Source organism: Grampus griseus (assembly GCF_964374135.1).
Source record: "Grampus griseus genome assembly, chromosome: 1".
Classification (NCBI taxonomy): domain Eukaryota; kingdom Metazoa; phylum Chordata; class Mammalia; order Artiodactyla; family Delphinidae; genus Grampus; species Grampus griseus.
The window spans coordinates 124,847,257-124,919,345 of record NC_139017.1 but is presented as its reverse complement, the minus strand read 5'-3'; the positions used below and the strand labels follow the sequence as shown (position 1 = coordinate 124,919,345).

Genomic DNA, 72,089 nt, shown 5'->3' with positions numbered 1-72,089 from the left:
AATAGACTTTAAAACCAAGCTCATAAAGACAGACAAAGATGGACATTATATAATGATAAAGGGAGAAGTACAAGAAAAGGATATCACACTTGTTAACATATATGCACCCAATACAGGAACACCTAAATATATAAAACAAATACTAACAGACATAAAGGGAGAAATTAACAGGAATACAACAATAGTAGGAGACTTTAGCACCCCACTGAGATCATCCCAACAGAAAAATCAATGAGGCAACAGAGGTCCTAAATGACACAATAAACTGGTTGGACTTAATTGATATCTACAGAACATTACATCCAAAAAACAAAACTGAGAATACACATTCTTTTCAAGTGTGCATGGAACACTCTGCAGGATAGACCACATACTAGGTCATAAAACAAGTCTCAACAAATTTAAGAGGATAGAAATTATTTCAAGCATCTTTTCTGACCACAATGGTATGAAGCTAGAAATCAACCACAGAAAGAAAAACAGGAAAAGAATGAACACGTGGAGACTTAACAATGCGCTACTAAAAAAACAATGGGTCAACAATGAAATCAAAGAGGAAATCAGAAAATACCTTGAGGCAAATGAAAATAAAAAACACAACCTTACAAAATCTATGGGATGCAGCAAAAGCAGTTCTAAGAGCAAAGTTCACAGTGATACAGGCCTTCCACAAGAAACAAAAACAATCTCAAATGAACAACCTAACCTATCACCTAAAAGAATTAGAAAAAGAACAACAAATAAAACCCAAAGTCAGCAGAAGGAAGGAAATAATAAATATCGGAAAGGAAATAAAATAGAGATTAAAAAAAGACTAGAAAAAAATCAATAAAACCAAGAACTGGTTTTTTGAAAAGGTAAACAAAATCGACAAACCTCTAGCTGGGCTCACCAAGAGGAAAAGAAAAAGGACTCAAATAAACAAAGTAAGAAATGAAAGAGGAGAAATAATTGACACCACAGAAACACAAAAAATCATACAAGAATACTATAAACAGTTTTATGCTAACAAATTGGACAATGTAGAAGAAACGGACAAATTTCTAGAAACACAGCCTGCCAGAACTGAGTCAAGAAGAAACAGATAATTTGGACAACCCAATCACTAGAAGTGAAATAGAATCTGTAATTTTAAAAACTCCCTAATATTTGCAAATGATGTGACTGACAAGGGATTAATTTCCAAAATATATGAACAGTTCATACAACTCAATAGCAAAAAGAAAACAAACAACCCAACCAAAAAATGGGCAGAAGACCTAAACATACACTTTTCAAAGAAGACATACAAATGGTCAAGAGGCACATGAAAAGATGTTCAACATCACTAATTATTAGAGAAATGCAAATCAAAACCACAAGGAGGTATCACCTCACATCAGTCAGAATGGCTGTCATCAAAATGTCTACAAATAGTAAATGTTAAAGATGGTGTGGAGAAAAGGGAACCCTCCTACACTGTTGGTGGGAATGTATATTGGTACAGTCACTATGGAGAACAGTATGGAGGTTCCTTAAAAAACTAAAAATAGAGCTACCACATGATCCAGCAATCCCACTCCCAAGCATGTATCTGGAAGACGAAAACTGTAATTCAAAAAGATACATGCACCCTAATGTTCACAGCAGCACTATTTACAATAGTCAAGACATGGATGCAACCTAAATGTCCATCAACAGATGACTGGCTTAAGAAAATGTGATTTGGGGGGAGGGGGAAGGGTAAACTGAGATGAAGTGAGAGAGTGGCATGGACTTATATACACTACCAAATGTAAAATAGATAGCTAGTGGGAAGCAGCTACATAGCACAGGGAGATCAGCTCAGTGCTTTGTGACCACCTAGAGGGGTGGGATAGGGAGGGTGGGAGGGAGATGCAAGAGGGAGGAGGTATGGGGATACATGTATATGTAGAGCTGATTTACTTTGTTATAAAGCAGAAACTAACACAACTGTGTAAAGCAATTACACTCCGATAAAGATGTTAAAAAAATGTGATATATATATATATATAATGCAATATTACTCAGCCATAAAAAAGAATGAAATAATGCCATTTGCAGCAACATGGATGGACTTAGAGATTATCATACTAAGTGAAGTCAGAGAAAGATAAATATCATATGATATCACTTACATGTGGAATCTAAAAAATGATACAAATTAACTTATTTACAAACAAAAAATAGACTCACAGACATAGAAAACAAACTTATGGTTACCAAGGGGGAAGGGGCGGGGAGGGATAAATTAGAAGTTTGGGATTAATAGATACACACTACTATATATGAAATAGATAAGCAGCAAGGACCTACTATATAGCACAGGGAACTATATTCAATATCTTGTAATAAACTATAATGGAAAAGAATCAGAAAACATATAAATATATATATAACTGAATCACTTTGCTGTACACCTGAAACTAACACAACATTGTAAATCAACTATACAGCAATAAAAAAAAAAAAAAACTCCTTCCAAAAAAAAGTCAAAATGGCTTAACAACTTAAATATAATACATGACACTATAAATCTCCTAGAAGAGAACATAGGCAAAACATTCTCTGACATAAATCGTAGTAATATTTTCTTAGGTCAGTCTCCCAAGGTAAAAGAAATAAAACCAAAAATAGACAAATGAGACCTAATGAAACTTATAAGTTTTGCACAGCAAAGGAAACCATCAACAAAATGAAAAGACAACCTACAGAATGGGAGAAAATATTTGCAAACAATGTAACCGACAGGGGGTTAATATCCAAAATACCTAAACAGCTCATACAACTCAATATCGAAAAAAACAACCTAATCAAAAAATGGGCAGAAGACCTTAATAGACATTTCTCCAAAGAAGACATACAAATGGCCAACAGGCACATAAAAGATGCTCAACATCGCTAATCATTAGAGAAATGCAAATCAAAACCACAATGAGGTATCACCTCACACCAGTCAGAATGGCCACCATCAAAAAGTCTACAAATAATAAATGCTGGAGTGAGTGTGGAGAAAAGGGAGACTTCCTACACTGTTGGTGGGAATGTAAATTGGTGCAGCCAATATGGAAAACAGGGTGGAGGTTCCTTAAAAAACTAAAAATAGAGCTACCATATGATCCAGTAATCCCCTCCTGGGTATGTCTGGAAAAGATGAAAACTCTAATTTGAAAATATACAGGCACCCCAATGTTAACAGCAGCACTATTTACAATAGCCAGGACATGGAAACAATCCAAGTGCCCATTAACAGATGACTGGCTTAAGAAGATATGTATGTATGTATATGTATGTATATACATGTACATATATACACACACACACACACACACACACACACATATACACTGGAATATTACTCAGCCATAAAAAAGAATGAAATAGTGCTATTTGCAGCAACATGGATGGACTTGGAGAATATTATACTTACTGAAGTAAGTCAGACAGAAAGACAAATATTATGTGCTATCACTTATATGTGGAATATTAAAAATAATACAAATGAATCTATATACAAAACTGAAAGAGACTCACAGACATAGAAAACAAACTTATGGTTACCAAAGGGAAAAGGGAAGAGGGGAGGAATAAATCAGGAGTATGAGATTAACAGATATGAGCTATTATGCATAAAATAGATAAGCAACAAGGATTTACTATATAGCACAGGGAGCTATTTTCAATATCTTGTAATAGCTTGTAATGGAAAATAATCTGGAAAAATATATATACATATAACTGAATCACTATGCTGTATACCTGAAACTAATACAATATTGTAAATCAACTATACTTGAAAAAAACGAATGGTGCTCGCAGTCAACTACTGCCATCTACGTGATGGTACCCCCTAATTAAGGACATTTTGCTAAATATTATTAAAATTACTGATTCCATTCACTCTGCCACAGGAAAGTTCTTCATAGCTGTTGATCTAGATAATGTTTTATTTTGTCCCCATTTCACCAACACCACAGCCACAATTTATAGTTACTTTTGAGGAGTCCCAATATACATTCACTAGTTTACCTATGGGATATGTTAATAGACCACCATTGCTCATAATTTATGCAGACAGAATCTTTAAGGTTTACTTTGTCCTCAGGCACTCTGCTATGGAATTACATTGACAAGTTCTACAGAGGGAAGAAATTCAAGTTATTACAAAAGACATTAGAACTGTTGTCTAGACTTTAACTACAACTGGATCATTGCACCTCAGAATGTCCGGGGGTGGGGGGGACTTCCCTGGTGGTCCAGTGGTAAAGAATCTGCCTTACAATGGAGGGGACACGGGTTCAATCCCTGGTCAGGGACCAAGATCCCACATGCTGCAGGGCAACAAAGCCTGCGTGCTGCAAACTACAGAGCTCACGCGCTCTGGAGCCTATGTGCCACAACTAGAGAAGAGAAAACCCGCACGCCACAGCTATATAGAAGCCCGCACACCACAATGAAGAACCCGTGCGCCTCAACGAAAGATCCCGCAACTAAGACCCGACGCAGCCTAAAATAAATAAGTAAATAATAAATAAATCTTTTAAAAACAGGTCCAGGGGTCTACCATCTCAAATTTCGGGGTATAACTTGGTCTGTGGAAGGTCAATTCATATTGCGAAATTGCATATTTGCAAACGATTTTTGGTGCTCTCCACTCTATTACTCTGAAGCCCAACACCTATTTGACCTAATTGGCCTCTGGTAACAACATATTTCCCATTTACAAATTTTATTAAAACCTATTTATGCTCACCAGAAAATTAGTTCAATTCAAATGGGGTCACTCCAACAATAGGACCTTGAGGCTACCCAAAATGTCATCTGTGATATGTGGAATGATGGTCCCCCAAGGATGTCCATGTCCTAATCCCAAGAACCTGTGAATGTATTAGGTTATATGATAAAAGGGAATTATTGTTTGCAGAAGTAATCAAGGTAGCAATTCAGCTGTCCTTAAAATATGGAGATTAACTTTAATTATTCCAGTGGGCCCAATATAATCACAGAGGTCCTTAAAAGTGGAAGAGGGAGTCAGAAGATAGGGTCAGAAAAAGATGACAAAAGCAGTACTATGTTGCTGGATTTGAAGATGTAGGATAGGAAGGAGGAAATGAACCAAACCACAAATTCTATTCTATTCCTACAGTCTCTGGACCACACATGATGTCACATGACTCCCTATGGACTTCTGAAGCAAGTAGGTCCCGTCAACAGCCAAAAGATATTCCTCTTGAAATACAACTCTTAGTGGCCTATTGGGTCCTTCTTGGTCCAGAGTTACCATGGTCCTTTACTCTGTGATCCTTCGGAATCAACTGCTCATTCTACCTTAGGCCATGGAAATGACATCCCACAAGCTTAGTACAGCCCATCATAGCCTCCTTTTCACAATAGAAATGGCACTTGTAGGACAGGCCCTCAGACATACCCAAACTACAAGAGGATGTGGCTTCCCTTGCCACAGTCCATAGATCTAGGAGAGGATGCCCCTCTTCCAGCCCTGTTGACAACTTGGGGGCCCTCTAGGATAAACTGAGTTCAGCAAAAAGGGAGTCCATTAATTCATGAATGGCAGCACCACCATTACATGTAATAGAGCCAACATGATGGTTGCCATTTCCCATCCCCTTACAGGGACATTCCTTTTATAGGATGGGGTCCAACTATTGGCCCAACTCACAGATCTGATTATAATTACCTTGGATACTGGAGGATGCCCTCAATAAATATAAGCCCATTGTTCACATTCTTAAGGATTCCTGTGTAGTAATTAATGGTCTTGTTTTCTGGTTTAGTCAATAGGCTCAAATAGACTTGATATTCAGGATCCTGGGACTGGGATTCTATTATTCCAGCTCAGTGTCAAATGCCTTAGGCTCCTTTCTGCCCTTGCTGTCACCCCTACTTGTTTGGGGCAGTCAATCAGTCCACAGCTTCCCAATAACAAGTTACTCCATAACTCCTAGAGGGAAAGGAATACTGATCCTCGGTCATATTTGTAATAATTTCTCAAGCGTAAAACAGCTTGAGAAAGCTGTTTTTCAGCTACTATCCACTTACAGCTACTATCCACTTACAGCTACTATCTTACAGCTACTATCCACTATCTTACAGCTACTTACAGCTACTATCCACTATCAATCCCAGTCAACAGCACAATCACCTCAGGAACGACCACCTCAGCCCAGCAGACAATGCATCCTAGATGGCGACCTCGGCACAACCAATAATCAATCCCAGGCTCAACACTGGTACTCCAAGGTATCCTGCTAACACAATTTCATGCTGAAACCTGCCAAATAAAGATTCTGCTCCCTGATCCTCTCTCTTGTCCCAAATCTAACCGTGGCTCTTCCACACACCCGTATCCCCTATAACTTCCCAACTTCCTTTTCTTTCTTGCTTTCTGACTGGCTCCTCAAATTTCAATCTATGCAATGCAGTCCTACCTAGATTAATCCTGTTCTCAACCTGACGGCCACCTCACCAGGCCTCTTATGGACTGCTTGATAAAGATCACATCCACCCAAATTATGTAAGTCTCTACAACTCCATATCCTCTCCTGTGCAATGTAAGGACTAATGCAAGAAGCTAATGATTACTGCGAGGCCCTGTCCTGCCTAGACATACCCAAGGCCTGATGAATGGCACTATACAGGGACCTACCTTTGCCTTAACCCACTGCATCAAGGAACTCCCACTAGATTATTTAGATTTTGCTTGACCCACTCTTTTCCCTCTTTATGGAGTTGCTTCTTGGTGGAAGCTAGCACCCTGAAAATTAGCTGACCTACTGCACTTGTGCCCTATAATGTATCTCTCCCCTGAGATACTTAACACCTGAATTGGGATCCCAATCTCCACTATCCCTACACAAAAGCATAAAACTCTACTCCCTACCATGCTTAACAGTTGAGACCTGGCTACAATAACTACTCCTATGACCACCCGCACATCATTTCCCACCATGACCCCTACAACCACATATCAGCTCTGATTTCCTCTCATCCAACCACCATCATTTCACTCTTCACTATTCCCTTGTCATCAGCTCCACTTCCTACTTTCCTGGACCTGATGAACAATATCTAGGTAACAGTATCAGAGCATGTCACCTGGAGCTAAACCTCCATCAATGTGAGGCCTGCTTTCAGGCACCCGAGCCTAGACAACCACTATACAACTAATTCCTGCCCTTTTATAGACCTGCAATATTCATCTTAGCTGCTCGTCATCCTCTCCAGTCATGCTCCAGCTCAGAACTCCCTCAGCCTCATCAGGTGCTTCTGTATTAACCTTCCCTCCATGGACTCCTTACCTTTCTCTGCCTCCTTGACCAATCAGGATTACATACAGCTGTGTCTCCCCAACCCCCTGTTGGGATTATTTGGTCCTCACATGTCTGCTTTGATACAAATTCGCCCACCAGAATCTCCACCCTGTAAGACCCCTGGGCTACTAGCTCTCCTGTGGCACTATTCCTCCTCCATGGGGTCCTATACTCTACTTCTCCACCCCACCCCTTCCCAGCTAGGTGACTTGGCCTGTGTCCTACACACATACAGTACCCAGGTCACTCTATTTCCAACTAGAGAATTCACTTCTCTCATGGAGCCTTTCCTCAAAGGGGCCACCTTTTAGCTATTATATTGGACCTCATCCCAATCTTTCGTGCAACAGGCATAAATTTAGGTATTTTCAATTTTGTAACACAGTCACAACTCAGAGAGGACACACAAATGCCACAACTCCTGGAAGACCACATATATCAAACAGCCCCAGCCCTAGATGCCATTAATGAGGGACAAAGCTCTCTGGTTGCTATGCTAGTTGGTAATAGATTGGCATTAGACTACCTATTGGCATCTCAAGGAGAGCATGCCTTGAAGGGACACTCCTATTTCATGTGGGTCAATAACATAGGAAAGAGCTACAGAAGAGTTCAACAAATAAAACAGCAAACCAAAATAGTCAATATTATTACTAAAATACTCAAAGAGATTCCCTGGACTCCACTGATTTCTTCTCCTGGCTATCTCCTTTTGCTGACTCCCCACTATCTTTCAAGGAGCTATCATAACAATTGCTGGCCTTATTATTTTGTGTTGGCTTTGAAAACTTAGTCTCTGCCAAGTACATGTTTATTTACAGGAAAACTAGGAGGTTGCTGTATTAACCCAAATATCTCAGATGAATTACAAAGAACATAGGAAAGAAACTTGGTCCCCCAATCGACATTTGATTTAGTGCCAGTAAACTCTAAGTCTCATCTCCTGTCCAGTAAGGTTCGCATTGTTCCACTCCCGTCCCTAAAGCTTATGTGTGCTCTTACTGCCTCTTTCAAACTTCATGGCAGTCAGTGGGCTCGCCTCCCACTGGCAGGACTTTCCTCTCTATAAAATGCTCATGCGCTCTACTTAATGCACTGTGGTGTCCTAAATGGGAAGGAAATCCCAAAGGGAAGGGATATATGTATAAGTATGGCTGATTCATTTTGCTGTGCAGTAGAAGCTAACTCAACATTGTAAAGCAACTACACTCCAATAAAAATTTTAAAAAATGCTCATGCACTCTCTACACTCTCACTTCTGGATATTTTCCCCCAGACCCATCCCCCTTGCTGCTCACCTTGGGGCTTTCCTATCTGTGTGAGTCATAACCTTTTCTTTCTCTGATCATACTCTTAAGGGATCTGACATCTGAAGCTGACCTTGGGAGGGGGGGGCTCCCCCACTTTATGATAGAGTTGCTATGACATATATTATTAGAATTATTTTGCTGATGAGCAAACTGAGGAACTTTGAAGTCATTCTACATGATTAGACCCTACCCAAGAGTTAACACTAATATGATCATGTCGTCGAAGCCAAATTGTTTACCATAAAATTGAACCTACAAATCTTTTTAAAAAAATGTATTTTATTGAAGTGTAGTTGATTTACAATGTTGTGTTAGTTTCTGCTGTACAGCAAAGTGATTCACTTACACATACATATATTTTCACATTCTTTTCCGTTATGGTTTATTATAGGATATTGAATATAGTTCCCTGTGCTATACACTATGACCTTGTTGTTTAACCATTCTATATATAATAGTTTGCATCTGCTAATCCAAAGCTCCCAATCAATCACTCCCCCACTCCCCCTCAAGCCTACAAATCTTTTGGTGTGTGGTAAGATGGCAGCCAGAGATTTCTCTACCTGGAAATGATATCTTATATTTGTGACAAAAATTAAGAGGGAAGCTTCTAAGCCACCTAGAAGTGGGGTGGGTAGGGTTGGGGCTCCTATGCTAGGAAGGAGAGGGCCTCCCAGGAAGTCATTCCTGTTCCTGCTCACTGTGTGGCCAGATTCTTGTGATCAATTTGTGTGACCATGTACCTCATGGGAGAAAATGCTTCAGTTTTCTTAATCCCCACCAATAATTTCTTGGGTGATCACAGTAAAACCACAGGCTCAGAAAACTCAAGCCATAATGATATCCTGGAATATATGGGTTACCAGACTTAGCAGAAGAACCATAGTGCTTAATCTCTGCTGATGCAAAATTCCCTAAAACACATTAATCTGCTTTTCTTCCAAGAGAAGGTCAGTATGCTGAACATGATTGATAGTCTCTCTGTACAAAGAAACCATGGTACAATTTTCTGCTTCAGCTGTGATCTTAGAGGAGCCAAAGATGATAAATGGGGTGTATATGGGCCAGTATATACCATGTAATAGTAAAATAAGAATGAATCTCCTGTCTTAAGTATGTGCCAGGTAATTTATACACATTATCTCATAATCTTTACATCATGTGTGTCAGGTAGTCACTATCGCCATCCCCATTTTAAAGAAAAGGAAAGAGGCATATTTCAAGGTAATTTAGCTAGCAAAAGACAGAGCTAGTTTTCAAGTCCATGTCACTCTCTGTATCTAAAATCATAACCACTGTCTCTCCTTCTTAAGATAGGAAAAATGATGCTCTCCCAGCCCCCTACCCCTGGCAAAAGGTGTCCACATCCTAACCTTTAGAATCTGTGAATATGTTACCTTACAATGCAAAAGGGGTTTTGCAGATGTGGTCAAGGAAAGACTCTTGGGCTGGGGAGATTATTTTTAGGACTATCTGAATGTACCTAATGTAATCACAAGGGTCTTTATAGGAGGGAGGGAGAGGATCAGAGTCAGAGAAGATGCGACTATGGAAGCAGTAGTTGGAGAGATAAGGCCATGAGCCAAGGAATTAGGGCAGCCTCTAGAGGCTGGAAGAGTCAAAGAATTGATTCTCCCCTAGAGCCTCCAGAAGAAACACAGCCCTGCTGACACCTTGATCTTAGCCCTGTAGACCCATTTCAAACTTCTGACCTCCAGAACTGTAAATAATAAATTTGTGTTGTTTTAAGCTCTTAGATTTCTAGTTATTTGTTACAGCAGCAACAGGAGACTAATACAAAGTCCCATTGTACTTTAACTATACTCTCTGATACCACTATTTACCTTGTATTATATAAATACATATATATTCCCTATCAAAATAGTTCCTCTATATCTAACAAATCTTCAGTTTTTACAACCAAGGTTACTCTACCCAGCAAGGATCTCATTCATATTTCATGGAGAAATTAAAACCTTTACAGACAAGCAAAAGCTGAGAGAGTTCAGCACCACCAAACCAGCTTTACAACAAATGCTAAAGGAACTTCTCTAGGCAAGAAACACAAGAGAAGGGAAAGACCTACAATAACAAACCCAAAACAATTAAGAAAATGGGAATAGGAACATACATATTGATAATTACCTTAAATGTAAATGGATTAAATGCTCCCACCAAAAGACACAGATTGGCTGAATGGATACAAAAATAAGACCCATATATATGCTGTCTACAAGAGACCCACTTCAGACCTAGGGACACATACAGACTGAAAGTAAGGGGATGGAAAAAGATATTCCATGCAAATAGAAACCAAAAGAAAGCTGGAGTAGCAATTCTCATATCAGACAAAATAGACTTTAAAATAAAGACTATTAGAAGAGAAAAAGAAGGACACTACATAATGATCAAGGGATCGATCCAAGAAGAAGATACAACAATTGTAAACACTTATGCACCCAACATAGGACCAACACAATACATAAGGCAAATATTAACAGCCATAAAAGGGGAAATCAACAGTAACACATTCATAGTAGGGGACTTTAACACCCCACTTTCACCAATGGAGAGATCATCCAAAATGAAAATGAATAAGGACACACAAGCTTTAAATGATACATTAAACAAGATGGACTTCATTGATATTTATAGGACATCCCATCCAAAAACAACAGAAGACACATTTTTCTCAAGTGCTCATGGAACATTCTCCAGGATAGATCATACCTTGGGTCACAAATCAAGCCTTGGTAAATTTAAGAAAATTGAAACTGTATCAAGTATCTTTTCTGACCACAAGGCTATGAGACTAGATATCAATTACAGGAAAAGATCTGTAAAAAATACAAACACATGGAGGTTAAACAATACACTACTTAATAACGAAGTGATCACTGAATAAATCAAAGAGGAAATCAAAAAATACCTAGAAACAAATGACAATGGAGACACGATGACCCAAAACCTATGGGATGCAGCAAAAGCAGTTCTAAGAGGGAAGTTTAGAGCAATATAATCCTACCTTAAGAAAGAGGAAACATGTCAAATGAACAACCTAAACTTGCACCTCAAGCAATTAGAGAGAGAAGAACAAAAAATCCCCAAAGTTAGCAGAAGGAAAGAAATAAAGATCAGATCAGAAATAAATGAAAAAGAAATGAAGGAAACGATAGCAAAGCTCAATAAAACTAAAAGCTGGTTCTTTGAGAAGATAAACAAAGTTGATAAACCATTAGCCAGACTCATCAAGAAAAAAAGGGAGAAGACTCAAATCAATAGAATTAGAAATGAAAAAGGAGAAGTAACAACTGACACTGAAGAAATACAAAAGATCATGAGAGATTACTACAAGCAACTCTATGCCAATAAAATGGACAACCTGGAAGAAATGGACAAATTCTTATAAATGCACAACCTACAAAGACTGAATCAGGAAGAAAGAGAAAATATGAACAGACCAATCTCAAGCACTGAAACTGAAACTGTGATTTAAAATCTTCCAACAAACAAAAGCCCAGGACTAGATGGCTTCAGAAGTGAATTCTATCAAACATTTAGAGAAGAGCTAACACCTATCCTTCTCAAGCTCTTCCAAAATATAGCAGAGGGAGGAACACTCGCAGACTCATTCTACAAGGCCACCATCACCCTGATACCAAAACCAGACAAGGATGTCACAAAGAAACAAAACTACAGGCCAATATCACTGATGAGCATAGATGCAAAAATCCTCAAAAAAATACTAGCAAACAGAATCCAGCAGCACATTAAAAGGATCATACACCATGATCAAATGGGGTTTATTCCAGGAATGCAAGGATTCTTCAATATACACAAATCAATCAACGTGATACACCATATTAACAAATTGAAGGAGAAAAACCATATGATCATCTCAATAGATGAAGAGAAAGCTTTCGACAAAATTCAACACCCATTTAGGATAAAAACCCTGCAGAAAGTAGGCATAGAGGGAACTTTCCTCGACATAATAAAGGCCATATATGACAAACCCACAGCCAACATCGTCCTCAATGCTGAAAAACTGAAAGCATTTCCACTAAGATCAGGAAAAAGACAAGGTTGCCCACTCTCACCACTATTATTCAACATAGTTTTGGATGTTTTAGCCACAGAAATCAGAGAAGAAAAGGAAATAAAAGGAATCTAAATCAGAAAAGAAGAAGTAAAACTGTCACTGTTTGCAGATGACATGATACTATACATAGAGAATCCTAAAGATACTACCAGAAAACTACTAGAGCTAATCAATGAATTTGGTAAAGTAGCAGGATACAAAATTATGCCCAGAAGTCTCTGGCATTCCTATACACTAATGATGAAAAATCTGAAAGTGAAATCAAGAAAACACTCCTATTTACCATTGCAACAAAAATAATAAAATATCTAGAAATAAACCTAGTTAAGGAGACAAAAGACCTGTATGCAGAAAATTATAAGACACTGATGAAAGAAATTAAAGATGATACAAATAGATGGAGAGATATACCATGTTCTTGGATTGGAAGAATCAACATTGTGAAAATGACTCTACTACCCAAAGCAATCTACAGATTCAATGCAAATCCTATGAAACTACCAGTGGCATTTTTCACAGAACTAGAACAAAAAATTTCACAATTTGTATGGAAACACAGAAGACCCCGAATAGCCAAAGCAATCTTGAGAACGAAAAACGGAGCTGGGGGAATCAGGCTCCCTGACTTCAGACTATACTACAAAGACATACTGTAATCAAGACAGTATGGTACTGGCACAAAAACAGAAATATAGATCAATGGAACAGGATAGAAAGCCCAGAGATAAACCCACCCACATATGGTCACCTTACCTTTGATAAAGGAGGCAGGAATGTACAGTGGAGAAAGGACAGCCTCTTCAATAAGTGGTGCTGGGGAAACTGGACAGGTACATGTAAAAGTATGAGATTAGAACACTCCCTAACACCATACACAAAAATAAGCTCAAAATGGATTAAAGACCTAAATGTAAGGCCAGAAACTATCAAACTCTTAGAGGGAAACATAGACAGAACACTCTATGACATAAATCACAGCAAGATCCTTTTTGACCCACCTCCTAGAGAAATGGAAATAAAAACAAAAATAAACAAATGTGACCTAATGAAACCTCAAACTTTTGCATAGCAAAGGAAACCATAAACAAGACCAAAAGACAACCCTCAGAATGGGAGAAAATATTTGCAAATGAAGCAACTGACAAAGGATTAACCTACAAAATTTACAAGCAGCTCATGCAGCTCAATAACAAAAAAACAAACAACCGAATTCTAAAATGGGCAGAAGACCTAAATAGACATTTCTCCAAAGAAGATATACAGAGTGCCAACAAACACATGAAAGAATGCTCAGCATCATTAATCATTAGAGAAATGCAAATCAAAACTACAATGAGATATCATCTCACACTGGTCAGAATGGCCATCATCAAAAAATCTAGAAACAATAAATACTGGAGAGAGTGTGAAGAAAAGGGAACACTCTTGCACTGCTGGTGGGAATGTGAATTGGTACAGCCATTATGGAGAACAGTATGGAGTTTCCTTAAAAAACTACAAATAGGACTACCGTATGACCCAGCAATCCCACTACTGGGCATATACTCTGAGAAAACCATAATTCAAAAAGATTCATGTACCAAAATGTTCATTGCAGCACTATTTACAATAGCTAGAAGATGGAAACAACCTAAGTGTCCATCATTGGATGAATGGATAAAGAAGATGTGGCACATATATACAATGGAATATTACTCAGCCATAAAAAGAAATGAAATTGAGTTATTTGTAGTGAGGTGGATGGACCTAGAGTCTGTCATACAGAGTGAAGTACGTCAGAAAGAGAAAGACAAATACTGTATGCTAACACATATATATGGAATCTAAGAAAAAAAATATTATGAAGAATCTAGGGGTAAGACAGGAATAAAGACACAGACCTACTAGAGAATGGACTTGAGGATATGGGGAGGGGGAAGGGTAAGCTGTGACAAAGTGAGAGAGTGGCATGGACATATATACACTACCAAACGTAAAATAGATAGCTAGTGGGAAGCAGCCGCATAGCACAGGGAGATCAGCTCAGTGCTTTGTGACCACCTAGAGGGGTAGGATAGGGAGGGTGGGAGGGAAGGAGACCCAAGAGGGAAGAGATATGGGAACATATGTATATGTATAACTGATTCACTTTGTTATAAAGCAGAAACTAACACACCATTGTGAAGCAATTATACTCCAATAAAGATGTAAAAAAAAAATCTTAAGTTTTTTCAGTGCCTATATTATACTAGGCACTTTAAAAAGAAAGACATTTAATTTTCCTAACAACCTGTGGTAGTGATAGCTTTCTATACAAAATGTGTTTTCCTGCCATAGTGCAGAGTTGTTTCTAGAAATTGGTTGTCCAACCAGAGACTACATTTCCTATAATATTTCATATATCTAGGTATGGCCACATGACTAGTTTTTGCCAGTGAAATCTGAGCAGAGGTGATGTGGTTAGGAAGCATGTACACCTTCCTCATTCTTCCTTTCCCTGCTACAGAGAACTGGAAAACTGTGTGTTAATAGGGGGACCATAAAGTAGAAGCAGCCTTGGTCCCCTTTCACCATTGCAATCTTTTAAGAGGAGCAAACATCTAGTGTGTAATCCACTGAGAATTGGGGATTTATCTTTTCTATCAGTTAGTGTTCCTTAAACCATACTGCACCCCTATTAAGTATACATAATTAACTTCATGCTTAATGGCAGTGAAATTAGGGCTCAGAATGATGAAGTAATTTGACCAAGGTAACAAATTTGAAAGTGGCAGAGGAAGAATTCTGACTCCAAAGACCATTGTATTTCCACAACGCTACAAAGTGTCATATATAAAACTGTTGTTCAATTGTCCGTTGAACAAATCCGTTTTTAAAAAAAATCTCTGAATCACAGATTTTAGGTCTACAGGAACTTTAGAGATTATCTTCCTTAAATCTCTTACAGTATTTCAAAGATGAGAAAAAGGGGCCCTAAAGATGGAAGTGACTGGCCCATGTGAGGGACCAGAACCCAAGCCTCCTTTTCTTCACCCAAATGGTCCTGTATGTCAACTTGCTTTTTAGTTACAAATGGTTTTCAAACATTTTTATATAACATCACCCATGATCACTGAAGGTAGAGTTTCCTCTTTAGGATTAAAAATATATATATATATATATTCTTTTTTTTAAAAAAAAACCTCTAAAGCTATTGCACAGCATGATATATATATTTTAGAATGCATATATAATACTTTGTTTATATATGTGTATATACACACACACACACACACACCTTGTTGTAATTTTAGTCGCTTATTCTATTGGGACTAAGTTATCTTCATGCTATAAAAATAAAAGTGGCAGAGCACTGAACAGATGGAGAGTTAAAAGAATGAGTTGAGGATTCCACATCTTGGCAGTCTGAAAATATGTTCTACTATAGTAAACATATTTTTAGCAAACAAATAATGGCAACCCACATGTTGATCTCTCACTAGAACTCTCTAATTTGGCTTATTTGTTCTCTAAGTATAGATGAACTTCTTTGCAATAAATGATGACTTCCCCCACTTTTCAAGCCTGGGAATGAATTTAAGAATGCCAGAGAACAGGGTAAAATTGTAAAACTAACAATAATGATTTTACACTGGGTGAAATTTTTCTCGTGAGATCAAAACATGGGTACAAGATGGACCATTTTGATTTCTGCTACTGAAATGATTTTTAAATTTAACATGGAAATTCTAATATGGAGTGACTTCTCCAAAAAGCCATAATTTCTTTAATAATGACAGCTCTAGGAAAGGGAGGTCTGAAAACCTAAATATACAATATGTCATGAGATAACAGCAGACCCACTGTATTTGTGGTCCTCCATGATAAATTTTGATTTCAACTCAGCGTCTTAGCATCAAGGAATCTCAGTGCTGGAACAGAACTGAGCATAGAACTATTCCATAGTTCTAGGGCATAGAACAAAGGGTCTCCCCAACTTTTATTAACTGAAAATTACCTTAAAGCTATATCTGCACACTAAATATGCTATTCGTTTCTTAGTAGCTTTTCTGTAATTAAACTTTCAAACTAAAAGTCAATTCAAAAAAATTATTAGCTTTCTTGAGGTGTAACCTACATAAAATTCACTCATGTAAATTCAATAATTTTTAGTGAATTTACTGAGTTGTACAACCATAACCGTGATGAAATTTTAGAACACTTCCATAATCTCTAAAGGATCCCTCCTGCCCACTCTCACTCCTGGCTCCCATTCTCAGCCCTAAACAAACAATAGTCTACTTTCTGTCTCTTACAGATTTGCCTTTTCAGAACATGATATATAAATGGAATTCCATAATACGTGGTCTTCTGTGTCTGGCTTCTTATGTTCCCTTGGAAGTCAGTCAGTCTGTCCAACTAAAACTTTGGCGCTGGTCACTCCTGGGACTCCCCGAGGGAGCTGAAAGGGCAAGCCACAGGTGACACCTCAGCACAACTTGATTCTTGACTGTGATCAGCTTGCCACACTGCATCAGATCTTTCTGCATAGTGCAGAGAAAGAAACAACAGATCTTGATCCTTCCCCATGTTCATTTATAGAAGCCTTGTTATGACCTTACTTCTTTTACGAAGTCAAATTCGACCATGTCCTCAGCACTCCACCAGGGCCATGGCCATTGCAGAGGGGCTGATCCCCAGTGCTTTAACACCATATGGTCAGTAAGAGGGACTGACTGAATGCATGAAGGGCAGGGACTCAATGAAAGTTTATGACCTGCACTTACTGGGGACTCCTCTTTCAGGAGGAGTAATTGCAGTTATGGATTGGGAACTGAGTTCAATACATTACCCACACCTCTTACATATGTTAGGCGCACCCAGAGCTGGTTAGTATAGTTGGGGTGTCCCTGGCCATCCAAAGGCATCACAGAGTTGATAATGGTCAATGTGAGGTGGCTGACCACTACTTGTCCCTGTAAGAAGCTGGGACACACTGGCTGCTCAGGGTCACATAACTAGTTAACGTGCCAGAATCCCCTTCCTTATCAGAATTAACTAGATGAATTGCTCCATCAACTTAGAATGTTCAGTGGGGAGCCATCAATCTTGTCTGTCTGGGCTGGCCAAGGATCCCCCTGTTGAATCAAATTAGGTCACAGGTGCCACTGCTGTGGGTACCCTTCTTCAGTTCCCTTAAGTTTAAGCTTTGCAACCATACTGCCCCTAGAACTCAAAGACTGGTTTACCAGAAGCTGCCCTAAGTGTCGTGGGAATTACATTGTCACATAGCCTAATTTGCATTGCTTTATCTCTACCTCAATCAAGGATGAAAGTTAAACATTCTTGATAAATAATTCTGTTTCTTCTGTCTGTACATGAATTTCATCTCTAGCAGTGCAATACAAGTATCCCCCAGCTGTCCCTCGAACCATGACTTCGGTTCTGAAGACCAACAAAGCAGAACTCTGGAAACTGTGCCACAATGAACACTGGGGTGCATAGAAGCAACCTAAATATCCATTGACAGATGAATGGATAAAAAAGATGTAGTACATATATATAATAGAATGTTACTCAGCCAATAAAAAGTGAAATAATGCAATTTGCAGCCACGTGGATGGACATGGTGATTATCATACTAAGTGAGACAGAGAAAGAAAAATATCATATGATATCGCTTATATGTGGAATCTTAAAAAAAGAATGATACAAATGAACTGATTTACAAAACAGAAACAGACTCAGTCTTAGAACAAACTTATGGTTACCAGGGGGGAAGGGCGGGGGGATAGATTGGGAGTTTGGGATTGACATGTACACACTACTATATTTATAATAGATAATCAACAAGGACCTACTGTAAAAAAAACAGAAAACGAAAGAAAAGAAAAGAAAAGAAAACACACACACACAGAGGGACGTCCCTGGTGGTCCAGTGGTTAAGACTCTGTGCTTCAAATGCAGGGGGAGCAGGATTCGATCCCTAATCGGGGAACTAGAATCCCACATGCTGTAGTGCTGTGGCCAAAAAAATCCAAAAAACCCAAACAAACAAAACCCCACATAGAACTGTAGTCCTATTTCCTTATTCATGGCTGCGGTCTCCAAGGGGCTTGGAATGGCTTTGAATACTTTGCTTTTTTTAAAAAACAATAAACACTCTGGGCCTGTGGGACACTCAGCTGAGCACATCAAGGGTGTTCCAAGAGGCAAAGGGCAGGGACAAGCAGCATGATGTTTTTGAGGTTCATCCATGTTGTAGCATGTATCAGTACTTCATTTTCATTGTATGTATGTACCCCAGTTTGATTATCCATTCACCAACAGGCATCTTGCTTATTCCTTCACTATTTGATGGGCATCAGGATTGTTTCCTCATTTGGGCTATTATGAATACAGCTGCTATGAACATTCACGTGCAAGTCTGTATGTTTCATTTTTCTTGGATCTATACCTGGAAGTGGAATTGCTGGGTCATATGGTAAATTTGTGTTTAACCTTTTAAAAAACTGCCAAACATTTTTCTGGAGTGGTTGTACCATTTAAAATTCCTACCATCAACATATGCCAGTTTCTCCACATATTCCCCAGCATTTGGTGTTATCACCTTTTTAAATTTAGCAATTTTGGTAGGAGTGTGTGATATCTCATTATGGCTTCAATTTGTATTTCCCCAATGGTTAATGATGCCGAACATCTTTTCATGTGATTATTTGCCATCTGTAGATCTTCTGTGATAAATGTCTGTTCGTGTCTTTTGCCCATTTTCTAATTGGAATTTTTTACATGTTGAGCTTTCAATTACTTTCTTCCAGCCTGTATATCTGTCTCTTCATCTTTTTAATAGAGTTGTTCACAAAGCAAAAATTTTTAATTTTCATTTTCATGGTGATGAAAATATTTTAATTGTTCCTGTTATAGATCATGCATTTACTGTCAAGCCTAAGAACTTTTCACCCGGTCCTAGGTTCCAAAGATTTTCTCCTATGTTTCTTTCTGAAAGTTTTGTAGTTTTGTATTTCCCATTCAAGTCCGTGAATCATTTTGCATTAATTTTTGCATAAGGTGTGGGGTTTAGGTTCTTTTTTTGCCTGTAGATGTATGTTAATCAGCTCAGGTTGCCATAACAAAATATCATAGACTGGGAGGCTTCAACAACAGAAATTTCTTTTCTCATGGTTTTGGAGGCTGGAAGCATGAGATCAGGATTGGGTTCTTGGTGAAGGCCCTCTCTCCCTGGCTTGCAGAGAGCTCCTTTCTTGCTGTGTTCTCACATAGAGGAGGGAGTGGGAAGAGAGGAAGAGACCCTAGATCTCTCCCTCTTCCTCTTCTAATATGGATTAGAACCCTATCCTTATGATTTTATTTAACTTCAAATACCTCCTAAAAGCCCTATCTTCCAAATAGTCACCTTGGGGTTAGAGCTTCAACATATGAATTTGTGGGAGAGTGGGACAGACACTATTCATTCACAACATCCTATCACTCCAGCACCATTTGTTGAAAAGGCTATTCTTGAATTGCCTGTGCACCTTTGTCAAAAATCAGTTGGGCGTATGTTACAGGTCAATTTCTGTGCTCTCTGTTCTGCCCCCTTGATCTGTGTGCCTCTCTGTGCCAATACAATACTGCCTTGATTACTGTAACTATGCATTAAGCCTTAACATTGAAAAGTCTTTATTCTTTACTCCTACTTTATTCCTCTTTTTGGCCATTCTAGCACATTTCCTTTTCCATATAAATTCTGGAATAAGCTTGTCTATGTCTACCAAACCATGCTAGGGTTTTTATAGAAATTGCACTAAGTCTATAGATCAGTTGACTCTTATGGACTGGCTAAATACATACACAGGTCTAGAGAGAACATGGAAGGGTGTGCAGAAGCAGTGCCAAAGGGGCAGGTGGCCTAGGATGGGTTAGTGTGCATTTATCAGTGGCAATTCTGCTTTTGGCTGAAGGCAATTAGAGCTCTGTCCCCACCCTTGTTTCTAGATCCTACTGTGGGTTCCTGCCAGAGTCCCCGACAAACCAATCACAAGGTTAGACAACTACCATTGACCTTAGGCTGCCAAGTTTCACGAAAGCAACACACAGAGAACAAGCCTGGGGAAATGGACCCTCTCTATTATTAGCAATGATTTAGACCTAGTCCCTCTGTGGAACCCTTGGTCCCAGTGAACAGAGCTGGGAAAATGTTGAGGACTCTTCACCCCTTTAGCTTTAAGTCTAGGCTAGGAACTGCCTCAGAGACAGAGGAAGCCTCCCTTTTCCTGAGCCCCTCTATTGGTGCCCTTGTGGCATCTACTTGACCTTCCCAGGGCACCAATACCCCTTCCTTAGCCCCACAGGAGAAGAGAGTTCCAAAGCCAAATCTAGAAGGCAAAAAGGGAAAAGTCAGAGACACCATGGCATTTGGATTCCAGCATTGTTTTTTGTTTTGTTTTTTAATCGTTTTTCTTATCACCCTGGAAGCTCTGCCCCAGCCCTGCGGCTTTATGTTCCAGGGCCCTGATCCCAATCAGTGCTCCAGTGTTCCATGGAGGTGCAGCTGGGGCCATGGGGGAAGGGTAGCCTCAGTCTCTCCCTAGAGGCTGCCTTTCCCCAGGCTCTTCCTAACTGCACAGCTAAATCTGTTTGCCTGTATTGGTGGAGAAATTGAGTTTCATAAATCATCATGCAGTTCACGTGGGCGCTAACATCAGATAAACTGCCTGACAGCCTAGCTGTAACAAATCATTGCTTGTTGCTATGCTGCTCTTTAGAGCTCAGAAAGAAAGGTTCCATGGTGCAATAACAGCCCGTTATGTGTCCCAGGGGCAGCCAGAGCCGTGGCTTTCGCCTTTCAGTGCCTCTGCTTGTGTTGCTGCCTTCGTTTCAGAGAGACCCCTCTATCCATCACCAAACCCAGCTCAGCCACCTTCTGTGGAGTCTCCCTGCCCCCCCCCCCACTGCTCCCGCAGCAAAAGCGTCTGAATCATCCCCCTCCCGTTGCCCTAACAGTCCTCTTCTATTATTGTTCTTCTAGCATGATTGGTTTTGTTCCTTATCAGATAGTAAGCTGTGGGCAGTGGGGAGCCAGGGAATGTTTCTGAGCCGGGCAGAAACCTAACCAGATTTGTGCTTCAATCAGATGACTGCTGGTAATGGAGCATGAGATAGTTGGGAGAAAAATCCGAGCCTGAGTCACCGGGGAGGTAGTTCTGACAATGTGAGGGATGATGGGGGTGGATCCAGCGTGGGGGGCAGTCAGAACAGAGAACATTGACTTTAATTCCAATGTGTTGGTACGTTTTACCTGAAACATGTGATTTAGATCTCTCAATCAGCAAAACACGGCAGGGACTGCTGCAGATAGATTACGTGAGATCAGGCATGCACCACACCTCGTCCGAAGCCTGGCACTTGATCGGTAGCTGCTGCCCCCCTCCTCCCATTGCAGCGGTCACTTCTGGGCTGTCATCTTTGGGGGGTGGGACGGGGTGAAGTGTGATGTGGAAGCAAACCAGAGCAGAGGACTCATCAGTTACAGGTGAAAAAGATTGACCTAAATGGAGGCAGATAGATGGATGGCCTACCCGCTCTTGCAGCTCAGTGGTGTAATATATCTACTCATCCAAGATTTGAGTTTCAAACATGAACAAGGGTCCGAGTGTCTACACTAAAGAAGGCTGTTAAAATTCACAGAGCAGAGAAGCTCTTTAAGACACAAGATTCATGACGGTCTTTTCACAAGGAAGCAGAAGATTTATTACAAGCACAGGTTCTAATGTACGGTGTGCCTGATGCCCGCCCCCCCTCCTTAGGACAGGGAAGAGGAGAGACGCCAAGGGCGTTCATCTGGGTGCTCCCCATAAGCACCTCCCGTGTCCTTTGTTCATGGCTGCTTGAAGACAGGAGAGGCTGGCATAAAGTCACACTGACCACCAGCCACTTGTTTATGCTCTCAGAATCTTTGCCTTTTTTTTTTTTTTTTTTTGCAGTACGCGGGCCTCTCACTGTTGTGGCCTCTCCCATTGCAGAGCACGGGCTCCGGACGCGCAGGCTCAGCGGCCATGGCTCATGGGCCCAGCCGCTCTGCGGCATGTGGGATCTTCCCAGACCGGGGCACGAACCCGTGTCCCCTGCATCGGCAGGCAGACACTCAATCACTGAGCCACCAGGGAAGTCCAGAATCTTTGCTTTTTAACATCTATAGGTTGGAAGTAACCATACTTTTTCTTGTCTACCCCACAGGGTTTTGTTAAGATTGAGGCAAGGGAAAGGGAGCTATGACCTGGTGTCACGTCTCTACCCTAAGCCCACACGTCGGCTACAGAGTTCTTTTAGAAACACTAACCTGAGTCTGTGGCTTAAGCCTTAAAACAGCCTCCTACTGCCCTTACAAAAGTCCACAGTCTTTAGCAGGTCGCAGGATGCTCTGGCCCTACTTACTTGCCACCTTCAGCTTGTACCATGCCCTCCTCTGCTCTTGGTACTCAGCTGCACTGGCCTTCTTTTCACTTTCCTTAAAGATACCACACTCTTCCCAAAGTTCTAGTCCTTTGAACATACTGTCCCCCTGCCTGGAAAACTGTTGCTGCTCATCTTCACTTGGTTAACTCTCATCCTTCTTTTAGGATTCATATTAAATGAACTTCAGTCATTCAAATCACAAAAACACTCCTACATATGAACTTTCAATATGCAAACTTTCAAAGATATGGACTCGCGTTCCATCAGCGTCAGGCATGAGTGAAATTGCAGCTTGCCCTCCGTCTCCTATCGCTGATGATCCTTCACCTCTACCATCTCCCACCCCCCCCTCCAGTCAGTAACTCTTCTTGCCTGTTCACTCGATGCCAGCCCCTGTATGCCAGCTCTTGTACTATACTACTGTACTTACTGTACTGTAAGATAAAAGCAAACACAAAAAATAAAACATTTTAATGTATTATTTCTGTGAAAAGTATTATAAGCTTATTATAGTACAGTACTATATAGCTGATTGTGTTAGTTGGGTACCTAGGCTAACTCTGTTGGACTTATGAACAAATTGGACTTATGAGCACTCTCTTAGAATGGAACTCGTTCGTATGTAGGAGACTTACTGTATTTATTGAGTACCTACTGTGTGCCAGGCCCTGTTTTAGATGATGGGGACAGTAGTGAATAGAAAGGCAGAGCCCTGGGTCCCATGAATCATATTCTAGCACTGGGGAGACAGTAAACAAGCAAGCAATGAATGAACAGGATGATTTTGATGGGTGCTAAAGGACAACGAAGGGATGGGGGAACTCCAGGCTCTCTGGAGGGTGGTGGTTGGGTGGGAGAGGGCCATATACATTGATTGGTTCACCTCTTAGTGACCTGAGCTGTGACACTGGTAAGAAGGATACACGAGAGAGGCAGCAGCAAGTGCAAAGTTCCTGAGGCAGGACAAGCTTTGGAAAGTCAAGGTGGGGGGGCGGGGAGAAGGCTTGTTCCTAGGGCCAGTGATGGAGATTGAAAAGTATACCATAGGTCACAGAGGTAGGTGGGGCAGATCATCTAGGGCATTATGGGTACGGGGCTCAGATTTCAACTATAAATGGAAGTCACTGGGGCATCTTAAATTATGTTTACATTTTAAAAGATTACCCTGGACGCTATGGAGAATGAGTCGTAGAGATGACAGAGAGAAGGCACGGAAGGAGAACCTTTGGAGAACCCTGCAGGAGGCAAGGTGGACATATGAGTGGTTCAGACAAGGGTAGTATTGGTGGAATCAAATAAAATTGGGGTTTATTTTAGAATAAGAGCCTGTAGATCTTGTTCATGGACTAGATGGTGGGGGTGAAGAAAACAGAAGTGACGATCCAGAAAGTAAGGAGAAATACCCCTGGGGTGAAATGAAGATGTCAGTGTCTGCTACACTAAGTTACCTTCATACAGAAGACTTCCCTGATCTCCAGTCCTGGTTTGAGCCTTTTATTGGTTGCTCCTAGAGCAATGTATAGTTCTCATTGGTAACACTCCTAACTTTTATCATTTGTATTTGTTCAAAAAATTCCTCCACTAGACCTGAGGGGAGGAACCCACCTGTCTTATTTAACCTTGTTTCTCCAATGCTTTGCACAGTGCCTGGTAGTTTATAATGTAATGTATTGATATTAACAACACTTAAAGAGCAGTTTCACTGTGCCAGATACTATTCTGAGTACTTCACATGTATTAACTCGTTTGATTTTCACAACAATCCCCTGAAATGGATATTATCACATCCATTTGACAGATAGGTAAACTGAGGCACAGAGAGAGTAAACTTGCCTAGGTCACACAGCTAGCAAATGCCAATAAATGAATAAAGTTATTATAAACAACACAGTATTTATGCTGCATGCCAGCACAGTGAGGTATGCTTGTGTTCCCTCCATCAGTTTGAGGCCAGTGAGACATACAGACCTGTTTACTGGGCCAGTCATGGGAAGCAGAGTCAGCAGGGTTTGGACCATCTGGAGGCTAACTGAGGAAGGCTCTATTGTGGAGACAGCATAGTACAGTGGTTGAGAGCACTCACTTCGGGGCCAGGCCAGCTTGGTTTGAAACACACCTCTACAACTTACTGTGTGACACCTTCGCTGAATTACTTATAGCCTCTGTGCCTCAATTCCCCCATCTGTAGACCCTGGCACTATTAATAGTACCTGTAATCATTTGGACCAGATGTGATAATATTTATAGAGCACTTAGCATAGTGTAGCTGTTATGAGAAGGAACTATAGTTTGCCTACAGGAAATGTCAAACCACGAGGGTTCTCTGCTCCCCCAATCTTCCCCAATAGGGCATTCATTCTGGATTAAGATGTTAGGATCAAAGAATCATTGGGGTTAAAGGTGACAATAACCTAATTCATCCCCTCTTTCTCATCATACAGATAAACAAACTGGGGCATGCTATGAAGATGAGTGGGATGAAATATGACAAAACCCTGGGAGTCCCGTGGAGAAATATGAGGCCTTCTGTATGTTAGAGGTTTAAAGAAGATTAGACATGTAATATACAGATCTAGAAAAATCCGGCATCATTATGATCGAAAAAAAAATTCTTCCCGGGCTTCCCTGGTGGCACAGTGGTTGAGAGTCCACCTGCTGATGCAGGGGACACGGGTTCGTGCCCTGGTCCGGGAAGATCCCACATGCCGTGGAGCGGCTGGGCCCGTGAGCCATGGCCGCTGAGTCTGCGCATCTGGAGCCTGTGCTCCGCAACGGGAGAGGCCACAACAGTGAGAGGCCCGCGTACCGCAAAAAGAAAACAAACAAAAACAAACAAACAAACAAAACATTCTTCCCAATCATTTCTAAGACAACTTCTCAATTTTCTGTGATTTGAGGGTCAAAGAGCAGGGATTGCTAGAGTGTTCACTTACATTCTAAGTTTATTCTCCCATCAATCAAAAAAAAAAAGCTTGGGCATCTTTGATTTTCTTTCCCTTTTACTCCTTCATTCAGTCCTCTGGCGGAGGTGTTAATGAAAAGTGAACTGGTCAAATCCCATCTCATCAGAAGGAGACAGAACAGGGCTCAAAATTCATGGTAATCAGGCCCTAAATCATCAGGACTGCCTACCTTGAAGCTGACTTAAAAGTAAGGTGTCTGAAAAGCCAATCCTCCCATTTCTTTAAAGAGCTTTTTCCAAGTTGCATTCTTTTCTGTCAGGCAATGAGCTCAATGATGTTAATTTCATTTCTACTCCCATGACATAAACAGTTCCTTATCAAATGCCCGGGCCACTGCACAAACCTGGCTTCAGGAAAGAACTCTCCTGATCTGACACATGATCCAAGTCAAAATATTTGAAATCCAATTTGAAACTGTGGTCTGGCATAATTGACACAATTCAGGGCCAGATACTTAAAAGCTGATGCAGAATGCACAATCCACTGGCAGAACATTTGCCCAGGGCTGGTGGATATGCAAATTGTTGCAGTCTTTCCAAAAAGCAATTTAGAAATACAGATCAAGAACCTTAAGAATGCTCAGACCCCTTAACCCAGTAATTTCACTCGTAGGAATTAAACCTGAGGAAATATTCAGAGACAAGGGGGTAAGGTTAACATACAAGGTTGTTCCCTGCAGTACTATTTGCAAGTACAAAAGCAAAATAGGAACCACAGAAAATATCTAACAATAGTAAATTACTTAAATTGTGTCATATTTCGATCAACCAAATACATGGTTGTTTAAAGAAATGTTTAATAGAAGGGGAAAAACATTTGCAATTTGACCATGGGGGTGGGGTAGGAGAAGGGAACCCCGGGATTCAAAACGACAAGCAATACGATTCCAATTTTGTCAATCAATTCTATTTATCCATCCATCCATCATCTCTCAATCTACCTAGAGGATATATGCCTAGAAAAATGCCTGGAAGTAAATAAATATGTTAATGGTAATTACCTTGGAATACTAGTCTCATGGGTGTTTTTCATCTTTACACTTTTCTGTATGCTCTAAATTTCCTATAGTAGGCACGTGCTACTTTAAATGTGAAAGGGAGTTATAAGGAATATCAATTGCAGAAACAAGCTAACCCTATGTCTTCTTTCAAAGAAGAGGATCAAAGAATCACTGGGAATCACTGGGGTCCTAATTCTACATTCCCCTGCCTTCATTCTCCCTCTCCTTCAACTCTTCTGCTACACCTTCTGCCGTGTCACTTTTTCTAAACCATTCTTTTTATTACATAATCCCTTGCTTTAAAGATTCTCTGGCTCTTCACTGAAAATATATATATATATATATTGCGTGTATATATACACAATAACTCCTAAACGTGGCCTTCCATGTCTTCGGCAATCTTTTAACAGTATACTATCTGTGTATTGTTACTAGCACTTTTTCCCCCTCAAATCCTCATCCAACAGATGTTCATGAAGTGCCAACTCTGTGCCAGGTTGGCTCCATGCCTCCCCCCCTCACCTCCCATTATGCTCCATATATTGCCTCTGCCCCAGACCAGTCTCATATGCTCCCACCTGCAAGTTTCTGCTCCTTGGCACACTCCATTGTGGAAGACCCAGTGACTCAGTGCGTCTTCTTGTTGAACCAGGTTCATTTCTCATTTCCCCGACGTGCAGCACGTCAAATGCTGAGACGCTGAGGTTTGCAGCAGAGGAAGTGTTTATTCACAAGGCAGCCAAACAAGAAAACAGAACTCTCAAGCCAGCCTCCCCTAAAAGTGCGATGGTGGGGGTATTTATGGGATAAAGCTGAGGTGTGCAGAGCGTGGGGAAAGGTGATTGGAAATTAAAAGGTGATGTAATCATCGTTCTGCGCAGGCGTAACTAAGCTACAGTCTTCTTCATAGGATGCACGTTCATGAAATGGAGGCATTAGCACGTTCTGAGGGTGGAGTTTTGGGCCCTATGACGTCAAAAGGCCACGAGCAAACACACGTGCAAGCCCAAGTTGGAGGGTTGGTGGTCCTAACGATCTTAATTGGCTTGAGCTTAAATTGGACACAGCTGACTCCAAGTTCCTGAAAACAACTTGGGCAAACTTCTTTATTGTTTAGGCTACGTGACACTTGGAGGACATGCAAGTTTTTGTAGCAACAATTAAAGTGAGCTTGCACGGTGAAGACAGGTTACAAGTTTAATGGATCTAAGTGATGATTACCCTTGGTTTCACTCTCAGAGACTTTAACTTATCCCCCCAACGGGAGCACATGTTCTAGGGATTTAGGCAAGTGCCTTAATTCTGGCTTGCTTCAGCTTTTCCATTTGAATAATGAGAACTGTAGTAATAACATGTGCCCTATATATTTTTTGTGAAGATCAAAAGACCTAATACATGTCAAAGGCTTAGAACAGTGCCGAGCATAATGTAAGAGTTCAAGAAATGTTCCTTATTTGTGTTAGAGGCTGTAAATTCATTAAAGGTAGGATCCTAATTTCATTCCACTTTGTAACTCCCACAGGACCTGCCATCTTGTTTTGACTCCTATTGGATACTCAACGAATATTTGTTGAGTGAATGTATGACTGAATGACAGTTATGTGAGCCTTTACTGACCATACCCCTCACCCTCTGGGCACCCTGTGACTATAAATCCTATCCACATCATTCATGTGGTCAGTATCAATGCCAACACAGGCAGAGCCTATGCAGTAGCTGTTTAACTCTGCACGATATTGCTTCCGCTCCTAAAGCATTGGGGTGGGGTAAATGCCTTAGACTCTACTCCCAGGTTTCTACACTATTCAGATTTTTCCATGGCAAGTTGCAGAACAGCTACCTAATATTTTCCAATCTTACTAATTTTCCTGGCCACAGCTGAAGAAAATTGCATTAAGACTTTCGCTTTAAGCCCACACATTGTACTGTCGCAAATGAACGACGTCAAGGACCTGTGAATGGACTGCAGGGGGACCACCTACACAATTCATTTACAAGTCAGAGAAAAATAAACAAATAAAGGCAAAATATAACCAATTTATTTGCATAACCATCGTGTACTAGGTACTGCGATAACATTTTCATGCAGTATCCTGCTGAAAAATTTTAAAGGCACTTAGAAGCTGTATGACCACAGTCAAATCAACTTGTCCCTATAAGCCTTGGCTACTTTCCCCAGGCCACCTCTTTTCTGCCCAGATACCTCTCTTATCCTCTGACCCACCTGTCATCTGTCTACTAGAAAACTCTACTTTGCATGTGCAAAATGGAGTTAATTATTTCCTGCACCAAATCCACTCTTCCTCCCCAGCACCCACTCAGCTGCCCAAGGCAGAAACCTGGGGGACACCCTTCCTACCTTCCTTTCCCCTCACACATAACTCATCGCAAAATTGTTGCAACTCTACCAGGCTGCCCTTGTTCTCCAGATCTACTGCCACGACTTCAGTTCAGGCCACTTTCATGTCTCATCTGCTTTATGGCAACAACCTCCTGGCTGGGCCCTCACCCCATCCCCTCTCAGCTTTTCTAATCCAGTTTCCTCATTAGAGCCCATGATCTTTCCAAAATAAAAGCGACCTTGTCACTCTCTGGCTTTTAAGCCCTCAGTGGCTCTCCATGAACTCCATCAGATGCCATCTGGCCCCGGCTTCTCTCCCAAGCTTTATCTCCAATCCATCAGTTCCTCTACTGCATACTTTGGACTTTGTACATGACACAAGAGGTTCTCAAAACAAGATTCGAGGACCCATGGGGTCCCCAAGGCCCTTTCAAAGGGTCTGAGGTCAAAGCTATTTTCATAATAATGCTAAGACAATATTTTCTTTATCCACTTTCATTCTCTCATGAGTATTCAGTGACGTTTTCCCAAGGCTACGTGATGGGCCATACTCCAACAGACTGAATGCAAAAGCAGGTACAAGGAGCCAGCTGTCTTCTATCAAGCCCAACAAGAGATTTGTAAAAATGTAATTATGTCAGCTTCTTGCTAAATTCTTTTTTCTTATCAAAATACTTTATTTCTACTGACCTTTTCACATATAAGCATCTACTTCTTTTTTTTTGAATTTTAGTTTATTTTTTTATACAGCATGCTCTTATTGGTTATCCATTTTATACATATTAGTGTATATATGTCAATCCCAATCTCCTAACTCATCACTAAATTTTTTGTTTTGGAAAATGCATTTAATATTCATAAAAGATAGGTTATTGATGTTAGTACCTAATCGGCTTATTATTATTATTTTAAGTTAATAAACACATTTAAAAATTTTTAGCTTTAACTCAGTGTTTTACAGTAAATATCCATAAATAGGGCCCACATAAGAAAAATCTTTTGAGGGTCCCGAATAGTTTTTAACACTATAAAGGAGTCCCAGCACCAGAAAGTTTGAGAACTACTGCGCTAGCCCAGTGGAACCACACAGAGTATTCCAAAGTGTCATGTTCTCTCTCTCCTTCTCCTTCAGGTTTCTTTTAATGACTCTCTTTGATAGGGATAACTTCCCTAGCCACATAACTTTCCCCTGCCCCTCCTTGGCCTGCCAATACTTCTGCACATTTTAGTCCTCAGCTTGAGAGCCATACCTCAGGGAAAGACTTCTTTCAGCTCCCCAGAGCAGCTCCAGGGCTAACTTTTACTGAAAGCTTCTTATATGCCAAGCATAGTAATCATTACTTTACCTGCATTTTCTCTTCCTCTGAGTTAGGCTGGGACAGGGAAAAGAAGGCTCAGGGAGGGGGAAAATATAATCAGTTCCAGTCTAGAGCTAAGGAAAGTTAGGCTCAGAGAGGTTTAGAAACCACTCAGGTCACACAGCAAGTGAGTGGCATGGTTGATTTGAATCCACTCTCTTCCCACTCTGTCAGTCGTTCTTGTACTTGAGGGTGGTAAATCTTCAACAGCTGGTTCTCCAGAGGGACCAAGCCGTGATCTGTAGCATTTAGCAATTTCCAGGGTGTAAACACTCCTATGGTAGCCAATTTCCAGCTACCAACGTGACATCACTGAACCTAGTGTTGGGAAGGGCCATGCAGTAGCTCATGTCATAGAGTATTCCCACCGTACAAATATAGTCAATGTAAAAAACCCAAGAGCACAGATAATAGTAACCTGTAGTAAAATAATTAGGAATGATAGTGTTGAATTTGGGGTATTTTGAGTTTGAGTATATTTGTTTTAAGTATGATTAAACATAATTTATTTAATTGTGGCTTTATATAATCTAATTTTTCACAATGGCCGTATTTAGCAACCAGCTCACAAAATTCCTGAATTAACAATTGGCTCTGGTACCTTAGAATTAACTGTTCAGCGTTTGACAGTTTCAGATGCTCAGGCTCTATTCCACAATTACTAATTCCCCAGGGTGGGACCAGGCTTTTGCATTTTTACCAAGCCCCCCAGCTATCACCAAGCCCAGAGAGAGTCATTTGTACATTCTTCATTTCATTCAAGTATTCAACTCACACATTGAATGCTGAAGGGCCTGCGTTGTGCCAGACACTGTTTCAAGGTGCCAGGAAGATGACACTGAACAAAACAAACTCTCTGCTACTGATGTTTAAGTGGAGGAGACTGCTCATAAACACAGAAACAGATGGACTACCCTGGCGGTCCAGTGGTTAGGGCTCGGCGCTTCCACTGCAGGGGGCGCAGGTTCGATCCCTGGTCGGGGAACTGAGATCCTGCATGCCGCATGGCGTGGCCAAAAATAAAGTGAAATAAAATAACACAGAAGCAGAAATTATACACTATATGTGAGGATAGCAATAACTCTTTGAAGAAAATAGGGTAGGAAATGGAAAGCAATGCAGGTGCAGTGAGTGGTGAAAGGTCTGAGGCAAGAGCAAGAGGGGTGGGCTTGAGGAACAGCAAGGGGTCAGGCTGGGTGGTGCACCTGAGCAAGAGGTGAGTGAAAGGAGGTAAGATCCAAGGAAGGCAGGGCTGAGCACGGAGGGCCTCGGGTTGGGGGTCAGGCTGAGGGGCTCCAGCCTTCACTAGAGCTCCCATCCCAGCACTTGCACTGGCCCTTACAGCAGACCTAGTGTTCTCTCTGCTGTATTCTAAGTGCCTGCCCAGCTGTCCACATTCCTACCAGACTGCGTGCTCCTTTAGAGCATGGACAGTCTATTTCCCAGAGTTTGGTGCAGCGTCCTATACATCATGCAAACTTCATAGATATTTGTGCTAGAGAAAAAATAATAGCAACAAACCAGCATTTATCTGACTCAGCTTTGACCAGCCCAAATCCCTAGGATTGCACATCAGTGGCAAGACTGTAGGCTTTGGCATCAGATGGGCTTGAGCTTGACTCTTAACTCTTGGACACAAGTTAATTTACTACCATCCAGTTTCCTCCTCTGTAGGAAAACTGGTATGTACTGCAGAGGAGAAACAAGTGCAATCACGTTTTTTGTCCCGTGCTTAACAAAGTGTCCTGGCCATGTTATCTAAAAAACTCCCCTGACATTCTTGATCCCCTCATCCTGTGTTATTTTTCTTCATGACATTTATCACTGAGGTTATATTATATAATATTTATGTATCTGTTCATTGTCTCCTCCCTCTACTCTCCATCCCAATAGAATGTATGTTCCATCTGGGCAAGGGCTCAGTCTGTTGCATTCATCTCTATATCCTCAGCATCTAAAAAAGTCCCCAGTACCTAATAGGTCCCAAGTAAACATTTGATGGGTGGGGGTTGATGGATGGATGGATAGGTGGATGGATAGGGATGGATAGGTGGATGGATAGGGATGGATAGGTGGATGGATAGGGATGGATGGAGATGGATGGGATGGATGGATGGATGAAGTTTGATGATTGGATAAATGGATGGATGGTTAGACAGATGGATGGAGAGCTCAATAAAAGTTGGTTGTTATTAATAACAATATTTTTTCAAATATCTCCCTTTGGATTAGGGGCCCCATTGGGTGGCTCACTTGTACCTGCTTGGGTCTTGAACGTGCTTCCTTTTCATCTGTGGCACCTGCCATGGCCTCCTCAAGCTCCTGGCCTGTCATCATGTATCAGTTCCAAGACATTGTGGTGACACCATCCTCCCCAATGTGTTCTGGGGAGGTAAGAAGTCTACTTGAGAATTTTATTTCTTATTCTGCCAGGAAATCTTTTGGTCTGTTACTAGGATCTGACATCCCAGAAGCTTCTCTGCTTCATACCTGATGAAGCCAACCTCAGAATGACAAGTTTCCCGGCAACAATGGGGTAATTGCACTTCAAAGCATATATTTAGCTCTTGTTTTCGATCTGCACAGAAAAGTTGGTTGATGACTCTGACTTAAGAACAAAATCCTACCTTCAGATTTGTTTGACTTGTGCTCTCCCTTGGGAGAGTGAACTTGGGAATAGAACATGAGGCTATGCTCTTGGTTATGGTGGTTAGGAGATCAGGGCTTTTGGAATCGGGCAAATCTAGGCTTGAATCCTGGTTCTGCCCCTTACTAGCTCTGTGCCTTGGGAAGATACTTAACCTCTCTAAGCCTCAATTTCCTTTATAAAATGTGACTTCCTCCATTAATATGTATTTATTCAGCACCTATTAAGTTCCAGGCGTTGTGCTAGACTTTAGAGGTACACCAGTGAGCAAAAGCCACTCATGGCCTCATGCTCATAATCTTATACTCTATCTGGTTGCAAAACCATTAAACAAATAACAATGCAAAGGGGAAAGACAAGGTGTGATGGGAACTTACAATGGGGAAATAACCCAGTCTGGACAATCAGAGAAGGTTTAACTGAGGCAGTGAGGGTTAAACTGAGTTAGGCAAAGAAGGGATGTGGGTGTGTGGGTTGCAAGGAAAGAGAAAAAAGTTTGATGTTGAGCTATGGTTTAGGATTAGAGATGAAGATTCTGTTTTCATAAGAGGTTTAGTAAGATTCTAGAATAAGTCGTGCTACTTTGGGGACCAGGTGACAAAGTACACAGAATCTGAGACAAGGCAATTATCCCAACTTCTGCATAAAATCCCGACATTTTCGAGCATTGGGAACAGCATCATGTGAACTTAGCTTTGGACTTTGTTATTGGGAGACTGAGTAGCTCAGGAAGAACATGGTAGATGCCAAGTGGGACTGCACTTGGCTGAACAATTTGTATATAGTTGTAATTCAAGGGGCTCTCAGAAATTCTTGGTGGGAATGGAGGTGGTGAGTGCTATATAACCAAGTGAGGGTGAGAATACAATCTTTTATAGAAGGTGTTTTCTCATGAGTTTGAGATAATTAAAGAGGGAACACATATCACTAGTATAGCCATAAACAGAAGCAAAAATTCTAGCACCTCAACTAGTATTTGATAATAAACTGTTCAGCCAGAATATGATTATGTTAATACTTTTATTTATTTATTTAAATTTCATTGAAGCAGAGTTGATGTACAGTAGTATATAAATTACAGGTATACAATATTATGATTCACAGTTTTTAAAGGTTATACTCCATTTATAGTTATTACAAAATACTGGCAATATTCCCCATGTTGTACAATATATCCTTGTATCTCATTTTATACCTAATAGTTTGTACCTCTTAACCCCCTACTCCTATATTGCCCCTTCCCCCTTCCCTCTCCCTGCTGGCAACCACTAATTTGTTCTCTATATCTGTGAGTCTGCTTCCTTTTTTTGTTATATTCACTAATTTGTTGATTTTTTTAGATTCCACATATAAGTGATATCGTACAGCATTTGTCATTCTCTGTCTTACTTGTTTCACTTAGCATGATGCCCTCCAAGCCCATCCATGTTGCTGCAAATGGCAAAATGTCTTTTCTCTTTTTGGCCATGCCAAGCAGCTTGCGGGATCTTAGTTTCCTGACCAGGGACTGAACCCGGGACATGGCAGTGAAAGTGCTGAGTCCTAACCACTGGACTGCCAGGGAACTCCCCAAATTTTCATTCTTTTTATGTCTGAGTAGTATTCCATTATGTTTATGCGTATATATATCACCTCTTCTTTATCCATTCATCTGTTGATGGACACTTAGGTTGCTTCCATACCTTGGCTATTGTTAATAAGAATGCTATTAATATTGGGGTGCATATATCTTTTCCAATTAGTGTTTTCATTTTCTTCAGATATATACCCAGGAATGGAATTGCTGGATCATATGGTAGTTCTATTTTTAGTACTATGAGGAACCTCCATACTGTTCTTCATAGTGGCTGCACCAATTTACATTCCTACCAATAGTGTATCAGGGTCCCCTTTTCTCCACATCCTCTCCAACGTTTGTTATTTGCAGATTTTTTCTTTTTTGATGATAGCCATTCTGACAGAAGTGAGGTGATATCTCATTATTATTTTGACTTGCATTTCTCTGATGATTAGAGATGCTGAGCATCTTTTCATGTGCCTGTTGGCTATCTGCATGCCTTCTTTGGAAAAGTGTCTTATTCAGTTCTTCTGCCCATTTTTACTTGGATTTTTTTTGATATTGAGGTGTATGAGCTGTTTACATATTTTGGATATTAACCCCTTATTGGACATATCCTTTGCAAGTATTTCTTCCATTCAGTAGGTTGTCTTTTTGTTTTATTGATGGTTTGCTTTGCTGTGCAAAAACTTTAAGTTTAATTAGCTCTCATTTGTTTGTTTTTGCTTTTGTTTCCTTTGCCTAAGGAGACAGAGCCAAAAAAATATTGCTGCGATTTATATCAAAGAGTGTTCAGCCTATCTTTTCTTCTAGGAGTTTTATGGTTTCTGGTCTTACATTTAGGTCTTTAATCAATTTTGAGTTTATTTTTTATATGGTATGAAAAAATGTTCTAATTTCATTCTTTTATATGTAGCTGTCCAGTTTTCCCAGCACCACTTATTAAAGAGATTGCCTTTTCTCCCTTGTATATTCTTGCCTCCTTTGTCGTAGATTAATTGACCGTAGTGCATGAGTTTATTTCTGGGCTCTCTATAGATTTGTTCCATTGATCTATGTGTCTGTTTTTGTGCCAACAATTTCTAATTAATTGTCATTGTTTAAAAATTGTGAGATTCCCCCCAAAATCAGAAAAAACTTGTAACACTGGGTCCACATCTCCCAGTAGAACTGAGTAGAGGTAGCTCCCTATAGATGGTCATAATCTTCCCGCATACCCTCAACTAGACTCCCTACTTGCCCACTGTGGACCTTGAGTATGAGATCCTCTCATTTCCAAGATGAAAAGAACTGCAGTCCACAGAAGTTTCCAGAGGCTGCCAGCTAGTTAAGAATAGCAGAGCTGATATCATAGTTAGTGTCTTAAGGAGTCCTTCTACCAGCAGGATAGGAGGCATTTTTCACTCAGGTGGACATTTTCAAGCAATAATTCCAAACGTGATAAACTGCCTTGTCCTCAAACAGCCTGGCCTAATAACACTGCTTAATTCACATTTAAATTACACTGGGAACAAATACATTTCACAATGTTCAGCTCCAGGTTGCAGAGAAAAACACACTAATAGAGCTCTGCAATTACGAGTAATTTTTCTCTGAAACCCTCTCTTTCTCTCCCACTCTGGATTAATGACTGCCTTCACAAAGAGTCCACATGAGCTTTCAGAGCCAAAGGAGTAAACAGGAGGACATGCATTAATGTGGAGGACTGGTTACCTCCCACGCCTGAGTATAGAGCTTTTAGAAATGGAATTTTTTAGATGATGTGCTTCTCCTACAAATATCAGGTGAACATAATCTCTGAGGCAGTGGGTGTTGGGTAGAACAACATTCGCATTAGTCATGGAATAAATATCCAGAAGTAAAGAGGGAAAGAAACAACAATCCAATTCAACCGAGCAGTGGTGCACTTACTATGTGCCAGGCATTTGTGTACAATGCTTTCACAGGTTTTAGTTCATTCCCTTTGCACAACTCACAAGGCTGTGAGCAGCAAAAAATAAAAAAAATAAATAAGGAAGGAAAGACAGTATTGAACCTACATTTTTGATTCTGGGTTCATTTTGGTGATGTCAGGAGGATCTGGGGAAGAATCCCAGCTCCAGTGATCCCAGTGTGTGACCTTAGGTTAATTATTAACCGTTCTGAGCTTTATCTGTTCCCTGTCTGTTAAATGCCATATGCTATGTGCACAATACACTTACGGTTTTTTTTTCTTTCAATTAGACTACGTGGTTCCTCACTGGGGTTACTAATATTGAATATAATTTAAAAAGCACTGGGTGTTGGTGTTAGAAAATTTGGATTCTAGTTCCCACTCTTTCCTTTCCTTCTGAGACTCATAAGGAAATTATCTGGTTTTTTCAATAATTAGAAAAACAACATTGCACATGGCAGTATAATTCAAACTGTATTAATGGTTATAAAATGAAAAGTGGGTCTTCCTTCCCCATTAAACCACCAGTGCCTTCCTCAGAGGTGATGCCTATTAACATTTACTTGAATATCCTTCTAGAAGAGTTTTCTGTTATGCATATACAACCACATACACACACACTCTAGCCCTCAAATGGGAGCAAATTTAAAATAAGACTGGGAGATATGGTGTGTTGGCCCATATCACCTCATTATTTTAATGTAGCTAGGCCCACACTGATAGTCAGGTAGGTAATTTCCAGTCTTTTGTTGTTAATAGCGATAGTTAATATTTATGGATTGCTTGGAATGTGCCAGGCACTATTCTAAGTACTTTATATGTATTAACTGATTCAATACAACCGTCCTGGATAGAAACTATTATTATCATCCATTTTACATCTGAGGAAAATGATTCCCAGAGGACTTGCCCCATAGACACACAACAAGTGGGAGAGGTAGAATGAACAATGCTGTAACACATCTTTACAGAGTTTTGTGCAAATTTTTCAGAATATCTGGCAAATGATGGCTCTTAAGAACAGCAGCAGTGTAATCAACTTGCATTTTTGAAAGATCAATGTCATAGCAGGGTGGAGAATGGACTCGTCTTATAACACCTCTCACACTCTGCTGTGCACTTTTTCCCGTCTCCCTTGTTAAGATTATGAGCTTCTTGAAGGTGGGGACTCTGAGCTCCAGGGCTTAGCACTGGGCCAGGATATTGCTGACCCTTAATAACATTTGTGAATAATTAGCATTAAAAAATAAGGAAGCCTTCAATGGGACTGGTATTTGGTATTTGGGCTGGGTTTTAAAGGGTGAATAAAATTGTGATAGGCAGAAAATGAAAGAAAATGTTTCTTCTTTGTGTGAAGAAACAACAAAGGAATGACTACATAAGATGTTTGAGGGAACAGAAAACTGTCCAGGCTGTTTGGAGAAAGGGTACATGGTGTGATGTGCTCACAGAGGAGACTGGAAAGGAAATTTGGAGGCAGACATGGGGGATTCTAATGCTATGCTAAGTTTGTGAGATATTTTCTACGCCACGTCCATTAACCTGAAAACAGATGAGCATCTATGAATGCACCCACATAGACCCACAATACTGGTGTCAAATAGTTAAATTTTTTGAATCTCAGTGTATAAAATTGTATTTATCTCCATACCAGGTTTCTTTCCTCCACTTTTTCACTTCCCAACATCAAACGGATGGCAGGTTTGTCAGCACCAGTAGCCTGAAAAAACATCATATCAGTGAAGTGGGCATATTTTCAGTTTTCATTTATTTTAATCCTCACCAACTCCCTGAATTCACTCTCTTACGTATTTATTTTTCCAAGTTCTGGCCCTGTGGGTCCAGGTTTCTAGATGTAGCTTATAGATGTACTATTCACATTCATTTATATGCAAACATACCTCTCAGTGGATTTTGTTACATTTCTGTTAATCTTGAATTTCATGAAGTTACATAGATATCTGACAACATCTATTATTTTAAATACATGCTAATGTTTCTCAACACTTGATTGTTGATCCTAGGAAATGTATGTAATAAAATTCAAGTTAGAAATGAGTTCTGCTAGCCACTCTTACTATGTATCAGCACTGCCCAAGAGGAATATAATGTGAGCCAAAGATGAGCCACAAATACAATTTTAAAATTTCCAGTAGCCACATTTAAAAAACTAAAAAGAAATACCAAATTAGTATGTTACATTTAACCCACTATATCTAAAGTATTATCTCAACATGTAACAAATATTAAAAATTATGAGATATTCTACCTTCGTTCTTTTTGTAATAATGTGATATATTTACAATACATCTCACTTTGGTCTAGCCATATTTCAAGTGCAGAAGTTACGTAAGGCTAGAGGCTACTATACTGTATAGTGCAAAAATAGAAGCTATAGGTTCCAGCTCCTTTGAATAACACTATTAGCTCGAAGAATGGTTAGAATGGTTTATATCTTCCCTGATCCAAGCAGTAATAATGTAAAGCTTCTTTCTTGCTTGTAATTATGTTTGGGAGAGCCCTAAGTCTCTAGGCATAAAAGATTCCAACTATGTAATGCCTTCAGGGAAAATTTTCCAACACCCCATATAAAATGCTCTCTTCCCTGTTTCTAAACCATCCTGTGCATTTTGTAATTGTCAATTTGCTTCTTTGCCTCCCTTCTGGATTCTAGGGAGGCTCTGAGAAAGCTTCCTTTTCCACATCTGTATAGCACAAATAGAGAACAGAAAAGTCAATTCACTTGTCCTTGGACTAGTCATCTTAGAAGGGAAGTACATCATGGTGGTTAAGAGCACTGACTCTGGAGCAGAACATCTGGCTTTAAATGTTGGCTCTGTCACTTACTGGTTTTGTAACATTTATCTGTCTGCCAAATGGGCATAACAGTATCTGCTTCATTGGATTGTTGTGAGGATTAAATAATATAATGTAGAACATTGACATGTAGAAAGAGTATATAAATATTTGCTCTAATGTAATGTAGAAACATTGGCACGTAGATAGACTGTATATATATTTGCTATAATTTAAAAATATTTTTTACTAAGCATTACTTGCAACATTAAATCTCCTTCCCCTTTCTAAAGGGCAGTATTTGCCACTTAGTAATCCCTTTGCTCATCTACAAAGAACAACAATGAATGCATATATTTTTTCAAGGAAAATTCACCTGGAAAATAGCCAAGATAGAGTGTTTTCTTTTAGAAATGGAATTACTCCATTTGGGATGTTAGCTAAGAAATATTTTTTTTTAAATAGACTACATTAAAAAGCAATATGGAAGAACTATTTAGGTATTTTCTAGTGGTTGAGAATAATTGCTTTGAAAATGAACAAGAAAATTTTTAAATAACTATTTAAAAGGATCCACTGAATTAATTTTCTAAGCTCAAAACTCTGACTCTACTACTATGAGACAGATGTTTATGATTCCTTCTCAACGATGTACTTTTCCCCAAAAAATCAAGTTATAAGAAGCCATTTTTAAAAAACACATTTAAGTTGTTCAATAAATACTTATCCAATAAGGGATATTTTATGGGGGAAAAAACCCACCAGACTAAAAGCCTCTCCTCTTCCCCTTAACTGAAAAAAAAAACAAAAAACACTTGAAAACAAGAACATGTATAGATATGGATTCCCTCACTCAAAAAATTATGTTCAAATAGGAGTCTTTAAAAAACTCTCTTAAGGAGAAGTTTCTCAGATTTCAAATCCCACCTGTTTCTCCCCTTACCTTCCATCCCACTCCCCATTCCCTATATCCAATACTTGTTGAGGAAAGACTTTTGAGGCAGCCAAAGGCCAAGGTTTGCTTTTCACCACCTACCTCCAAGACAGCAGCAGAATGAGCAAGCACCCTCTTCAAAGATGCCTGGAGTTCTTCTGGATGTCAGTCCAGGAAAGGTGATGGATACAAACCAGCTCTGCATTGCAGGGACCCATGAACCAGCCCCACCCCCAACTGGCTAATTTCAAGAGGGCAGGGGCATTAGTGTGAAAAATTCTTATTAGAAATCTTCTCCAGATGTGACTGGCAACGGGTAATGGGTAATGCAATGGGTGATTTTTGTTGTTGTTCAGTGAAAAAGAAATTATTACAGCTGATTGCATGCAGGAAAAGCTTTATTAAGTCACGGAACTGTTACAATTTTTTTAAACTGCAGTGTAGAATACTCAAACATTTTTAAATGACTTAGGAAACAATTGGTACATATTTAGTAAGCAAGTTCCACTATCACAATTTTCTCTGCTCCCACTCTCAGCGCTCAACTATAGAACATTCATTTATTTATGATGTTTAGTATCTGTCTCACAGTCATATGTCAGAGATTTTGTTGCAAAAACATCTCTTAACAATTAAATACACAATGGGAAGATATGATCAGACATTTACGGGACTCGAAATGTTTAAGAATAATACACAATAATAGGATTACAAGAAGGGCAGTGACATCTTTCAATTCATTTTGCTATTTCCATTCTCTTTTTTAAACATTAATCTCTAAAGTCCGTCCAAGTCCCATCCTTTAAAATGCATCCTGTTCCTTTTTCCTCTCCTCCTCCAATGTCCATATTTTAACAATTCGAGTTCTCTTGCCTGGGGAAAAGAAAAGTTACTAACTCACAGGGGACATTTATTGACATCTAATTGTTACAACCCAAACCACAGCACAAAAGTCAGTCGTGTACAGGTGACACAGCACAATGGGGTTGGTCCATGTTTTCAGCACACTGAAGGAGAAGAGGGTCGGGCTCCTTAAGGCTCAGGGTTCACATGATGATGCACTTGCCCAGCAGCTTCTCGGCGGTCTTGGGGATCTGGGATTTCTTCTGGGGAGGCTGGGCGCCGGCGGCGGCGGCGGCGGGCTTCTTCTCGAAGTTTATCAGCATCTGGAACAGCTCCTGCACATTGATATTCATCTTGGCGGAGGTCTCCAAGAAGGCGCAATTCCACTCCGACGCGTAGGCAGCACCTTCCTTCTCGCTCACCTCCCGGGGGCTCTCATCGCACTTGTTGCCTACCAGGATGATGGGGCACTTTTGTGGGTTGTTGCCTTTGAGTTGACGGATCAGCTCAAAGAGGGGCTTCAGCTCCTCCAGGGTTTGCTTCTTGGTGACGGAGTAGACCAGGATGAAGGCGTGACCCCTGGCAATGGCGAGGCGCTGCAGGCCCCGGTAGCGGCGGCCGCCGGTGGTGTCGGTGATGTGCAGTGCGCCCGCCTTGTGGCTGCAGCCCAGCGCCTGGCGGTAGGTATCTTCGATGGTCGGCAGGTACGCCTCACGGAAGTTGCCGCGCACCCACCTCTGCACCAGCGCGCTCTTGCCCACGCCGGCCGAGCCGAGCACCACCACGCGGAAATCTCTGCTCCTCCTCTGGGGCAGGCAGGTACGGATGACGATCACGGTAGGCAGAGGCCGCAGCCGCTTCATCAGCCGTTCCTTGAGGCCAAAGCAGGAGTTGCCCATGGTTGGGTTTTGGCGGGGAGATGCGTGCACACCTTCTCTGGCACTTGGCCAGCAGTGAGGGACGCCTAGGCAGGAAGAGAGAAAGAGAGGAAGAGTGAGCGATGGGAGTCTAACCCGGAATGGTGTTTTGTCGCAGCGCCTTCCTGGCCCGCCGCTCCCTGGGGACTGGGGGCGGGGGTACGGGGGGAGGTGGGAGGGGTGTCTGCCTCATCTCGCTCCCTAACCCCACCCTCCTCCCACTTCCCTCCTCCCTTCTCTGCGGCGAGCCAGCCACCAACCCCACGCACCTACGGAAGGCAATGCGGGCGGGGAGTAGGGCAGTCTCGCCCCGCACCTCTTCCAATGATACCTTACTGTTACTTTCGCGGTGGCTATGCACCCATTTTTATTTTTCACGCCACACTACTCCACTCTACAGAAGGCCGCAATAACGGACAACTTGCCAACCCTTAAAACACGCACGTCTGAGCTATGTTACCAAACATTTTCTCCCCAAATAAGCCCTCGTTGTCTTCTCTCCTTCGGTATGAAAAATTGTGCGCGTCTCTGACATGGATCGATTACTGCGGGCAAGGTTAGGTTGCTGCAGACATCGCGATCCAGGGTGTGGTCACGGGGGCAGCGAGGGGCGCCAAGGGAGCCCACAGAGTCCAGGATTCGTGAAGCTAACAGAGACCCCTTACCTGAAGCAACTGTCCCCAGGTACCCGCTTCCCTGACAACGCACCCACCGGTTTCCACCCCCACGATAACCCAGGCTGGTTCGCCCGCTATGCCGCGCATTCATGTGCCCGAAAAAGAAAGGCGGAAGATAGCTTTTACCTCTTTCCGAGGCGGGAACCTCGCGGCAAATTCACTCCTTGCCGGGGTGGGCTTTGGCCGCGGTCGCAGCGGCGGCAAGTAATTGCGTAACCAAGCTCCGAGCTGCAACTGGCAACCAGTGCGCTCGGAAGCTCGGGGCGAAATGCTCCAACGGGGGGACTGAGGCTGGTTAGCCAGAGCCAGGGGGCGCAGACTGGGAGACTCCACTTGCATGGCTCACGGAGGGGGGATTGGGCTATGAGGGGCTGACCGAGCCCAGACGCACCCCCCACGCAGTCCCCCCGGCGTCCCCCACACGGGTACCCACAGCCCGGACGGGGGCGGGGGTGGGAGGCGGTCCTGAGTTCACAGGTGCCCGCCCATTGAGGGGGCTCTGCTTACAGCGCTGGCGATGCAGGCATTTCTCACCTACTGCATTCCTCACCACTTCTGTTCTTTTGCCCCCTGCGGGGTTAGCCTTTCCCAAGCCTCGCCACCTTCTTTTCACTGTGGAATGGCCAGTTAGAATTCTTCCCACTACTGGTGCCAGACACTTCACCGCATCTCATCCACTTCACTTAGTAAACATTTGTCCGGCGCAAAACCCAGTTTCTGTCTTTGTAGGGGAAGACCAACAGAAGTCTCTTCTGTTACAAGAGACTTCGGAACCTGCCCCCCGTAGGATTTCCTGTTGTATAGACATGTGCTGTGTTTAAGGGTTGAGGGGTATCCTCTACACCCAGCGACATTAAGCAGCTATCACATCATCATCACTCTGTGTACAATACGTCTCATTTAGTCATCATCACAAAATCCTCACAAGAGACTCGAGACTGGAATGTGGGCAGCCTTCTAGGAGCAGAGAGCGACCCCTGGCTGACAGCCAATAAGAAAACACGGACCGCAGCGCTAGCAACCAGATTTTCCCAACAACCTAAATGAACTTGAAAGCGGATTCTTCTCTGCAAACTGCGCATAAGATCAGACAGCCAACACTTTGATTTTAGCCTTAATTAAGCAGAGAATCCAGTGGAGCCCATCCAGACTTCCGACTTACAGAATTGTGGGTTCTGTGGTTGGGAGTCGTTTTAAGCCACAAAATTTGTGGTAGTTTGTTACACAGCAAACGAAAAGAAAACGAATGCAGCAGGTAAAATTACTTGTTCAAGGCTACAGGGCTCATAAATGACAAACCTAGGCCCAAACCTAGTTCTCCTCACTCCAAGTCTTGTTCTTTTTCTGGTATTATCATTCTGTGTCATTAAGCTGATACACTATATACATATATGTGTGTATATATTTATTTTTTTAATTTTTTATTTTTTGCGGTACGCGAGCCTCTCACTGTTGTGGCCTCTCCCGTTGCGGAGCACAGGCTCCGGACGCGCAGGCCCAGAGGCCATGGCTCACGGGCCCAGCCGCTCCGCAGCATGTGGGATCTTCCCGGACAGGGACACGAACCCGTGTCCCCATCGGCAGGCGGACTCTCAACCACTGCGCCACCAGGGAAGCCCTGATACACTATATTTTACTCACTAGTGAAAACATGTTTATAGCTTTTCTTTCTTACCCAAAAGCTCATGCGTGTTAGGTAGAGATCAAGAGCACACGTTTTAGAGGCAGAAAACTAGGTTTAGAATGTTTGTGGGTTTTTTCCCTTTTCCTTCTTTTGAGTACATCTTAATATGCCTTTGAGCTGCGGGGTCCTGGAGAAATTACTTTTCTGTAGAAGGGGAACTGATACCTGTGAGAAAGAATTGTGGGGAGGATTTAAGGAGCTACTGCCTGAAGACTAATTAGAAGGCATATAGAATGCAATAGGTAACGTAAATGACAGCTTTGACCTTCACATAGTAATACAGAAGTCTGTATACACATAATCCTGTAGTCTTTGAGTATTTTAAGAGTGGCTTTTTGGAAGTGGCAATGATCTTTTTATTTAATCCAAAGAAGAGGAGATTTCAGTCTGGAAAACATAGCAGGTTTGGGGGTAAATAAGTTGATAGAAGAACTTGGGTCAGGGGGGAAGTAGGGTGAGAATTCTAAGCATTAATGAAATCTTTTCACATTCCTCCTAAACCACAAGAATCACTCTGTCTGTTGAAATTAGGGCAACTACAAAGTATTTAGAAATGAGAAAGACTAGAAAAGAGGCTCTGGAAACTGAAACTGACAGGCATCGGTTTATCCCAGAGCAGGCTACTTGGTGCTTGACAAGTTGTCCTCTATATTGGGGCGTAGTTCTAATTATCAGTGAAGTTTTCTTAGTTTACCTGTCTCTCCACCCACTGATTCTAGTTTCATCTTCTGGAGTCTGGAACTGCATTGATCAATCTGCTCCCTTGAATAACTTTATATCCTTTCAGCCATTTGAAGACAGTCATGTCCCATCACTAAGTCATTCATAACATTGAAAGTAGCCTGAGGATCATCTAGCCAAGCCCTTCATTTTGGTGATGAGGAAACTGAACCTCAGAGGCTACGTCATGCCCCGACTCCTGACCAAGCTTACTCTTCTCTCCCTCAGCCTCGTCTTCTGTTTGAAAATAACTGTTCCTTGAGGGGTACGGGTGTCTTTTTCTCCACCGCTTTTTAGATTTTTCCAATTTTTATAATGCACATTTGTTTTTTACAGTAAAAAGAAAACAACTAAAAACGAAAAAATACATGTTTTAAACATAAAAAAAAAAGGAAAGAGGCTCCTGAAAACACTGATATGGAAGATAAATGAAGATGCCTCTGCAGGCAAGACATTTAAAACAAAGAAATGCCCAAAAAGAAGATGAGAAGCAGAAGGTGGAGGAGGAGGAAGAAGAAGAAGAAAAAAGCTAGGAGGGGGCTTCCCTGGTGGCGCAGTGGTTGAGAGTCCGCCTACTGATGCAGGGGACGCGGATTCGTGCCCTGGTCCGGGAGGGTCCCACATGCCGCGGAGCAGCTGGGCCCGTGAGCCATGGCCGCTGAGCCTGCGTGTCCGGAGCCTGTGCTCCGCAACGGGAGAGGCCACAACAGTGAGAGGCCCGCGTACCGCAAAAAAAAAAAAAAAAAAAAAAAAAAAACTAGGGAGTGTGGAAATATATATTACAAAGCTAAATCCTTCAAATGCCAGAGAGATGAAATTAAGAGATCATAAATAGAATTCACAAGGAATGATGAAAATTTGAAACCATAGCTTCTACATCCAAACCAAGTCTTGCACCTCAAAAGCCAGTATAAAATATCTTAACCTTAAGAGCCCTAGCCCAGGGAACCAGCACTGTGCTGGGCCAGAAGTGTCAAAGAAATGGGCCACTGAGTAGAGTTCCCTGTGCTTTACAGTAGGTTCTCATTAGTTATCTATTTTATATGTAGTAGTGTATATATGCCAATCTCAATCTTCCAGTATATCCCACCCCCCCTCCCCCTTGCTACATGTATAAGTGATGCACTTTGCCATACAGCAGAAACCAACACTACATTGTAAAACAGCTATACTCCAATAAAAATTAATTTAAGGGCTTGCCTGGTGGTGCAGTGGTTGAGAGTCTGCCTGCAGATGCAGGGGACACGGGTTTGTGCCCCGGTCCGGGAGGATCCCACATGCCGCAGAGCGGCTGGGCCCGTGAGCCGTGGCCACTGGGCCTGTGCGTCCAGAGCCTGTGCTCCGTGATGGGAGGGGCCACAACAGTGAGAGGCCCGCGTACGGCAAAAAAAAATTAATTAAAAAAAGAGGAAAGGGCCAGACCAGAGTTCTGGAGCAAATATTGGCTAGTTAGGATCCAGAGTTTGGAGATATATCAGGGAGAAAAGACAATCAATTGAAACTAACACTGAGATGAAACAGATGTTGGAATTATCTGACAAAGACTTTAAAGCAGCCGTCATAAGAATACTTCAACAGGCACTTACAAATTTTCTTGAAACAAATAAAAAATAAAAACATTCAGCAAAGACCTAAATAGACGTTTCTCCAAAGAAGACATACAGATGGCCAAGAGGCACATGAAAATATGCTCAACATCGCTAATTAATTAGAGAAATGCAAATCACAACTACAATGAGATATCACCTCACACCAGTCAGAATGGGCATCATCAAAAAGTCTACAAACAGTAAATGCTGGAGAGGGTGTGGAGAAAAGGGAACCCTCCTACACTGTTGGTGGGAATGTAAATTGGTACAGCCACTATGAAGAACAGTATGGAGGTTCCTTAAGAAACTAAAAATAGAGCTAGCGTATGATCCAGCAATCTCACTACGGGGCTTATATCTGGAGAAAAACATAGTTTGAAAGGATACATGCACTCCTGTGTTCATTGCAGTGCTGTTTACAGTAGCCAAGACATGGAAGTAACCTAAATGTCCATCAACAGATGAATGGATAAGGAAGATATGTTACATATATACAATGGACTATTATTCAGCCATTAAAAAGAAAGAAAGAATGCCATTTGCAGCACTGTGGATGGACCTGGAGATTATCATACTAAGTGAAGTAAGTCAGACAGAGAAAGACAAATATCATATGATATTGCTTATATGTGGAATCTTAAAAAAAATGATACTAAATGAACTTATTTACAAAACAGAAACAGACTCACAGACTTAGAGAATGAACTTATGGTTACTGAGGGGAAGGGTGGGGTGGGGAGGGATAGACTGAGAGTTTGGGATTGACATGTACACACTGCTATATTTAAAATAGACAACCAGGGACTTCCCTGGTGGCACAGTGGTTAAGAATACGCCTGCCAATGCAGGGGACATGGGTTCGATCCCTTGTCCAGGAAGATCACACTTTCATGGAACAACTAAGCCCGTGCGCCACAACTACTGAGCCTGCACTCTAGAGCCCATGAGCCACAACTACTGAGCCTGCATGCCACAACTACTGAAGCCCGTGCACCTAGTGCTTGCACTCCACAACAAGAGAAGCCACTGCAATGAGAAGCCCACATACCGCAACAAAGAGTAGCCCCTGCTCTCTGCAGCTAGAGAAACCCCACGTGCAGCAACGGAGACCCGACACAGCCTAAAATAAATAAATATTTTTAAAAATAAAAAATAAAATAGACAACCAATAAGGACCTACTGTATAGCATAGGGAACTCTGCTCAATACTCTGTAATAACTTAAATGGGAAAAGAATTTGAAAAAGAATAGATACATGTATATGTATAATTGAGTCACTTTGCTGTAAACCTGAAACTACCACAACATTGTTAATCAACTATACTCCAATATAAAATAAAATTTAAAAAAAAGTTCAACAAAGAAATAAAATGTATAAAAAGGATCTAAACGGAAATTATGGAACTGAAAAATACAATAATAGAAATTTTTTAAACTTTCTGAATGGTCTTGATAGTATAATGGAGATGACATTGGATGAATCAATGAACTTGAGGGAGGATAAAAAATAAAATTTACTCAATATAAACAATAGAGAGAAAATAGACTGGGGAAAAAAATGAACAGAGTCTCAAGGACCTGTGGTACAGTAACCAAAATCCCAATATTTGTATCATCAGAGTCCCATGAGGAGAGGAGAAAAAGTCTAAATGAGTATGGGAAGAAATTACAGCTGAAAATCTCCCAAATTTGGTGAAAGACACAAACTTACAGTTCCAAGAAGCTGAGCAAACCCCACCAGGATAATCCCAAGGAAATCCATGCCAAGACACATAATTGAATTCTGAAAACTGAACACAAAGAAAAATTCTTGAAAGCAGCTAGAAATAAATAATATATTACCTGTCAGAGGAACATTATTTCAGATGATGGCAGATATCTCATCTGAAACCACAGATGCCAAAGGAAATGGCATGACATTTTTCAAGTGCTGAAAGAAAAGAACTGTCAACTGCAAACTCTATATCCAAAAATGGTCCTTCATGAAAAAAGACATGTTCAGATGAGAAAAACGAAGAAAATCTGTTGCTAACAAACCTACCCTTAAAGAGTGGCTAAAGGAAGTTTTATAAACAGAAAGGAAAAGATAATTTGGAACTTCATAAAGGAAAGTAGAATATCAAGATAGGTAAAAGAAAAAGTAGGGGTAAATATGATAGACAATCCTTCTTCTCATAAGTTTTTACAATCATGATGATCAAAACAAAAATTATAACACCTGATACTCATGGCAATGATATTAAAAATTGGGGAAGGCAAAGGGACCTGAATAGAAGTAAGGTTTTCATACTTCACTCAAATGGTAATAGATTATGATGTCATATATGCATATTGTAATACCCAAAGCAATAATTTTCTATACAAAGAGATATACTCAAACACACTAAAAATAAATCAAAATAGAGTCCTATAAAACATTCCAGTAACCCACAGGAAGATGATAAAAGAGAAACAGAGGAAAACCAGGAAACAAATAATAAAATTGCATACTTAAGTTCATATATATCAAGAATCACCTTAAATGTAAATGGTGTAAATACACCAATTAAAAAGGCAGATTGGGGCTTCCCTGGTGGTGCAGTGGTTGAGCGTCCGCCTGCCCATGCAGGGGACACGGGTTCGTGCCCCGGTCCGGGAAGATCCCACATGCCGCGGAGTGGCTGGGCCCCGTGAGCCATGGCCGCTGAGCCTGCGTGTCCGGAGCCTGTGCTCCGCAATGGGAGAGGCCACAACAGTGAGAGGCCCGCGTACTGCAAAAAACAAAAAACAACAACAAAAAAGGCAGATTGGCAGGGTGGATAAAACAAACAAAAGAAACATAAGCCAACTGTATGGTGTTTGAAGTAAGAAGAAATTCACTTCACATTCAATGACATAGGTAGGTTGATTTTACATAGTAAAACAGAATACATGGAAACCAGAATTTAAAAAACACAGTATTATTTACACTCTATAGAAAAGTTAATACTTTGTGTATAATTTACAAAACACATAAATAGTCTGAATGCTGAAAATTATAAAATGCTAATAATAGAAATCAAAGAAGACCTAAATAGATGCGTTCGTGGATTAGGAGACAATGTGTTCATGGATTAGGAGACAACTTAGTAAAGATGTCAGTTCTCTCCAAACTGATCTACAGGTTTGATGAAATTCTTGTCAAAATCCCAGCAAGGATATTGTAGGCATAAACAAGTTCATCCTAAAATTTATATGAAAAGGCATAGTATCTAGAATAGCTAAAACACTCTTGAAAAAAGAGGAATAAAGTGAAAAGAATCACTCTTCTTGATATTAAGGCTTACAATATAGCTACAATAATCATGGAAGTGTCATATTGGTGAAGGGATAGACATATAGATCAATGGAACAGAACAGAGAACCCAGGAGTAGGCCTACACAAACACAACCAACTGATTTTCGATAAAGGTGCAAAAGCAATTCAATGCAGGAAGGATTGTTGTCTTTTCAACAAATGGTGCTAGAGCAATTGGATATCCATAGACAAAAACAAATAAGCAAACAAAAAAGTCAACTTAAATCTCACACCTTATATAAAAATTATCTTAAAATGGAAATGGACTTAAGCATAAGATGTAAAAATACAAAATTGTTTTTTTGAAAAGAATATCTTCAGGATTTAAGTCTAAGGAAAGAGTTCTTAGACTTGATGCCATTAGCACAGTCCATAAAAGGAAAATTTGATAAATAAAAGGAAAATTAAAAACTTTTATTCTGTGGAAGACCTTGTAAAACTAATGGAAAGAGAAGGAGTACACTGGGAGCTATATTTGCAGGCCACATTTCTGGCAAATGACTAGGATGCCAGAAATATAGAGCTATCAAAACTCAATAATACAAAGTCCAATTAGAAAATGGGCAAAAGACATGAATAGACATTTCACTGAAGAAGATATACAAAGAACAAATAACCATATGAAAAGTTTTTTAACATCATAAGCCACTAGAGGAATGCAAATTAAAAGCACAATGAGACAGTGGAATATTATTCAGCCATTAAAAAGAATGAAATAATGTCATTTGCAGCAACATGGATGGACCTGGAGATTATCATACTAAGTGAAGTAAGTCAGACAGAGAAAGACAAATGTCATATGATATCGCTTATATGTGGAACCTTAAAAAAAATTGATACAGATGTATTTATTTATAAAACAGAAATAGACTCACAGATATAGAAAACAAACTTATGGTTTCCAAAGGGGGAAGGGGAGGGAGGGATAAATTGGGAATTTGGAATTAACAGGTACACACTACTACATATAAAGTAGATAAACAAGGACCTACTGTATAGCACAGGAAACTATATTGAATATCTTGTAATAACCTATAATAGAAAATAATCTGGAAAAGAATATGTATGATATATATACATTAGTTATATATATATATTCATTTGTTATAAAATTAATGATGGAACTAAACATACAACCCAGCGTACATACCTACTACTACTAAACATACATACCCAGAACTCTTGGGTATTTATCCCAGAGAAATGAAAACTTATGTTCACACAAAATGCACACAACTTTATGTGTGAATTTTGTACACAAATATTTACAGCAGCTTAAATCATAGTAGTAAAATACTGAAAACAACCCAGCCATCCTTTGGCAGGTGAATGGTTAAACTATGGTACAGCCATATCATGGAATACTGCTCCAAAAAAAAAAAAAAGAGAGACAGAGAGAGCGAGAGAGAGAGAATTATTGATACAGGCTACAGTTTGAATGAATCTCAAGAGAATTATGGTGAGTGAAAAAAAGCCAGTCACCAAAGGTTGTATACTCTATGATTCCATTTATGAAACATTCTTGAAATAAAATTATAGAAACGGTGCTAGTAATAGGGCTTAGAGATGAGGGAAGGGGCATGGAAGGAAGGTGGGTATGCTTGTAAAAGGGCAACAGGAGAGATTCTCATGGTGATGGAACTGTCCTGTATCTTGACTGTGGTTGTAGATATGCAAACCTATACATTTGATAAAATTCCATAGCATTAAATGCATACACAGATGAGTACAAGTAAAACAGGGGAAATCTGAATAAGAGCAGTGATTGTATCAATGTTAACATCCTGGTTGTGATATTGACTACAGTTTTGCAAGATATTACCATCGAGGGAGACTAAGTTACTCAGGCTCTCTCTGTATTATTGCTTACAACTGCATGTCAGTCTTCAGTTATCTCCAAGTAAAATCATTAATTTTAAGAGGCATTTGCAAAAAAGCCAAAAACAACACATCTCTTGTGGCTCCCTGTTGCCTACAGAATTAAAGTTCAAACTATTCATCTTCAAATTTCCAGCTCCCTACAAACAGATCCCAGATTCCCTTTCAAATCTTACCTTCCACAAGTCTACACACACTGGCTTAATAACTGGATATTCTTGGGAGTTCCTGTGTCTGCTTCTCCACTCAGTTCATCCTCCAACCCCATTCCCTCATCCACATGCCCCAATCCTGCCCTCCTTCTAGGTTCACCTCCAAATGGCACATCCAGCTGGAGGGAATCCCTCCCTCTGAATTCCCACGCACCTTTTACCTTGTATTATAGCTTTGTATATACTTGTTTTATACTCTCCACAAAGCTATGAGCTTTTCTCAGATGAAACTGAGATTCATTTATCTCTGATTCCCTCACAGATGTTAGTAAGCACCGGCATGTAGCTCTCAGAGGTGACCAGGATGGTGTGGGGTAATGTAGATTCCATTAAGAGGGGTAGAAGTCACTGTAGGAGTTCCCAGCTCTTGAGCCAGCTGGCTTCTCTCCAGCTGTGGTTCCACCACCTGTTTATAATTTGGCCTTTAATTCTATCCTTAATATCCTCAACTGATAATAGGGAAATACATGGCAAGTGCTGACATGTTAAAAGCACCTTCCTCAATACCTGGCAACAAGTAGACACTCAAAATGCAGCTGGAGTTTGGAGACCTGGTCTCCAGTTCCTGTTTGCTCATATTCCGCTTGTTTGGACTTAGACAAATAACTTGTTTTCCTTTTATATTCAGTTTCTTCATCTGTAAAAAGGGGTCAAAAGTACCCCTATTTGAAGTAAGATTAATTGACTTATGTGTGTAAAATTCAAGCAGGGTATTGCTTGTGGAATGTGAATAAGCTAACATCCATTTGAGTCTTTGCTATGAGCCTAATATATTACATGTGTTTATTCATTTGGAACTTATATTATGAGTCCATGAAGTGGAACTAATACTGTCTCCATTTTACAAATGAGGAGACGAGGCACAGAGAGATTAACTGCATGGTAGAGGCTAGGAATTCTGGCTACCTCTCGGACTTGTGTATTTCACACCATGCTGCCTCTCTAGCAGAGACAGGTGGTGATGTTTAGGACCCTCACAATCATAATTTGGGGAATCTGTTTTCTTTCCATTTCTTTCTGGGTTCTTCCCCTCTTTTAAGCTCTGTAGACAACTAATGGCAGTTGTGTTCCCTACCTTTCACCAAAAAATAGTATCTTCTTTACAGTTTTCATTTCCAAGATCAGTGTTGCTTCAGACTCTCTTCCTTTAACCCTGCAACGACCTTCTCCCATTCCTATGACTTCTATTCCCAGCCTGACTGCTTTCTCTTAGCACCCTGATGCTATAAACAGCTCCTTGTTCATAGAGACACTAGCTCCTACCTCATAAAGAAAGGAGGACACCAGATAAAACTCCAGCAGCCCCTAGCCCACACATATCCTGCAGCATTTTGTCTTTTCTCCATCCAAGGCTGATGCCTTCATCTGAGCCCTGGAGTGCTTTTCAACCTGTGGTTCTAGGATCACCTGAATTGGCATCAACTGGGATGCTTGTTAAAAATACTCAACCCAACTTACATGATGCTACACGATTTTTTTTCAATTAAAAAAAAATACACAACCCACATCTACAGAATGAGACTCTATGGGTGACACCTGGGGGTCTGCATTTTAACAAGGCCCTCAGGTGATTCTGATACAGAAGAAAGCTTGAAACTACTTTAGCACCTTGCTTAATCCATCATCCCATCTCTAACCTAACAGAATGAGTGAAGGGGGGTCAAAAGGTAAAAAGAAAGAAGAGATAACAACAAGAAAAAAGAAACACAAGAGGAAAAGCAAAACTGGAGGAGAAAATTTTGAGTATGATTTTGAATACGTTGAATTGGAGATGCCTGTGGGACACACAGGAGACTATTTCTAGTACTCAGTTGGAACTATTGAATAGAACTCCAGGGAAAGATGGATATAAATCCACTATATTTAAAATGGATTTCTTGTATATATATATATATATATATATATATATATAGTTGGATCTTCTTTACTCTGTCTCTGTATTTAAATTGGTATATTTAGACAATTCATATTTAATATGATTATCAGTGGTTAGACAGATTTCATGATTATATTTCCTGGAACAAGAACTGGAAACCATGGTTTGCAGTGGATTTCTGTGCTTCTCCCAGACTCAAGAGAGAAAATTTTAATACCAAAGTGTTGACATTCTTGGGATATTTCAATGTTTTAGGCAATTTTCTTAACTTCTCTATCCTCATCTGTAACGTTGGGATAATAGTGGTATCCTACTCTATAGAGTTCTTGTGAGTAAATAATGAGTATTTCATGAGTAAATACATATAAAATGCTTGGGACAGTGTCTGGACATAGTAATCACTCAGTAAATGTTAGCTATTCCCACTAACGGGGACAATAGGGCTAAATATTAAAAAAAATAAAAGGTGTACAGGTTGGAAAGGAAGAAATAAAACTGTCTTTGTTTGAGGGTTACATGATTGTCTATGTACAAAATCCCAAAGAACTGACAAAATAAAAAACCCACTTGAAATGGGTAAATGACTACAGTAAGGTCACACGATACAAGGTAAATGTACAAAATCAATTGCTTTCCTTCATACCAACAATGAACACTGGAACTTGAAATTATTAACACAGTACCATTTACATTAGCATCAAAAACCTTGAAATACTTAGGTATAAATCTATCTAAATATATATAAGATCTATATGCATAGAAATAAAAAACTCTAATGAAAAAAGTCAAAAAGATCTAAATAAATGAAGAGATATTCTGTGTTCATGGATTAGAAGACTCAATATTGTTAAGTTGTCAATTCTGCCCAACTTGATTTATAGATGCAATATGATCCAAATTAAAATCTGAGCAGCTATTTTGTGGATATCAAACAAACTAAAGATTATATGGAAAGGCAAAACAAACAAACAGAAAACAAAACTAAATAGCCAACACAATACTGAAGAAGAATAACAAAGTTGAAGGACTGCAATTACCCAACTTCAAGACTTACTGTAAAGCTATAGTGATCAACATGGCATGGTATCTGTGTATTCTGCTATTGTTGGATAAAGTATTTTATAAATGTCAATTAAGTCTAGTTGATTAATGGTGCTGTGTCAGTTCAACTGTGTTATTACTCAGTTTTTGCCTGCTGGATCTATTAATTACTGAAGGGGTATTCAAGTCTCCAAATCCGTAATAATGGATTTGTCTATTTCTCCTTGCTGTTCTATTAGTTTTTGCCTTGCATGTTTTGATGTTCTATTGTTAGGTACACACACATTAAGGATTGCTATGTTTTCTTGGAGAATTGACTCCTTTATCATTATGTAATGACCTTCTTTATCCCTGATGATTTCCCTTGTTCTGCAGTCTAATTTGTCTGAAATTAATATAGCTGTTTCAGCTTTCTCTTGATTAGTGTTACTATAGAATATCTTTCTCCATCCCTTTACTTTTAACCTATCTGTGTCTTTATATTTAAAATGGATTTCTTGTAAACATATATATATATATAGAGAGAGAGAGAGAGAAAGTTGGATCTTCTTTATCTACTCTAACAGTCTCTGTATTTTAATTGGTATATTTAGACAATTCATATTTAATGTGATTATCAGTATATTTGGTTTAATATCTACCATGTTTGTAGCTGTTTTATATTCATTGTACTTGTTCTTTATTTTTTCCCTCTTTTTCTTCCTTCTCTGGTTTTAACTGAGCATTTTATATAATTCCATTTTCTCTCCTCTTAGCATATCAATTTATAATATACATTTATAACAAATTTAAGTCCACTTTCAAATAACACTTCAGATGAAAGGCAGGTGACCTATAATATTCCCAATTAATCCCTCTCATCCCTTATAAATTTATGTCACTCATTTCACTCATCCATATGCTATAATCACCTAATGCATTGTTACTATTATCACTTTGAAGTTATCTATTAGATCAATTAATTTAAAAACTTATTTTACTTTTATTTATTCCATCTCTAATGCTCTTCTAGTCTTTATTTAAATCTGAAATCTGAGGAAAAGCTTTAGAGAACATGCTGTCTGGAGAGAACCTTGAAGGGAGAAGAGGCTATTGGGGAAAAGATGGACGGAAGAATGATGCCAAAAGGGCACAGAGCCAAGAAAGCATCTATGGATGAAATAGTAGTTGAATTGGAATCCCTCCTAGAAATAATCTGTGGTTTAATTACCTCATTTCCTAGGTGAGTAATCTGCCCAAGTTTACACAGCTAGAAAGTTGCAACACCTCCCTTGCCCATGCTCCCAATTCTCTCTGTGCCACTAAGTTCTATTAAAGTAGCAGGAAAGAGCTGCCTACAAAGAGAGGACTAATTATTAAAGAATGAAAATAATTATCCCCATCAAAAACAAGAAGCACATTTTATGCCCCTTTTAAGTTAAAAAGTTTAGTTTTGCAGCATATTCCCCTTTGATTTTTTCCATGTGCACAGTGTTTCCACTGTAAAATACTCATTGCCTAAACAAAAGCATTCTTTGTACAAGTCCATAAAGAGAAATAAGTTTTCACCCCATTGTGTTATTTCATCAGGACTCTGCTATTTTTTTTTTTTTTGTAGAACACAATGGTATATACTCCTTCTTTCACTGTTTTCAAACAAAATCATGTTTCTGTCAGTTGAATTCAGCAAGACTGACTTTTTAAAAGGATTTTAAAATATTATAACTGTTTTAGATTCACAGAATTATCACAAAGATAGTAAAGAGAGTTCCCATATACCCCACAGCCAGTTTCTCCTATTATTATTATTATTATTTTTTTTTTTTGGCGGTACGCGGGCCTCTCACTGTTGTGGCCTCTCCCTTTGCGGAGCATAGGCTCCGGACGCGCAGGCTCAGCGGCCATGGCTCACGGGCCCAGCCGCTCCACGGCATGTGGGATCCTCCTGGACTGGGGCATGAACCCGTGTCCCCCACATCGGCAGGTGGACTCCCAACCACTGTGCCACCAGGGAAGCCCTCCCCTATTATTAACATCTTACATTTGTATGGTACATTTGTCACAATAAATGAACTGATACTGATACATGATTATTAACTCAAGTTCATTTTTTATTAAGATAGCCTCATTTTCTTTCCTAATGTCCTTTCTGTGTCTCAGGATCCCAGCCAGTTTACCACATTATATTTAGTTATCTCCTTAGTTTCCTCTTGGTTGTGAGTTTCTCAGACTTCCCCTGTTTTTGATGACCTTGATAGTTTTGAGGATTATTGGTCAGATATTTTGAAGTCTCTCAAGTGGGGCTTGTCTGATGTTTTTCTCATAATTAGACTGGGGTAATGTTTTGGGAGGAGGACCACAGAGGTACAGTATCATTCCCATCATACCACATCAAGGGATACACCATCAACATGACTCATCACTGTTGACGTTATCCTTGATCACCTGGTTGAGGTGGTGACTGTCAGGTTTATTCACTGTTAAGTTATTCTTCTTTTTCTCCCTTTCCATCCTATACTTATAAGCCTGCTTTTAAATGTTAAGACTAATTAATGAAATTCCAGAGGCTGGTCTTAAAAATGAAGTCTTTACAATTAGCAAAAGGATTCTCAGAAAAGAGCGAGAAGAGGTTTCCCTTCCCCTGTACCAACTGTGGGAGAGCTGTTTCCTTCTGACTCATGAAGATTGCATGAAGAATCTGATTTGATAAAGCTTTAAATTGACAAGACTCACAAGAATGTTACTTTTGTTTTCCTGTACAATATGGAGATGTGAATATGTGTAACTTTCCAATTGGTTCTGCTCTTTGCTAATGTACATTTGTCCTTGGCCACATAAGGTGAGAATACTGTAACATATCATAGAAATAATGTAGGAATCAAATGCAGAGATTAACAAAGGACTATGAGAATATTGGAAAAAAGAACAATTTCAACCAGGCAACTTGAGGGCAGTTTCATGAAGGGTAGGACATGTGAGTATGGTTTTAAGAGATAGAGGAGGCTGAAGGAACATCACGTGCACTAACACGAAAGAGGAAAGGACGAGACATAGGAAATGGAGAGCTAATATCTGAGCACACAGGATGGGCAGAACTTTTATACTAGGCTAAAGAGTCTGCACCTTATTCTATGAGCATAGGTGTGGGGGACATCGAGATTTTGGGGTAAGGAGAGTAATATGATCATGTCTGAGTTTTGGAAAAGTAACTGGCAACTGTTTAAAGGAAACTGGAAGGATAAAAACTTAGAGAAAAACAGCAGTTATAAGGGTTTCCCTGGTGGTGCAGTGGTTAAGAATCCGCCTGCCAATGCAGGGGACACAGGTTCAAGCCCTGGTCCGGGAAGATCCCGCATGCCACGGAGCAACTAAGCCCGTGACCCACAACTACTGAGCCCACATGTCACAACTACTGAAGCCTGAGCGCCTAGAGCCCGTGGTCCACAAGAGAAGCCACCGCAATCAGAAGCCCACGTACTGCAACGAAGAGTAACCCGCGTTCGCTGCAATTAGAGAAAGCCCATGCACTGCAACAAAGACCCAATGCAGACAAAAATAAATGAACTAATTAAATTTTCTTAAAAAAAGGAGAGGAGCTTCAAGATGGCGGAAGAGTAAGAAGCGGAGATCACCTTCCTCCCCACAAATACATCAGAAATACATCTACATGTGGAACAACTCCTAGAGAACACCTACTGAACTCTGGCAGAAGACCTCAGACTTCCCAAAAGGCAAGAAACTCCCCACGTACCTGGGTAGGGCAAAAGAAAAAACAGAGACAAAAGAATAGGGACGGGACCTGCACCAGTGGGAGGGAGCTGTGAAGCAGGAAATGTTTCCACACACAAGGAAGCCCCTTCCTTCGCAGGCAGAGATGGGGGGAAGCTTTGGAGCCACAGAGGAGAGCACAGCAACAGGGGTACGGAGGGCAAAGTGGAGAGATTCCTGCACAGAGGATCGGTGCCGACCGGCACTCACCAGCCCGAGAGGCTTGTCTGCTCACCCGCCGGGGCGGGCGGGGGCTGGGAGCTGAGGCTTGGGCTTCAGTTGGAGCGCAGGGAGAGGACTGGGGTCAGCTGGGTGAACACAGCCTGAAGGGGGCTAGTGCGCCACGGCTAGCCGGGAGGGAGTCGGGGGAAAAGTCTGGAGCTGCCGAAGAGGCAAGAGACTTTTTCTTCCCTCTTTGTTTCCTGGTGTGCAAGGAGAGGGGATTAAGAGCGCTGCTTAAAGGAGCTCCAGAGACTAAAAGCATGGACCCCAGAGACGGGCAGGAGACGCTAAGGCTGCTGCTGCCGCCACCAAAAAGTCTGTGTGCGAGCACAGGTCACTATCCACACCCCTCTTCCGGGGAGCCTGTGCAGCCCGCCACTGCCAGTGTCCCGTGATCCAGGGACAACTTCCCCGGGAGAACGCAGGGCGCGCCTCAGGCTGGTGCAACGTCCCGCCGGCCTCTGCCACCGCAGGCTCACCTCGCATCCGTACCCCTTCCTCCCCCCGGCCTGAGTGAGCCAGAGCCCCCGAATCAGCGGCTCCTTTAACCCCATCCTGTCTGAGCGAAGAACAGACGCCCTCAGGCGACTTACACACAGAGGTGGGGCCAAATCCAAAGCTGAATCCCAGGAGCTGTGCTAACAAAGAAGAGAAAGGGAAATTTCTCCCAGCAGCCTCGGGAGCAGCGGATTAAAGCTCCACAATCAACTTGATGTACCCTGCATCTGTGGAATACCTGAATACAAAACGACCAAATCGAGGAGGTGGACTTTGGGGGCAAAGATATATTTTTTTTTCCCTTTTTCTCTTTTTGTGAGTGTGTATGTGTATGCTTCTGTGTGTGATTTTGTCTGTATAGCTTTTCTTTTATCATTTGTCCTGGGGTTCTGTCCATCTGTTTTTTTGGGTTTTTTTGGTATTACTTTAAAAATTGTTTTTCTTAATAATTATTTTTTATTTTAATAACTTTATTTTATTTTATCTTCTTTCTTTCTTTCTTTCTTTCTTTCTTTCTTTCTTTCTTTCTTTCTTTCTTTCTTTCTTTCTTTCTTTCTTTCTTTCTTTCTTTCTTTCTTTCCTTTCTTTCTTTTCTCCCTTTTATTCTAAGCCATGTGGATGAAAGGCTCTTGGTGCTCCAGCCAGGTGTCAGGCCTGTGCCTCTGAGGTGTGAAAGCCAAGTTCAGGACACTGGTCCACAGGAGACCTCCCAGCTCCGCGTAATATCAAACGGCGAAAATCTCCCAGAGATCTCCATCTCAACACCAACACCCAGCTTCACTCAATGACCAGCAAACTACAGTGCTGGACACCCTATGCCAAACAACTATAAGACAGGAACACAACCCCATCCATTAGCAGAGAGGCTGCCTAAAATCATAAGGCCACAGACAACCCAAAACACACCACCAGACATGGACCTACCCACGAGAAAGAAAAGGTCCAGCCTCATCCACCAAAACACAGGCACTAGTCCCCTCCACCAGGAAACCTACACAACTCACTGAACCAACCTTAGCCACTGGGGACAGACACCAAAAACAAAGGAAACTACGAACCAGCAGGCTGTGAAAAGGAGACCCCAAACACAGTAAGTTAAGCAAAATGAGAAGACAGAGAAACACACAGCAGATGAAGGAGGAAAGCAAAAGCCCACCAGACCTAAAGAATGAAGAGGAAATAGGCAGTCTACCTGAAAAAGAATTCAGAATAATGATAATAAAGATGAGCCAAAATCTTGGAAATAGAATACAGAAAATACAAGAAACGTTTCACAAGTACTTAGAAGAACTAAAGAGCAAACAAACAGTGAAGAACAACACAATAAATGAAATTTAAAATTCTCTACAAGGGATCAATAGCAGAATAACTGAGGCAGAAGAACAGGTAAGTAACCTGGAAGATAAAATAGTGGAAATAACTACTGCAGAGTAGAAAAAAGAATGAAAAGAATTGAGGACAGTCTCAGAGACTTCTGGGACAACATTAAACACACCAACATTCAAATTATAGGGGTCCCAGAAGAAGAAGAGAAAAAGAAAGGGACTGAGAAAATATTTGAAGAGATTATAGTTGAAAACTACCCTAATATGGGAAAGGAAATAGTTAATCAAGTCCAGGAAGCACAGAGAGTCCCATACAGGATAAATCCAAGGAGAAACATGGTAAGACACACATTAATCAAACTATCAAAAATTAAATACAAAGAAAAAATATTAAAAGCAGCAAGGGAAAAATAACAAATAACACACAAGGGAATACCCCTCTGGTTAACAGCTGATCTTTCAGCAGAAACTCCGAAAGCCAGAAGGGACTGGCAGGACATATTTAAAGTAATAAAGGAGCAAAACCTACAACCAAAATTACTCTACCCAGCAAGGATCTCATTCAGATTTGATGGAGAAATTAAAAGCTTTACAGACAAGCAAAAGCTAAGAGAATTCAGCACCACCAAACCAACTTTACAACAAATGCTAAAGGAACTTCTCTAGGCAGGAAACACAAGAGAAGGAAAAGACCTACAATAACAAACCCAAAACAATTAAGAAAATGGGAATAGGAACATACATATTGATAATTACCTTAAATGTAAATGGATTAAATGCTCCCACCAAAAGACACAGACTGGCTGAATGGATAAAAAAACAAGACCTGTATATATGCTGTCTACAAGAGACCCACTTCAGACCTAGGGACACATACAGACTGAAAGTAAGGGGATGGAAAAAGATATTCCATGAAAATGGAAGTCAAAAGAAAGCTGGAGTGGCAAGTCTCATATCAGACAAAATAAGACTGTGAAATAAAGACTATTACAAGAGACAAAGAAGGACACTATATAATTACCAAGGGATCAATCCAAGAAGAAGTTATAACAATTGTAAATATTTATGCACCCAACATAGGAGCACCTCAACAAATAAGGCAAATACTAACAGCCATAAAAGGGGAAATTGACAGTAACACAATCATAGTGGGGACTTTTACACCCCACTTTCACCAATGGACAGATCATCCACAATGAAAATAAATAAGGAAACACAAGCTTTAAATGATACATTAAACAAGATGGACTTAATTGATATTTATAGGACATTCCATCCAAACAACAGAATACACATTTTTCTCAAGTGCTCATGGAACATTCTCCAGGATGATCATATCTTGGGTCACAAATCAAGCCTTGGTAAATTTAAGAAAATTGAAATCATATCAAGTATCTTTTCTGACCACATTGCTATGAGACTAGATATCAATTACAGGAAAAGATCTGTAAAAAATACAAACACATGGAGGCTAAACAATACACTACTTAATAACTAAGAGATCACTGAAGAAATCAAACAGGAAATCAAAAAATACCTAGAAGCAAATGACAATGGAGACACGATGACCCAAAACCTATGGGATGCAGCAAAAGCAGTTCTAAGAGGGAAGTTTAGAGCAATACAATCCTACCTTAAGAAACAGGAAACATCTCGAATAAACAACCTAAGCTTGCACCTAAAGCAATTAGAAGAAGAACAAAAAAACCTCAAAGTTAGCAGAAGGAAAGAAATTATAAAGATCAGATCAGAAATAAATGAAAAAGTAATGAAGGAAATGATAGCAAAGATCAAAAAAACTAAAAGCTTGTTCTTTGAGAAGATAAACAAATAGATAAACCATTAGCCAGACTCAACAAGAAAAAAGGGATAAGACTCAAATCAACAGAATTAGAAATGAAAAAGGAGAAGTAACAACTGACACTGCAGAAATAAAAAAGATCATGAGAGATTTCTACAAGCAACTCTATGCCAATAAAATGGACAACCTGGAAGAAATGGACAAATTCTTAGAAATGCACAACCTGCCAAGTCTGAATCAGGAAGAAATAGAAAATATGAACAGACCAATCACAAGCACTGAAATTGAAACTGTGATTTAAAATCTTCCAACAAACAAAAGCCCAGGACCACATGGCTTCACAGGCAAATTCTATCAAACATTTAGAGAAGAGCTAACACCTATCCTTCTCAAACTCTTCCCAAATACAGCAGAGGGAGGAACACTCCCAAACTCATTCTACGAGGCCACCATCACCCTGATACCAAAACCAGAAAAAGATATCACAAAGAAAGAAAACTACAGGCCAATATCACTGATGAGCATAGATGCAAAAATCCTCAACAAAATACTAGCAAACAGAATCTAACAGCACATTAAAAGGATCATACACAATAATCAAGTGGGGTTTATCCCAGGAATGCAAGGATTCTTCAATATAAGCAAATGAATCAATGTGATACACCATATTAACTAATTGAAGGAGAAAAACCATATGATCATCTCAATAGATGCAGAGAAAGCTTTCAAGAAAATTCAACACCCATTTATTATAAAAACCCTTCAGAAAGTAGGCAGAGAGGGAATTTTTCTCAACATAATGAAGGCCGTATATGACAAACTCACAGCCAACATCATCCTCAATGGTGAAAAAATAAAACCACTTCCATTAAGATCAGGAACAAGACAAAGTTGCCCACTCTCACCACTCTTATTCAACATAGTTTTGGAAGTTTTAGCCACAGCAATCAGAGAAGAAAAAGAAATAAAAGGAATCCAAATCGGAAAAGAAGAAGTAAAGCTGTCACTGTTTGCAGATGACATGATACTATACATAGAGGATCCTAAAGATGCTACCAGAAAACAACTAGAGCTAATCAATGAATTTGGTAAAGTAGCAGGATACAAAATTAATGCACAGAAATCTCTTGCATTCCTATACACTAATGATGACAAATCTTAAATTAAGAAAACACTCCCATTTACCATTGCAACAAAAAGAATAAAATATCTAGGAATAAACCTACTTAAGGAGACAAAAGACCATTATACAGAAAATTATAAGACACTGTTGAAAGAAATTAAAGATGATACAAATCGATGGAGAGATATACCATGTTCTTGGATTGGAAGAATCAACATTGTGAAAATGACTATACTACCCAAAGCAATCTACAGACTTAATGCAATCCCTATCAAACTATCACTGGCATTTTTCACAGAACTAGAACAAAAAATTTCACATTTTGTATGGAAACACAAAAGACCCCAAATAGCCAAAGCAATCTTGAGAAAGAAAAACAGAGCTGGAGGAATCAGGCTCCCTGACTTCAGACTATACTACAAAGTTACAGTAATCAAGACAGTATGGTACTGGCACAAAAACAGAAAGATAGATCAATGGAACAGGATAGAAAGTCCAGAGGTAAACCCACCCACATATGGTCACCTTTTCTTTGATAAAGGAGGCAAGAATATACAGTGGAGAAAAGACAGCCTCTTCAATAAGTGGTTCTGGGAAAACTGGACATGTACATGTAAAAGAATGAAATTAGAACACTCCCTAACACCATACACAAAAATAAACTCAAAATGGATTAAAGACCTAAATGTAAGGCCAGAAACTATCAAACTCTTAGAGGAAAACATAGGCAGAACACTCTATGACATAAATCACAGCAAGATCCTTTTTGCCCCACCTCCTAGAAAAATGGAAATAAAAACAAAAATAAACAAATGGGACCTAATGAAACTTAAAAGCTTTTGCACAGTAAAGGAAACCATAAACAAGATGAAAAGACAACCCTCAGAATGGGAGAAAATATTTGCAAATGAAGCAACTGACAGGATTAATCTTCAAAATTTACAAGCAGCTCATGCAGCTCAATATCAAACAAACAAACAACCCAACGAAAAATGGGCAGAAGACCTAAATAGTCATTTATCCAAAAGAAGATATACAGATTGCCAACAAACACATGAAAGAATGCTCAACATCATTAATTGTTAGAGAAATGCAAATCAAAACTACAATAAGATATCATCTCACACTGGTCAGAATGGCCATCACGAAAAAATTTACAAACAGGGCTTCCCTGGTGGTGCAGTGGTTGGGAATCCGCCTACCAATGCAGGGGACGCGGGTCCGTGTCCCAGTCTGGGAAGATTCCACATGCCGCGGAGCGGCTGGGCCCATGGGCCACGGCTGCTGAGCCTGCGTGTCTGGAGCCTGTGCTCCGCAGCAGGAGAGGCCACGATGGTGAGAGGCCCGCGCAAAAAAAAAAAAAAAAAAAAGAATTACAAACAATGAGTGCTGGAGAGGGTGTGGAGAAAAGGGAACCCTCTTGCACTGTTGGTGGAATGTAAACTGATACAGCCATCATGGAGAACAGTATGGAGGTTCCTTAAAAATCTAAAAAAGGAACTACCATACGCCCCACCAATCCCACTACTGGGCATATACCCGAGAAAACCATAATTCAAAAAGTGTCATGTATCAAAATGTTCATTGCAGCTCTATTTACAATAGACAGGACATGGAAGCAACCTAAGTGCCCATCAACAGATGAATGGATAAAGAAGATGTCGTACATATATACAGTGGAATATTACTCAGCAATAGAAAGAAACAAAATTGAGTTATTTGTAGTGAGGTGGATGGACCTAGAGGCTGTCGTACAGAGTGAAGTAAGTCAGAAAGAGAAAAACAAATACCGTATGCTAAAACATATATATGGAATCTAAAAAAAAAAAAGGTCATGAAGAACCTAGGGGCAAGATGGGAATAAAGATACAGACCTACTAGAGAATGGACTTGAGGACACGGCGAGGGGGAAGGGTAAGCTGGGACAAAGTGAGAGAGTGGCATGGACATATATACACTACCAAACATAAAGTAGATAGCTAGTGGGAAGCAGCCACATAGCACAGGGAGATCAGCTCGGTGCTTTGTGACCACCTAGAGGGGTGGGATAGGTACTGTAGGAGGGAGGGAGATGTAAGAAGAAAGAGATATGAGGACATATGTATATATATAACTGATTTACTTGGTTATATAGCAGAAACTAACACCATTGTAAAGCAATTATACTCCAATAAAGATGTTAAAAAAAAGAATAGGAGGAGAAAATTAAAAAAAAAAAAAGTGGAAAACTTTTGGAGGCAGAATAGACAGGATTTGGACCAATACCGTAGTTAACAGTAGCAGAGACTGGCAGGATGCTCAACAAAGCCATCTTTTCTTCCTAGGCCCACAGCTGGACTCCATTCCCGGCCTCCATTCTGTTAGCTGGCAGCATGCAACTGAGTTCCAGGTGGACAGAAAGGTTACGGATGAAAGTCAGGGATGACACTTCCAGGCCCATCTCACTCTCTCTCTTTCTCTTTTTCCTTCCCTATCATACTGGAATGGAGTGAACTCCCAAGTTCCCAACTCTGAGAGCCATGCATTGTAGATGGTAGAACCACCGGGTAGACGGAGCTGTGTTTCCTGAATCACTGCTTTGAAAAGAATGATCCAACCTGCTAGACCTTGAGACAAGTGAGAAGTAAACTGCTTTCCTGTTGAGCCATGACATGCTTGGGCCTGTCTGCAATCACAGCATGGCTTAGACTACCCTAACCAAATTAGAAGTTGGTACTTTGAAGTGCATGCCCCCATAACAGAAGACTAAAGCATGTGACACTGACTGTGTGAGGAAACAGGTACTGGAGACGGGCAGGCTGGGGAGTCCTGTTTTGCTATGGCAAAATATTTGAGGAAACTGTTGCCTGAGTCACTGTGCAAGGGATTGCGGTGTGCACTAGTGAACCTTCACAGGAAGCCTGCAGGCATCAGTGGCTCCTGAACCCCTGATTTAAGGGGCTAAGGGGCAGTCCTTGGGTTGGAGTGAAGCCTGAACTGCATACATACAGTACTTCATATCAAATGTTGAAAATGCCAATTGTCTTCATCCAAGAACGGGCTGCAGAAGGCAGCAGAATTATGAGGGCCTAAAGCCCACACTGCTGCCCACACGCCTGTGGACGTGGTCTTCTCGGATTTCCCCCCTCACAGAGCTAACCTCGGAAATGCCTCACCTGGACCTTACCTTCAAGGGCAACTTGCCCACGAGTTGGCAGGTGGCAGATGGGTGCTGAAAGAGGAAAACAGTCCCGCTTCTAACACTCCATAGGTCTGGGGGACCCAGAAACACTTTTCAGCTAGGAGGTGTGCACTATTCTGTTTGGGATCCTAGAAAAGTTAAGCAGGAGTGATGACTGGAGACATCAAGTAACCTATTCAGGGTCATTTAGCTGCTTCTCCATTTCAATGGTTTGCCAGCATGATGCAGCAAATTAGAAGCAGAGTTTAGACTTTCCAAGAACTCATGAAATCTAAGAGGAGAGCACAAACATATGTTATGGTGGCCGTACTGTGGACCATCTGATCCAACTCTCACTTACAGAGGCCCAAACAGAGAAGAAGAGGAAGAACCCACTCTCCCACAGGACCTACTGTGTGCCTGGAACCCTGAAGAAAGCTTCCCACATATTAACTCATTTCATCTTCACAACATCACTACAAGATAAGTACTATCATCTCCATTTTGCAGATTAAAAACAACAGGAACAGAGTGGACAAGTGACTTCAGAGAGGGCGAGTAACTTACCTAAAGTCGTACATCTAATAAGTGACGGAGCCAGGATTCAAATCCATGCAGTCTGGCTCTAGAGTCTATGCTTGCAGCCGCTGTACTACGCCAACTCTGAAGCTAGTGAGGATCTACCGGATCTGTATTTCCAGGCAGCTCGCTGAAGCCTTCGTACTCACATGCGCTGTCTTCCTGCTGCTTGTTGGACAGGGCTCCAGATTTGACATGGACCAAACATGGTCAGGCCCAGCCTCATCTCTCCCAGCTTCTCTCCATCATGCTGCCTCAGCCTCCTACATCTTGCACCCCTGCCCTCTCCACATCTGTGAACAGCTCTGTAGCAGAGTGGGGAGCATATCCTGACGAGTCAGTTCTGGGTTTGAGTTTTGGCTCTGCGGTTTATTGTCTCTAGAATAACCTTGGGCAGGTATATGATAATGTCTACCAACCAGGAGTATCATGAGGATTCGATGAAATAATGTAGGTGAAGTGTTTCATATAGTGCCTGGCACGGGATATATACTTTAACAGCAGGAAACAATTTATTGATGTGAAATTCCATTATTCCCAGCTTCAAACGTCTCGTAGATGGCTGTTCATACCCATAAATGGTTGACAAGTCCCCTGCAGACTATGCATTCTGATTTAGGGTATGGAAAATAGGGTCAGTTAAATAGCCATTAGAGTGAGCAGGACAGAGCACTCACAGGGGCTGGGAATGGTCAGTGAACCCTTCCGGTAGAAGCTGCATTGAATTCAGCCTTGAAGGCGGAATTGATTCATCTAAGAAGAAATGAGTGGGGAAAGTGTGGAACAATGCTTAAAAGCAAGAAGCACACAGTACTTTGCAGTAGTGACTTTTGTTCGGTTAACATAGGCACCACTCAGGGGATCAGTGGGAGATATGTTTGAAAAGGTAGCTTGGGGAACCATTATAAGGGTCTTGAAATCCAGGCAAGAGAATATGAGATTTCTCCCGCCCTCCTTCCCTTTCTCTTATAGCAACAGTAATAACAATGGCAACAGCAAAGACAAAACCTCACAGAGGAAAACAGTCCAGATACCAATCTGTGCTCTTGGATTAATATTTAAAACCCAAATCTCAGCATCCCACGTGTAGACGAGCGAGGTTGTGGCCATACAGAAGGGTTTTGGGAAGTGTGTTCCTCTTACAATAAAGCTCTCCAAGGGCTGCATGCACTCAGGATAAATCATAGCAATTCGTAGCTTTGTGTTATTGGAAACATTTCAGTTCTATGAACCAGTCAGTGCTCAAAGAGTTCTGTCCTCATCTGGTCCAAGATTAATACAAAAGACTCACTGGGACCAGAGGAGGTGTAAGTTGGGTATAAACCAGAAAGAGCCTCATAGGCCAGGACAGAGCATGCTTGGATGCCAGCAGGGCCCAAAGTCTTGAGTCAAGCAAGAAGCCTTTTTCTAAGGTGTTTGATCTTTGTTAAACTTCCTTCTTCAAAATCTTCAGGTTACATTCTGTGTGTAGCTTTCCTTCCATGAGTTCAACTTTATTTTTTATTGGCAGTTATTAACCATAGATAATTTCTCACTTTTGTTTCATCAATGTCACTTATAAATTTTCACATCAACTATTATGTTATTATAACTGATAGTGTAAACAAATAATTCCATAAGATTAATCTTATTAGGGCTTTGCTGAATTTTAAAAAAAAAATATTGAAATGTACCTCACTAAATAAGAATGTACAAATAATAAGCATACAACTTGATATAATCAATCACCATAACAAATAGGACCTTTTTAGCACCTCCAAAAGCCAAGCTCAGGTCCCCTTTCCAAAACTGCTTTCTCCCTATTTAGTTACTACCCAGACTTCCAAAGCTACAGTTAAGTTTTGCTTGTTTTTGACCTTATATAAGTGGAGTCATACAGTATATATTCTTTTGTGTTGGATTTCTGTTCTCAAAATAATGTTCATGAGATTTGCTCATGTTTTATGTTTCCATGGTTTTTTTCATCATAATTGCTGAAGAGTATTTCACTGAATGAGTATACCACAATTTCTATTATGAATGAGCTTTTGGGTTGCTTCCAGTTTGGGACTGTTTCAAATAATGCCGCAATGAACATTCTCGTAAATGTCTTGGTACACATATGCTTGCACTTCTGTTGGGTATATGCCTAGTAGTGGAGTTGCTGGTCACAGGGTAGGTGTGTTTCAGTTTGCATTTCCTTGATTACTAATAAGGTTGAGCACCTTTTGTAGATATATCAGCTATTTGGATATCCTCTTTTGTAAAGAAGATATATTGAATTATCTGTATTACTTACTGATTTATAAAAAGTTTTTCACGTATTTTGGACATAAGTCCTTTGTCAATTATGTGTCACAAGTATCTTCTCCTACTATGTGGCTTACTTTTTCACTCTTTTAGTGATGTCATCTGATAAACAAAAGTTCTTAATTTAATGTAGTCCAATTTATCAATATTTCCTTTATTGTTGGTGAGTATATGTGTCATTTAATAAATACTTTTATCTATCTTCACATCATGAAGATATTTTCTTATTTTATCTTAAAGAAATGTCACATTTAGAGCTACCATCAATTGAGAATTGATTTTTATGTATGCTGTGACATAATAATCAAGTTTCTTTTCTTTTTCCCATACAGTTACCCAATAGACAAAACATTGATTGAACTGTCCTTTCCCCAACTTGTATGATCAAATGTCCAAATATGTGTGGACCTGTTTGAGGACTTTTTTCTTAGTCTATTTGTCTACCTTTACACAAGTACCACACGGTCTTAATTACTATAGCATTATAATAAGTATTGATATCTAGTGTGTAAGTTCTTTGACCTTACTCTTTCATAGTATCCCTTTTTATTTCCATATATATTTTAGAAGCAGCTCATAAGTTTTTTTTCTTTTTTTTAATTGGAGTATAATTGCTTTACAATGCTGTGTTAGTTTCTGCTGTACAGTGAAGTGAATCAGCTATATGTATACATATATTCCCTCCCTCTTGTACCTCCCTCCCCCCATCCCACCCATCTAGGTCATCACAGAGCACCGAGCTGAGCACCCTGTGATTTTTATCAGGATTATAAACCATGCAGTTTATATCTTACAGGGTTTTTCAATCCATAAACATGAGATATTTCTCTACTTATATAGGTCTTCATTAATTTCTCTCAATATTGTGTTATTGTTTTGCAGAAACCTTGCCCTATTTTGTAAGATTTATTCATAGGTATTTGGTGCTATAAATGGTATCTGCTTAAAAAAATTGTATTTTCTAATTTTTGCTTCTTTAATTGATTTTGTACCTTGACCTTGTATCCACAAACTTTGCTAAACTCACTTATTATTTCTGATAATTTACTTGTAAATGAATTTTTTCTGCATACAACACTATTTGTAAACAATAATAGTTTTTTAAACAATAATAGTTTTATTTCTTACTTTACATTCATTATATCTTTTGTTTATTTTTTGTTCTCGTTGTACTTACTAGGATTTTCTGTAAAATGCTACATGGAAGTGGTGATGCTGGGCATACCTGTCTTATCCCTAGTCGCAGAGAGAAAGTTTTCAACATTGCACCATTTAGTATGATGTTGTGGTTTTTTTAGCAACCCCTTATGAAATTAAGGAAATTCTTCTCTATTTATAATTTTTGAGAAGTTTTTTTCTCATAAATAGATGTTGAATTTAATTAAATATTTCTTCATCTATTGAAATGTCCAAAAGATTTACAGCTTTCTTAATGTTAATATGCTGAATTACACTGCCTATTTTTTTCCAATGTTAAACTAGTCTTGCATTCCTAGAAAACATCCAACATGATTTTGATGAATTGCTGGATTGAGTTTGCTAATATTTCTTTAGGGTATTCGCACCTAAGTTCATGAATAATATTGGCCTATGATTTTTGATAACAAGGTTATAGTATCAAGGTTATAGGACCTCATAAAACAAATTGGAAGCTTTTCCTCTCTATCCTCTGGGATAGATTTTGTGGATAGTTTTTGTGGAATTTGTGGAATAGTTTTTAAGAATTGTTCTTTCTTAAATGTTTGGTACAATTCACCAGTGAAGCCCAACTTTTCTTTCTGGGAAAGAAACATGGAATTAAATTTAAAAAAATATTTATAGGACTAATTCATATATTCTATATCTTCTTGGGTCAGTTTCAGTAAGTAATGACTTTTAAGGAATTTATCCATGTCATGTAAAATTT

The 72,089-nt window shown here is 40.2% G+C and overlaps 1 protein-coding gene across 1 annotated transcript; it reads right to left on the bottom strand.

The window, feature by feature from the left end:
* Positions 1-41,732: 41,732 nt before the first annotated feature.
* On the bottom strand, positions 41,733-66,466 carry DIRAS3 (DIRAS family GTPase 3; the record flags this gene model as incomplete). The annotated part of the gene is made up of 2 exons (XM_082647636.1): positions 41,733-42,493; positions 66,421-66,466. 2 exons carry the CDS (start codon positions 66,464-66,466, stop codon positions 41,733-41,735), a joined length of 807 nt encoding a protein of 268 aa, XP_082503762.1.
* Between the last annotated feature and the right edge of the window lie 5,623 nt (positions 66,467-72,089).